Source organism: Agelaius tricolor, unplaced genomic scaffold, assembly GCF_023055355.1.
Source record: "Agelaius tricolor isolate 1412-34295 unplaced genomic scaffold, bAgeTri1.0.p SCAF_43, whole genome shotgun sequence".
In the NCBI taxonomy this organism is placed as follows: Eukaryota; Metazoa; Chordata; class Aves; order Passeriformes; family Icteridae; genus Agelaius; species Agelaius tricolor.
Genome location: NW_027269303.1, coordinates 1062747 through 1133454, shown reverse-complemented (window position 1 = coordinate 1133454; position 70708 = coordinate 1062747). Strand labels below are relative to the sequence as shown.

Here is a 70708-nt window from a genome sequence, read left to right as displayed (position 1 = left end):
TTCTGGCAGGTTCCAATATAAGAAAAGTGGAAATTCGGCCCAATACATTGCGATACCTCTTTTATGATAAGATTATGAAAAGGAAGGGAAAGCTCTGTGTAGATGTCACAAAGGTGACAGGGACAAAGAAAAAACTTATTCTTAGATTTGGAAAAGCCCCCGGCCTTTGAAAGAGAAAAGGGGTGACAGCCACGGAGTGACAGGGACAGAGACCTCCCCTGGGGCAGGGCCAGTGTGACATTGTCCCCTGTGTGTGAGGCCTTCCCGGGGTGGGGGTTTTACACCTGAGCCAGTTTGGGTAAGGGGGGTGGTGTTCACCCCCTGAGCAGGGATTCCCCCACTGTTTCAGGCTGCAGTGTAAGATGGAACCAAATGCATGTTTTCAATGCCCATCTTCATCAACTGCTATCAACAGGTGGGGCAGTGTTCTTGATCTCTTCCATGACTCAGCCCTGATAACGCCCTCCAGGGGAGAGATCTTCTGGGAATGGGCCATTGAGTGTCACTGCAGGACTGATCAAATTCCATCATCCCATTGTGGGATGCTCCGCCCAGGGGGAGGATCCAAGCATTCCTACCTGCATATAAGCTGAGCCTTGCAACACGAGGAGCAGCTTGCCTACTGGATTCCCGGAGGACAAGAGCTCCAGAACCACCACTGGACCTCCAGAGGAAGACCAGACCCTTCTACAGGATCACTGCTTGGACAGAATCACGTTCATCCCTCCAACAGGACTGCAGCCACCATTTAATGGGACTGCAGCCACCACCCTGAGCAGCAACAGGGTGTCAGGTTATATCCTGACTCTGTCAGTTTAAGGCAGTGTTTCTGCATGATTGCCTTGATCTTCATTTTCTTATTAAATTCTAAGTCTGGCTTAGACTCTCCACCTGGTTTCCCTTCAATCCAGTACAAAATTTAGTGTGCTCATCCCTTGTTTTCATCCCGAAACAGAATTTCCCATCCTGAAACCTTCACCAGATAGAGGAGGAATCTGCAAGGAAGAGGAAGGAACCCTGGGACACCCAGGGAGGTGAGGAGGAAGTCAGTGCCCCTTTCCCCCTCTCTCCTGCTCCATCTCCCAGCCCAGCACAGCCCCCGGCTGTAGGACAACCCTGCTGCCAACCCCGTCCTGCTGGGGATGCACTGGGGGGATCTCCTTCCCCTTCCCTGTGGCACGGAGGCAAATCCCATCCTCTCCTTGTCCTTCCTCCCCCCGGGAAGGATCTGAGCATGGAGACCAGAGAGGAGAAATCCCCACAGCAGAAACTCATGGATGAGGCCATTTTGAGTGACTCCAGAGCACAGGAATCCAATGGGGAGGAAAATCCCCAGAGATCCCACAGGAAGAGGGGCTCCAAACCCAACCCAGGGTGCTCTGAGGAGTAAAGACCCACCCTGAGCCAGGAAGGTGGACAGAGCTTCAGCCAGAGCTCAGAGCTGGTGGTCCATGGGCAGCTTCATGATGGGGAGAAGCCCCACAAGTGCTTGGAGTGTGGGAAGAGCTTCAGGCAGAGCAGCAGCCTGATCAGCCACCAGATGATCCACACTGGGGAATGGCCCTATGAGTGTGGGGAGTGTGGGAAGGGCTTCAGCTGCAGCTCTGCCCTCATCATCCACCAACGCATCCACACTGGGGAGAGGCCCTATGAGTGTCCCCAGTGTCAGAAGAGGTTTCAGACCAGCTCCAGTCTCCACCTGCATGAGCGAATTCACTCAGAGGAGAGGCAATTCCTCTGCCCAGACTGTGGGAGGGGCTTCAAGCGCAACTCCCACCTCATCAGGCACCAGCGGATCCACACCGGGGAGAAGCCCTACGAGTGTGGGGAATGTGGGATGAGCTTCAGCCAGAACTCTAACCTGATCTCCCACCACAAGACCCACACCAGGGAACGACCCTATGAATGTGGGGAATGTGGGAAGAGCTTTAGGCGGAAGTCTCTCTTGATCTGCCACCAGAGGATCCACACTGGGGAAAGGCCATACAAGTGTGGGGAATGTGGGATGACCTTTAGTAGGAAGACCCAAATGATCATCCACCAAATGATCCACACAGGGGAGCGGCCCTACCAGTGCCCCGAGTGTGGGAAGAGGTTTCACACCAGCTCTCAGCTCCTCCAGCACCAGCGCATTCACACGGATGAGAGGCCCTTCCTCTGCCCCGACTGCGGGAAGGGCTTCAAGCACAACTCCACCCTCGTCACCCACCGGCGCATCCACACTGGGGAGAGGCCCTACGAGTGTCCCCAGTGTGGGAAGAGCTTCACCAGCAGCTCTCACTTGAGCAGACACCAACGGAGGCACCAGTAAAAGAAGCCCTGCACATGCCCCAACTGCAGGAAGAGCTTCCTGCACTGCTCCAGCTTTATCCCCCATTGGAGACCCCACGTTGGGAAGAGCCCTGGTGATCCATGTTCCCTGTGATCCATGCTGGGAAGACACCTGTCCCTTTTCCTGCCCCTGCCAATGACATGATGTGGGATTGGAGAACATGAGGGTCTGGCCATGGCCCTGTCATTACTCTCACTCCCACCTCAGGTCATTGCCAGGGGCAGGAAAGGGACTCTCTCTCTCTCTCTCCCTGAGGAGAAGGGTGTCCTTTCCAGACAGGAGGAAATACATTGCCAGGAAGAACTAGTTGTTGATGTTGTAGTTTTCGCTGTAAATAGTTTTACTTATCCCTTCTGTTATCAATATTGTTTCTGTTCCTGTTTGTTCCTTATCTCGTTCCTGTTCCCAATAAATTGTTCTTATCCCAGCCCAGGATCTTTGCCTTTTGTGCTTTCCATGGGAGGCGGGAGGGCAGCGAGGGCAGCGCGGTTTTAGCGGGAGCAGGAAATTGGGGAATCCCATTCCTGAAGCCCGGCCCGTGGAAACCGAGCATCCCAGCTGGTGCCAGCCCTGCTGTCCATGGCAACCACCCCTGGCATGGGGTCTCCATGGAGCTGCCAAGGGACTGAGCATAGCAACAGGGGGCTGGTGATGGTTGCTATGGAAACTGCCCATAGCAACAGGGGGCTGGTGATGGTTGCCTGCTAAGGATCAGATTTGTCACAGGCCCTCAGAGGGGTTCCATGGGGACTTTCCAAGAGTCTCCAGGCAGTTCCAGAGCTGGAATGTGACAGGCAGGGACAGGGGCTCCATGGAGACCTCCCAGGCCTTTCGGGGATGGTAAAGAGCCCTGTGGTCAGAGGCAGTCACAGCCATTCCATGGTGACATCTCAGGGCACCTTGGGCTGCAAAGGCACCGATCTGTCACAGGCACTCACGGGGGCTCCACGGTGACATCCCAGGAGTCCCCAGGCTGCCAAAGAGCCGGGATGTCCCAGACACTCACAGGGGTTCCTGTCATGGGCACAGTGGGAGCTTCAGGCAACATTTATTAGAGAAGCTCCTGTTGGGTCACAAGGTGCAAAAAGGATCCCCAATAGGCCCCACATATCCCCAAATGTCACCGTTGAATCAGTGTTCCGTGGTTTCTTTCCAATGGAAAACAACCATCCTTATCCTCCAGGTGTCCATGTCTGAAATTGGGATTCCACCTCCAAAATTCTGGATATCCAAGGGTTGCTCCCAGGCACAATCTGCCAGTACCATCAAGTCTGGCTGGCCTTGGCCTCTGGTGGCAGCCCCTGCAACACTGGGGCTGGGTCCTTCCCTTTCCATGGAGATCACTGGGACACTGTGGGAACCTCATGGAACCAAGGGGATCCTTGTGGCACCACTGGAGCCCATGGAACCAAGGGGCCATGGTGACACAGTGGGGCTTCATGGAACCCAGAGACCATTATGGCTCTGTGGGGCCTGATGGAACCATGGAGACCATCGGGACCCTTCAGGGCCTGGTGTCACCAAGGGGGCATTATGGCACCTCAGGGCCTCAGGGAAGCAAGGGACCATTGGGACACTGTGGGGCCCCATGGAACTGAGGGAACATGGAATAGGTCTGGCTGGTTCGGCTTCCCAGGGGTCCCCTGACAGGTCTGGCTGATGTTGCAATGTCAAGGGCCGCCTCTCATCAGCTCCTGGAAAACTGGGGCTCCGTGCTTTTGTTGCTCTGGAAAAGAACCATCCCCCTTTTCAGATGCCCATTGCCAAAATTGGAACTCTCCCTAAAGCAATTCCTATATGCAAGGATTTCACTCAGAACAAAATCCTGCTTGCTCTGGCTGGCCTTGGCCTCTGGTGGCCATTTCTCATCTGCCCCTGAAACACTGGGGCTCTGTTCCTTCCTTCCTATGGAAAAGAACTGGCTTTCATGTCCAGGGACCATGGCCAAAATTAGAATTTGGCCTCTCAATTCTGTTTATCCAAGGACTGATCTCAGACAAAAGTAGCCAGGACAGACAGGTCAGGCTGGCCCTGTCCTCTGGTGATTTTCCTAGACACTGAGCTGAATGTTTTCATTTGAAAACACCTTGGAGAGGGCCCAGAGATCTCCCAAGGAGGTATTTTGAAACCTCGGGCACATGAGCACTATATATGGACAAAGGAGCTCTGTGCTCTGTGCAGTTGTGGTGGTTTTGCATCACGGAAGTGATGTTCTAAGAGAAGCTGCTGGCAGTTTCATCTGTGTCTGACAAAAAAACAATCAGTGATTAGCTTTGAGAATTGACAATCTGTTAAACCAGTAAGGAAACTGTACATGGCTCTGTGAAGACACATGTTAAAGTTGGGAAAGCCTGGGAGGGTCTCTTTCCCTTCTGGCTGGCACAGAGGTAACAAGGCCAGCCCAGCTCCCCTTCTCAGCCAGGGTGGGCCATGTGGGTTCCCTGCTTGCTTTTTCTACTTCTCTTGGGCTTGGGATTGAAGGCACTTGAGATGACAGTACGTGTTCAGACTCAGGTGTTTATTGTTTCTTACCCATGTTACATTCTTAAGGCCGTGAGGTCTGCACTCTTTCATTAGCAGGGCACAAAATGGCTAACTATCTCTTGTTACAAGGTCTTTTAAGGCTAAACTATCCAATTAAGAAAAGATACCCAAATTATTTTCCCTTTTAACCCAATAACTGATCATTTGAAGCCTGCAATGCAGACTTTTATGTCCAATTACAAAATACCACCCAAACCCATGAAGAAGAAGGAAGAAGAAGGTGAAGAAGAAGGAAGAAGAAGGTGAAGAAGAAGGAAGAAGGTAAAGAAGAAGAACCTGTCTCAACCCTAAAATCTCCATCTGGCTTCATATTTATTATTATATTCTAAAACCCCGAAGTCTTAGGATTTTTCTGTGATATTATACACTTCTAACCAACTACACACCCATAATCCCAATGCTCTTGATCAATTTTGGAAGCCTTCTCCACAGCCTCAGGTCAAATGCAGTGCTCTCTTGCAGGTCTGTGCCGTTCAGCAGAGAAAGTTTAAATTTCTCAGCATCCAGGATTCCAGCAGGGCCAGGCAGCTCCTGCCGTGGGGCCGGGCCCCTTCCCAGGGACCCCGCCAGGCCCCATCGGCTGCCGGGCAGGGCAGGGGAGGCCGTGGGGCCGAGGCCGGGCCGGGCCATGGCTGCAGTTGGGAACATCTGGGCCCTGCTGAGCCCTGCCCCGCCGCCAGCCCGGGCCCAGCCAGGATCCGCCGGGCCCCAGGAGCAGCCCCGGGCCGGGCCAGCTCAGCCAAGATTCTGCCACCCTTGGGCTTCACCTGCTGTGGGAATCCTTGAAATCAGAGGGTTTTGGGAAAGCTGCACAAGGCAGGCCCCACAGACAGCAGAACTGTGATTAGAGCTAAGCAGTAGCCATAAGATTGGTCAGCAGAAAAATTATGTAAGAAGTAGAATAATAAGGACAAATAGAACAATGGTCTGTGTATTAACGCTTGTCTGGAATAACTCCCTAAGCTACAGAAAAGTTTACCTAGCAAGATATTAGGAAGTTCTAAGCTTGATAATGGAGCTCTGTGCATTGTATCTTGAGGCTTACCAGCAGGTATTGTATTCGATATAAGCAAGTATTGTTTTAACCAAAGGTGCGTGTGCTTATAGTGGTTGGATGGAACTACTGTCAATATGCTTTTGCTTTATGTGATTGGTCAAAAAACTGATAAAGAAAGTTTTAACATTAAGTTCTTGGACTGCTTCCTGGGATGTGAGCTGATAGCATCTTCCCATTGTCATAACCATGTAATGAGACTGATGCTGGAAAATAAAATAGCTCAAGGCATGTTCCTAGCAGTCCCGTCCCATTCGTGATTTGTACATGGACCCCTGGCCAGCAACAGTGGCCAACCTGCATTCAGGCTGTGGCAGTAACTGCTGTACTCATAGAGGACAGCAAAAAATTGGGGGAAAATTGAAAATATATACCCCACACTCAGTTAGAAGTATCCTAAGCCAAAAAGGCTGAGAAATGGCTCACTTATTCCTGAGTGCTAAAGTACAAAGCCATCTAAATAGATAATGGTTTAGAGCTAATTGTGAGTAACCAACTCAACCCTGCCCAGTTCTTGTATGGAGAACGAGATGAGGAACTAATATGTAATTGCCTAGAGGTTATAAACTATCAAACTAAAGTAAGAAAGGACCTAACAGATCAACCCCTTCAAGGTGGAAATCGATTGTACATCGATGGATCTTCACAGGTAATAAAGGGGCACAGGGTATCGGGGTACGCTACAGTGCATGAAGGGTTGGTGGCCATAGAAAAGGGAAAGTTACCTTCCAACTGGTCAGCCCAAGGTGTGAGTTGTATGCCCTAAAATGAGCTCTGGAAATATTGGCACAGAAAACGGGGAACAATATATACAGGAATCAAAATGCACTTTTGGAGTACTGCATACCTTTGGAAAAATTTGGGAAGAGAGGGGGCCTTTAAATTCAAAGGGAAAGGGATTGATTCACAAAAAATTTCTTTTAGAAGAGTTAGAAACCTTACAATTACCAGAGGAAGTAGTGGTGGTATATGTTGAAGGACATCAAAAAGGGGCACAAGGGAACAATTTAGTTGATTTAGAGGCTAAAACTGCAACTGAATCAGAGACAGAAAAACTAATAATAGTATTAACACCCATGAGAGAAATGCAAAAAGTCCCTGCATTCAGTGGGACAGAAGAGGAAGAACTCCTTAAAATAGAAGTCAAGAAAGATAACAAAGGGAAGTGGAGATCAGCAGATGGGAGGCAAATGTTGAATAAACCCCTTGCCAAGAAAATGCTAGAAGGCATACATGGGACAACATATTGGGGTACACAAGTACTAAGTGATCAATTTCTGAGGGATTTGGGATGCATAGGAATTTTTGGGATAGCTAAGCAGGTGACTGAATGGTGTGTGATATGTCAACAAGTAAATCAGAAGATCATGAGGAAAACACCCAGAGGAGGGTGAGAAGTAACCTTACAGCCTTTTCAAAACATCCAAGTAGACTTTACTGAGCTTCCCCAGGTACAACAGTGGAAGTTTTTGCCAGTGATAGTAGATCATGTGACTCATTGGGTAGAGATGGTGCCCACTGTGAAAGCCAATGCCAATGTTGTGAGTAAAACGCTTCTAGAATCAATCATTCCCCGATATGAGATGGCAAACAGGATTGATTCCGACTGGGGAACTCACTTCACATTAAAGATATTGCAGAAAGTTGTTCAGGCCCTGTGAGTAAAATGGGAATTACACACTTCATGGCATCCACAGAGTTCCCGTTGGGTTGAGAGGATGAATCAATCTCTTAAAAGAGCTCTAGTTAAGATAATGATTGAAACCTGAATGTCATGGATAAAATGTCTCCCTTTGGCCTTATTAAGAATTAGAACCCAACCCCGGCCAGATCTGGGGCTGTCACCCTATTAAATGATGTTTGGGTTTCCCTTCCTGACCTCACCCCAGAAGGCTGCCACCTATGAGGAAGGGGAAGCCAATGCCAAGAAATAAGTGATGTCTATAGCACAAACCTTAGAAGGGCTAAGACATAAAGGGGCAATTCCTCAAACTACCACCCTGGATTTCAGAATCCATAATATTAATCCCGGGGATTGGGTGATGATTAAGCCATGGAGAGATCAGCCTCTAACTCCTCAGTGGGAAGGTCCCTTTCAGGCACTGCTCAGCACCGAATCGGCCGTGCGAGCTGCAGAGCGGGGATGGACTCATGGCAACAGAGTCAAAGGCCCAGGAGAAGAACCCAAAGAGTGGACTATAACATCCTGGCTGGGTGAAACAAGATTGACTCTCAAGCAGAGACTGAGACAACCAGAAAAACACCAAGATGCTCAAAAAGTAGAGTCAAGCTTCCACCAACCAGCTCGAGAACTGTCTTGCTGTTTTCATGGGTGAGAATTACCAGCATCTGTTGAGGAGAAGTACACAAGGGACTGTAAAAGGTAATGGGGCAGCTTCTTCAAGAAAATAAGACAAAGGAAGGAGGGCAAGGCCGGGTTGGCCCCTTTGTTTGTTACCAAGAAGGCTCCATAGCCCTGCTGTGGGTAGCAACCCTGTAGGCATGGTAAGGTAGGGACAAAAGGCCATTCCAGACCTCTGTAATTCCTTAGTTGTCTTTTAATTCAACAGGGACTGGCGGGCAGGACTGAGTTGGCCTCTGTACTCACCCCTAAGATGCACCAACTATGGGTAGCAGCCACATAGGCACGGTAGATGGGAGTCAAAGCCACACTCTGGGATGCCCTTTTGTCCATTCCAAATGAGTGTGTCTAAGGAAAACCTGAGATTTTTTCTCCTGTTCCCACTGTCCTTGCCCACATCAACAGATGCTGGTATGACTCATTCAAGAGACAAAGAAAATTTTTTACTTAACTGTTTGAGCAAAATGACTTCTAGAAAAAGAAAAAGGGGGTTTGTTATAGATGCGTAATCCTAAGGTTGACTCTCACAATTAAGGGTTGGATATTAAATACATGTTAGGAGAAGTTTTGTAGCTGTATAGTTATCCTTCCCCTCCCCCTTGCATTGCTATCACAGGATGGCCTCAGTAGTTGGGGCATTTGGGAGGGTTGGCTTGTTCCTATGGCAGCACCTGACTGTGGTGATGTTCACAGGGGTTCTTGGATGAGGGAAGAGATGAGAATGTTGACTCCATGTTTCAGAAGGTTTATTTATTATTTTATTATATATATTACATTAAAACTATGCTAAAAGAATAGAAGAAAAGGTTTCATCAGAAGGCTAGCTAAGCTAAGAATAGAATGGAATGATAACAAAAGCTTCTGTCTCAAACAGAGAGTCCAAGCCAGCTGACCATGATTGGCCATTAATTAGAAACAACTCTATGAGACCAATCACAGATCCACCTGTTGCATTCCACAGCAGCAGATAACCATTGGTTACATTTTGTTCTGAGGCCTCTCAGCTTCTCAGGAGGAAAAATCCTAAAGAAAGGATTTTTCATGAAAAGATGTCTGTGACACCTGACCTCCAATCAAGGTGTGAGACAGTGATCTCCACCACTGGACAGTGAAGAAGGAGTCGATTGACAAGACTTTGGGAGGGGCCAGAGGTATAAAAGACAGAACATCCATTTTGTAGATGAGCACACAATGACTGAATCCTTTGCTTCTCGCACTGTGTTATTTTCTTTATTCAGTCTTCTGTTGTATTTTGATAAGATCTTAATATTTTAAATTTTTGAAAGTGAAAATTGTTTCTCACATGAGGTTGGGGAATGTGGGGCAAGGTTGTCCACACTGGGTCAACTCTCAAGGTAAAACTTCTCTGACCTGGTGAGACCTCCTCAGGAGCGGCCCTACATCAATATAAATCACAGAAAGCTGCAATCAGCTCTTCTCTGAAGAGAACAGTAATAAAATACACTCTTGAAAATAGGATTACTTATTTCTTAGAAGGTCATTGAAATATTTCTTCACAACTGTAAAAGGAAATCTGCCTAATAAACGCTCCAGAGCCGAGGGAAATCAAGGCAGAGCCATGGTGTGTCAGGACTTGCTTGACCCTAATGAGCCCCGTGGTGCATTTGGAGCTGAGCCCTGGAACCTCAGGGCCTGAGATTGCACAAACCTTTCCAGGAGTCAAAGTCAGAGGAAAAACTCAGAGTGTCTCAAAGCATGAATGGGTCCCTCTGAGGTCCATCCCCAACACAGGCTCCTCATGGACTCCTGGGAGGGGAGAATTGGAGGCCAGAATTGGAAAAAACACCTCTCAGAGATTCAGAGTGGAAAGGAACATCCAGAGTACCTTAAAAACCTTGAGTATCTGAAAGCATTACTGAGCCCCACTGAGTGTCAGTACAAAGCTCTCAAGGGATTCATTAAAGCAGATAATTGAGACCATGATTGCACAAACCTCTCACAGAGTCTGTATCAAAAGGGCAACACCAAATACCTTAAAATAACTGAAGTACCCTGAAGCATTAATGAGCCCATGAGTGTCATTACTGATAAAGGCTCTCAAGGGACTAATTAAAGTAGATAATTGGGGGCTGCAACTGCACAATCCTTCTCATAGAGTCTGTATCAAAAGGCAAACACCAAGTACCTTCAAATAACTGAAGTACCCTGAAGCATTAATGAGCCCCACTGAGTGTTGTTACTGACAAAGCCTCTCCAGGGACTAATTACAGCAGATAATTGGAGACCATGATTGCACAAACCTCTCAGAGACTGCAAGGCAAAAGCCAAAGTCCTTTGAAAAACCTGCAGTCCCTGCAGGGAGCATGAAGGAGCCCCCAGGGCCATTGCTGAGCAAGGCTCCCCAGGGACTCCTTGCAGCAGATCCTTGAGGCCACAGGGATGTGGGCTAGGGGGGGATGCTGAGGGCAGCACAAGGGGCTGACAGTGCCCAGCCTGGCTGGGGCTGTGCCAGGAGGCCCCAGGGCCTCAGCACAAGGTGTCTCCTCCCAGCCCTTGCTGGCACAGACCCTGCAGTGGCCCAGGGCACCAAGACTTGGCTTCTCTTTGTCCCCACCTGTCAGCACTGCCTGCAGTTCTCTGCTCTGCCTGGGGCCTGGGGACACTTGCTCAGTCCTGTCCCTCTCTGGGACCCATTAAAAGTCCAAGAAACTTTGGAGTTGGATTCTGCCTTGGAGCTCTGGAGAGGTTTCTTCAGCTCCCTCTCAGGGACTGATGTTCAGGGCCTGAGCACAAAGGCCCAGAGGCTCATTAAAGTCCTTGTGCTGTGTCTGTGCTGCTGAGCTGGGCTGGGCTCCTGGAACAGAGGCAGCTCCTGGTCACCAAGAAGAGCTTCAAAAGCACATTTCTCTTGATGAGCAGCTCTTGTGCCAGCCCAGCAGGGCTGGGGCACTGCCTGCAGCCAGCCCGGGCACAGCCCAGAGGCACAGAGAGCTTCAATCAGTCAGGGCTGGGAAGGGGCTGAGAAGTGCCTGGGGCACAATCACTGCCAGCCCTTGGCACAGGAACCTCTGGCTGCAGGACAGTGCAGCTGCAGCTCCTGGAGCCATCTCCTCAAGCTGGAACATGCCAATGCCTGCAGAGCCTGTGAGTACATTCTCTGCTTGTCTCTTGTGCAGAGCAGCCAGGGGTGCCCAGGGCTGTCCTGCAGAGCAGGGTCCTGCAGCCCAGGGCGCTGTGCTGGGGCAGGGACTCTGCTGCCTGCCAGGGACAGCTCTCAGCCAGCCCTGGCAGCTGCTCCCAGCCCTGGGGAGAAGCTCTGGGGGGAAGGAGCCGCCCTGAGCAGGGCAGGGGCTGCTGCTGAGAGGGGCTGGGTGGGGCAGGGCTGCTCCCAGCTCCAGACCAGCCTGGGCACAGCTCCGCAGGGCACTTCCCAAAGAAGGTAAGCCTGGGATTGCTGGAAAGATCATGAGCTTTCCTGAGAGTGTTTTCCATTTCCTGCTTGAAGAAGAATGGGAACATTGGGGTGATGACAAAAAGATTTTTTTATTTTATACCATTTTCATATATTTGTAATTCTGTAAATTACTATTACATAGTTATAAATCTATATTCCTTTTTTAAGTCTATTAAACTCTTAATGAACTCCATTACTATTATACACATCTATAACTATAATCCTTTATTGACTTTATTATTTTCCCTAACCTTTTCTTTGATTTTAGAAAAATAAACTGATTGTCTAAATGCATTCCTGAAATACATATTGTATACAATACATATAGTATCCTGTATAGTTTTATTATCAGGAAGAGGACCTACAAGAAGAACATTTTGTTTTTTGACCAGAATATGAGCAGTCATAACAAAAAGTGAAGGCAGAGAAGCCCTTGGACCTACTCCAATGGGTTGAGCCAGGGATGTGTAACTGGGGTAAGTGAATCTCCTATTGGATGTTCCTGTTAAATATCCTAATTAATCAACCTTAATAAATTGTTGAAATCAGGCTCCGGGTGTGCCTCATCCCCACTGGGACACCTGACAGCTTCCAATTTATGTCTGGTTTTTACTTTACTGTTCTATCACTGTTGCAAGGGAATTTTTTTCTCTTTTGATTATAAAAAACAAGGGGATGAGAGAAACAGAACAGGAATTGTAATCCAAGAATCCCAGGACATTCTGAGTTGAAAGGGACACAGCAGAATCATCAAAGTAATGTTTGAACTTTTACAGAGACTGCAGAACTGTAAATTAAGTTGATCAGTGTCTCTGCTGGGAGCCTCCCAAAGGGCCCTCAGCCACTCCTCAGCCCTGCACAGCAGCAGCATCACCTTTGCAGGGCCCAGCAGGGCTCTCCTGAGCTGCCCTTGCCCAGCTGCACACAGAGCCTGCCCCAGCCAGGGCCCTGCACACAGGCAGGTTTCTGTAGGGCCCCAGCCAGGGCACACAGGCTGGCATGGGCTCTGTGAGCGCTGGCAGGGACAAGGCTCCTCTCAGGAGGGAATGTCCAGGCCCAGGGAGATGCTCAGGGAAGGAGAGGGGGCTGAAGAGAGCAGGGCTGGGGCAGGAGGGCACTGTTGGTGTGTGGGAGGTGCCGGGCACAGCTGGGCACGGGAACACTGTCCTGAGTGCCCGGCTGTCTCTGCCCTGCCCTCTCAGGCACAGCACCACAACATCTGCTCTTGGTTCTGCCCTGCCCTGACATTGGCACTGTAATCTGCTGCTCTCAGGGAGGCTCTGGCATCTGCAGCAGCTGAGTCAGGCTCTGCCCTTGGCATTCCTGCCATGCAGGGCTATCCATAGGAATGGGGTGTCCAAGCTTCCCTGGCACCTGTGGGGCTGTGGGCAAAGCAGTCCATGGCAAAGGGGAATGAGCTGAGCCCCCTCCCTGAGATGCCATCATGGGCACAGCCAGGGATCTCCTTGCTGTGCCCTGCCAGGCTCTGAGCTTCCCTGCTGGGTGCAAATCTGTGCCAGAGCCTCTGGGAGTTCCCTGGATGTGCCACGGGGAAGGGCAGAGCTGCCACAGCTGAGGAAATGCTGCTGGGTTTGCCAAGGGAGCCGTGAGTGTCCTTGGCACAAGGGGGTGCTGAGACCTTGCCCAGAGACCTTGAGAGAGGGTGAGACATTCAGGGATCCCTCTGCTCTGGGCAGGGTCTGGTTTATCCCAGGCTGACCCGGGAGTGTGACTGTGCTCTGATTGCAGCCAAAGGTGCAAAGCCAGGGCAGCTGGGAACAAGCCCATCCAGCCCCTCACCTTCCCTGAGCCACGGGGAATCCTTTGCCTCTCCCATCTCTCAGTGGCAAGCTCTGAGTGCAGCAGAAATGCTGGCGATTTCTGACCTCAGAGAGCCAGGAATGATGTGTGGGTAGGAAGACAATTCCTTAAACCAGCTCCTGCCATCCATGTCCTATAGGACTGTGAGTGCAGATGCTACCAAGTCTGTCTGCATTAGGAGTGATTCCCCTGACAAATCTTGAATATCCAACCTTGTCCTTCTGCCTCATGGCCACAAACCCAGGACAGTAGGGCAGGGATGGCTCCTCGAGAGCCCCCATGCACAGGCCTGGCTGCTCCTGGCACACTCAGCCAGCACAACTGGAGCTCAGGCAGGGACCTGGGTGAAGGTTTTCCCAGAGCAGGAACAAGGCTGGGTGAGTCCCAGCGGGGCAGTCTGCAGGGAATCGCCCAGGTTTGGCCCAAAGCAGCCTGTGCTGACTTGTCACTGTCCTTTCTCCATGAACAGGTGCCCATGTGCAGCCCCAGAAAATGTCCAACAGCAGCTCCATCAGGCACTTCCTGCTGCTGGCATTGGCAGACACGCGGCAGCTGCAGCTCCTGCACTTCTGCCTCTTGCTGGGCATCTCCCTGGCTGCCCTCCTGGGCAACGGCCTCATCATCAGCGCCGTAGCCTGCGGCCACCACCTGCACACGCCCATGTTCTTCTTCCTGCTCAACCTGGCCCTCGCTGACCTGGGCTCCATCTGCACCACTGTCCCCAAAGCCATGCACAATTCCCTCTGGGACACCAGGAACATCTCCTACACTGGATGTGCTGCTCAGCTCTTTTTCTTTATGTTCTTCATCTCAGCAGAGCTTTGCCTCCTGACCGTGATGTGCTACGACCGCTACGTGTCCATCTGCAAACCCCTGCACTACGGGACCCTCCTGAGCAGCAGAGCTTGTGCCCACATGGCAGCAGCTGCCTGGGCCAGTGCCTTTCTCAATGCTCTCATGCACACGGCCAATACATTTTCCCTGCCCCTGTGCCATGGTAATGCCCTGGGCCAGTTCTTCTGTGAAGACCCACAGATCCTCAAGCTCTCCTGCTCACACTCCAACCTCAGGAAACTTGGGCTTATTGTAGTTAGCCTTTGTTTATCATTTGGCTGTTTTGTGTTCATTGTTTTCTCCTATGTGCAGATCTTCAGGGCTGTGCTGAGGATCCCCTCTGAGCAGGGATGGCACAAAGCCTTTTCCACCTGCCTCCCTCACCTGGCCGTGGTGTCCTTGTTTATCAGCACTGGCACATTTGCTCATCTGAAGCCCCCCTCCAACTCCTCCCCATCCCTGGATCTGTCAGTGTCAGTTCTGTACTCGGTGGTGCCTCCAGCCCTGAACCCCCTCATCTACAGCCTGAGGAACCAGGAGCTCAAGGCTGCAGTGTGGAGACTGATGACTGGATGCTTTCAGGGACATTAATGTGCTGGCCAATTTCTGCAAATCACTTGCAATAGAAGTCATATTTGATATTTCTAGTGGGTTTGGTTGTGATGGCATGTTTTCCTTTGTTTTAGGTATTCATATTGTCCACAATAAAAAGCCACTGTTTGTACCAATTCTCATTTTGTTTCTCTCCACCTTCACTGTGGCCACAGACTGTGTCAAGGAGGGGCTGTGCTCTCGGTGCCTTTAAAGGAACTAAAGGATGTCCCAGCAGAGTTTTCTGCAGAGATGCCCTTTTGTTGCCATCTCTGGAGCTGCAGCAGCAATGTCTGTGTGCAGAGCTGGGGCAGATCAGTGCTGGCCCAGCAGCTGTGCCCAGCAGCAGCAGCAGCAGCAGCACTTGGTGTTGCCAGTGCTGCTGCCGTGGCCCTGCCCCGCTGCCCTGGTGGCCCTGGTGTTGCTGCAGGGCCTGAGTGCTCTCGGGGCCAGGCACAGCCCTGGGGGTGGCAGTGCCAGGGCTGCAGCAGGGACAGGCCATGGGCACTGCTGGGGCAGCGCTGACGCCTCAGGCCAGGCCCTGGGGGCTCCAGGCTCCTTGCCCAGGCTCTCTCCAGAACACGGCCAGGACAATGCTCAGCACAGAAACCCCCGTGAGCAGCCCCAGGCTGGCCGTGGGCAGGCTGGGGGCAAACAGCATGGCTGGGGCTCTGCAAGGGCCCTGGGGCAGACGGGAAGGAGCAGCAGAGCAGGGGCTGATCCATGCCCAGTGCGCTGCACAGCCCAGGGCAGCGTCCCAGAGCGTCCTCATGCAGCTGCCAACAACATCCCCCCTCTGCAGCCCTGGCCTCTCCCCCAGCTCACACAGGTGCCCCATCCTTGCAGGCACAGACACGGCAGCACTGCCTCAGCAGCCCCTGTTTGCATTGCCCACAGCAGGGCCAGCACCCCCATGCTGTTGCTGTGGGGACATGAACCTGAGGGAGCACAAATGCCATCAGCCCCTGGGGCCAGCAAGGCCTGCGGGACACCAGGGAAACCACTCAGCTTTGTCCTGGCCTCTGCACTCAGCCAGAAAGTTTGTTCCCATCAGCTGGGAGTTTCCTGTGCCACTGCAGACGCTGTTGCTCAGAGCCAGGGCTGCCTGGCAGCCACCCCCAAACTGCCCTCAGCATTTCCTGTGTGCCACCTTTGCTTTCTTTACTCTTCCTTGGTACAGATTTCTTCCTCTTGCCCAGCCCTGTCCCCTGCCCTGCAAACAGCCCATCCCTGTTTGCTCTTTCCTCTCTGGCCCCACTCCCATTGCAGTTCATGACTTGGCCCCATGGGAACGTCCCTTGGGCAGCAGGATCATCCTACAAGTGCTGCAGGAATTGTCTGCAGGCTCCTGCAGTGCCTGCTGCTGCTCCCTTGCCACAGGCACCCCAGGCCAGGGGGGCACATCTGGGCTGCTGTGTCTGCCTCGGGGGCTCCCTGTTCTGGGCAATGAGGAGGAGCTGCAGAGGCTCTGCAGGACTGACAGGATGGGCTTTGGGGCTGCCAGGAGAAGCTGAGGGACCTGGGCTGCTGGAGCTTCTGAAGAGGAGGCCCAGGGCTCATCCTGCACCTGCTCCTAGGGTGGTTTCAGAGAATCCCAGAATCAGCAAGGCTGGAAAAGACCTTGGAGATCATCAAGTCCAACCTGTGCCCTGACACTGCCTTGTCCCCCTTGAGCCTCCTCTTCTCCAGGATAAACAACCCCAGCTCCCTCAGCCACTCCTCACAGGACTTGTGTTCCAGACCCCTCCCCAGCCCTGTTGCCCTTCTCTGGACATGCTCCAGCCCCTCCATGTCCTTCCTAAATTGAGGAGCCCAGAATTGGACACAGCACTCGAGGTGCTGCCCAAGCAGTGCTGAGCACAGGGGAAGAATCCCTGCCCTGCTCCTGCTGGCCACACCATTCCTGATCCAGGCCAGGAGCCATTGGCCTTCTTGGCCACCTGGGCACACTGCTGCCTCATGTCCAGCCTGCTGTCCATCAGTCCCTGCAGGTCCCTTTCTGCCGGGCTGCTCTCCAGCCACTCTGTCCCCAGCCTGTAGAGCTGCAGGAGTTGTTGTAGCCAAAGTGTAGGACCCAGCACTTGCACTTGTTAAACCTCACCTTGTTGGATTTGGGCCCTGGATCCTGCCTGTCCAGGGCCCTGTGCAGAGCCCTCCTACCCTCCAGCAGATCCACAATCACACCCAGCTTGGTGTCATCCGCAAATTTGCTGATGATGGACTCAATCCCCTCATCCAGATCATCAATGCAGATATTGAAATCCACGCTGGCTGGCTCTGATCCCTGGGCCATCCTGTGGGTGCCCTGTGATGGCACTCAAGGTGATCTGTTCCATAACCTTGCCGGGCACCCAGGTCAGGCTGACAGGCCTGGAGTTCCCCAGCTCCTCCTTCCAGCCCTTCCTGGGGATGGGCTCACACTGGCACCTCCAGTGCTCTGGGCCCTCCCTGCTGAGCCAGGACTGATGGTAAATGATGGAGAGCAGCTTGGGGAGCTCATCCACCAGCTCCCTCATCCCCCTAGGATGGATCCCATCTGATCCCATACACCTGTGAGCATCTGAGTGGCTCAGCAGGTCCCCAGCTGCTTCCTCCTGGATTCCAGGGGGCTGTTCTGCTCCCTGTGCCAATCTACCAGCTCAGGAGATCACTTGTCTTGAGGACAACCTGTCCTAATATTAAAAAATTGAGAAAAACAAGGTGTTAAGTAGCTTAGCCATTTCCTTGTCTTTAGTTACTATTTTCTCCACTTTATCTAAGAAAGAGTAGAGGTTCTCCTTCTCCCTCCTTTTTGCTATTAAATTTTATATAAAAACTACTTCACATTTTTTTTACAGATGCTGCCAGGTTAATTTCTAATTCAGCTTTAACCTGTCAACTTTTTTTTCTGTATAACCTAACTACATCCTTAAACACTTTCTGAGTTAATGGTCCTTTTTCCCCCTGAGTTCCCACAAAAGCTCCATGGACAGCCAGGACAGTCCTTTTCCTCACCAGCTCATCTTTTGCCACACTGGGACAGGCTGTTCCTTCCCCCTTAAGATTACTTTCTTGAAATGTGTTCATCCTTCCTGGACCCCTTTTTTTTAATGGCTCTTTCCCTTAAAAGAATCCATACATGATTCGGTACTCCCCAAATCAGCATCCTAAACAGGCCAAAGCCTGCCCTTCCTAATTCCAGTGTCAGCAATAAAGAGATTGAACTGACCAGGCCCCAACCCTGAGCTGTGGGGACAACCCTGAATGTGATTCCATTTATGAGCTGCTCTGAGTTGCAGGGATTGGATGATTGGATGAGGGAAATGGTGGTGTGGGGGTAGGGACAAAGTCTGATTGATTGTAAGCCATGAAGGGTCTGGATTTTCATACCAGTCTGGATTTTCATACCTGTTCAAACTTCATGAGGAGGTGCTAGGGATAAATATCAACTGGACAGTGCTGATATCAATCCATAAACCGGAGAAGGTAAAAGGACAGAACAGTTCTCTCTGCATTGTTTTCAATATTTTATATTCACCTCGAATATACTTCTGAAATCTGACTAATTAGCCACAGAAGAATTGAAAACTTAAATTTTTCCCAAGGGCTTTTCTTCTTCCAGCGTTTTGAAAAAATGTTTATGAGCTTCTCTCACTGAATTCCTGAACTGAAGAGCTCAAGAAAGACAAGGCCTCTGGAGTAGGAAAATTCATCAGCAACCTCCAAGTGGCTGCAGATCAACCTCCATCAGAGCAGCAATGAACAGAAATGGGCACAGCTTTGTGGCTGCTGCCCCAGCTTTGGCATGGGCCCTGTGCCTGGAGCAGGAGCAGCTCTTGAGGGCCCCAAGGCTGGGGCTCTTGTGCTGCCCTGGGCAGATGGGATGGCAGCAGGGGCTGCAGAGCTCTCAGCACCTCAGCCCAAGGGGAGCAGGGCAGCCAGGGAGCCTCCTTTGGCCTTGGCCAGGCACCTTCCCCCATGGCTGGGGCTGAGTCCTGTGGCAGCTGCAGCTGCTGCTGTGGCCTTGGCAGGGGCTGAGGCCGTGGGGCCAGTGCCCAGAGCAGCCTGGCCTGAGCAGAGCTGTGGGGCCAGAGCCGGCTGGGCTGGGCTGGGCTCAGAGAGGCCCTTGGTGCTGCCCAGAGCTCAGGGCAGCTGGCAGAGCTTGCAGGGAGCTGGGCTGGGCTCCGAGAGCCTGGCCCAGAAACCATCAGTGTCCATCTCAGCCTGGCTGAGCGTGCAGGGGCAGGACTCAGGCCAGGCCTTGTGGGGCAGGGCCAGCGCCTGTGCAAGGCATTGCAAACAGGCAAGTGGCCCAGAGAGGGGGCTGCTCTGTGCCCTTGGTGGCAGGGACAGAGCAGGGAGGGGGGCCAGGACATTTGTCAGCGCCAGCCTCTGTGCCCATGCGTTGGCAGCCCTGTCTGCTGAGCCCAGCTTTGGCCTAGGCTGAGTTTGGCTGTGGCCCAGCTCCATCCTCCTGCAGGGCTCAGGGCCTGTTCCCGGCCATGGCCAGCCCTGGCTGCCTCTCTGCTGGCCCAGAGGCCGGCAGAGCCCAGGGCAGGGCTGTCTGTGCAGCCCCACAGGTGCCACGGGCTCTGCAGGAGCTGGCAGAGGCTGCCCAGCAGGGAGGCCATGGGGCACAGAGCCCCAAGGCTGCTGTGGGCACCACGGCACAGGGGCCGTTCCCAGCCGCAATGCTCCTGGCCTGGGCTGGGCCTGCACAGGGGCTGGGCCACCATGGCTGGGCCAGCACAGGGCCACAAAGGGGCCACGCAGCCGCTGCCAGGGCTGACAGCAAGGCCAGGCACACACAAGCAATTGCTGAGCATGGCCTGCGCTGGCCAGGCCTGACTGGGCCAAAGGCAGAGCTCAGCTGCCCTTGGGGGCTGCAGCAACACTCCAGAGCCCAAAGAGCCTCCATGGCTGGGCTGGAGACCAAGGCTGCAGCAGGGAAATGCAAGGCTGCTGTGGGATGGGGAGGTCATTGAATTCCAGCACACACCTCAGCTCTCTGATGATCCCAGCACCATGCTGGGCCCTGTTTCAGACTGGAGCAGAGCAGATGTTGATGGCACAGGAGCCCTGCGGGGCTAACAGGGACCTGCAGCTTGCAAGGTGCTCTGCTCTCCCTCAGGTGCTCTCAGAGAGATCCAATCCCAGCTCAGCCCCTCAGGGCACAAGTGGCACTGCCTGTTCATGGGCACACAACTGGTGTCAGCCTGGAAAGGGGCACAGGTGTCAATGCCTGTTTTTTTCCTAATATACAAGAAAATCGTTATTATGTAGGTAATCTGAGTTCTTTTGAGAAATGCAAAGTTTTCCCATCAGGAACAGGAATTTTCTGGATCTACTGGATTGTTCTACTAATGGCAGGAGAAGAAATGCTGATGATTCCATCTACTTGTGTCACCAATATTCAGTCTATTATTTAATCTCCTTTTTTCATCAGGTGCTTTTAGCTCTCCTGATGAAATGGCCATGTCTAAGTGGCCATCTCTTCACTAGACTGGCTGGATCTATGTCCTTTCCATTGCTCCCAGATTTCGTCCTCCAGATGCTCTCTGGTCATTCAAGTGCCTCTCAACTGACTGGTTTCATGCTTTAAGCTCTAGGAAGTTGCCCAGTCTTTCTGATGTTAAAATAAATACCATATTAGTCAACATCTTAATTGTGTTTATATCTATCACAGAATTTTGTTTTCTTATGTCCTTGTCTAGAACTTTTCCTTTTCGGAAATGCCTTGGGGACCTGGACATGTCAGATGCTGCTGGGACATCCCAGAGAGCTGAGGGAAGAGCTGTGATGGTTATTAAACTGTTCAAATGTTCAGCTTGTGTTTGCTGGCAAGAAACCTTTCTGTGCCTCTGAGTGTCACCAGTCCCTGAGCCCAAAGGACACAAACCTGATGAGTTGTGGTTCCCACTGCAGGGGCTGCACTTGGACCTTGGCTCTGCACAGGAAAGCTCTTCATCCCCTTTCTCTCTTTTGCTACCTCTGGGCATGGAGGGAGCTCCTGACTTCAGCGTGTGACTCGTGTGTGCAAAGAGCAAATCTGGGCAGAATTGGGGCAGGGAGGGTTTGGGGGGACCTTGGGATCTGTGCTGGGCACAGAAGGTGTTCTCCATTGCTCTGAGACTGTCTGCTGTGCAAAGTGGATTTAATATCCAGCAGAGGAATGACTTTGGCATTTGATGGAGCTGTGCCTTCCCTTGGCTTTGTTGGCTGACAAGAAATGAACATCCCTCTGTGTCTCGAGCAGCTCCTTCTCCAAGGAAAGCAGGTGGGAGTTGGAGCCAAGGAACTGAAAGCTGCAGGTGCAGCCTGGGCTGGAGGGAGCTCAGATTTGCGCAAAGGCTGCTCTGAGTGCCAGGGCTTGGATGGGGGAAATGGTGGGCTGGGGGTAGGGACCGAGTCTGATTGATTGTCAGCCATGAAGGGTCTTGATTTTTATATCCAAACTGCATGAGGAGGTACTTGGACTCAGTGTCAATTGGAGATTGCACATATCAGTGAATTAACTGGAAAACAAAACTAAACAGGACCTAAAAAATGTTTTCTCGCTGTCTTTTTAAATATCATGTATTCAGTTTCAATACACTACTGAGATCTACTTAACCACAAAGGATTTGAAAATTAAAATCAAATTATTCCCAGAGGCTTGGCTTGTTCAGGTGTTCTGAATGTCAATGAGCCCTGGGACACTGAATTCCTGCACTGAAGAGCTGAAGGCTGAACAAGCCTCTGGAGCAGTGAAATTCAGCAGCAGCCTCCAAGTTGCTGAGGATGTCAGCAGCCCCCCCGAGGCCATCCCTGCCCAGAGACCGTGGGGGAATGGGCAGACAAGGAGAGCGTCCCTGGGGCTGGGGCAGCACAACTCAGAGGCACCAGCGGCTCCAGCTGGGCAATGGAGTGTGGAATGTGGCTGGGAAAGCCCTGCCTGGGCTGGGCCAAGCAGGACTCACAAGCCCTGACTCCCATCCCCCAAACAACTCTCTCAAGGAGACATTTAAAAGGAATTACATTTGTTTGTGTCTTCTGAGTTGGAGAAATACCAACAAGGGATTGTCAGGAGCTCAAAGCAACAAAACAGACTTTACTGGCAAATTTAGAAAATCAGAGAAACTTTGGCAAAAGGTTTAATATGACATTCAATCAACACAAAACACTTCTCAAAGCATTAACTTGGCCCATTCAACTTCACAAACTCGTAGTTTGTTCAATTTTAATTTAGTCAAAATTTGCAAGGGGACAAAAATAGAAGAAGACACAGGATGAGAGAAAAATGTGACATAGAGATGCACTGTTCAGATGGAAATTCCAAGAGGAGGTAGGGTCAAGATGTGTGCTTGCCTTGTGTTCAGCCTTCAATACCCCTTGGTCTCCCTGGGCCCTTCCCCCAGGTGGGGCTTGGGCTCATTTGGTCCCTCAGGAGCTGGGCTGGGGCTGCAGAGGTGGCTGTGGAGCATTGCCTGTGCTGTGCCAGGGCCTGGCAGCCACTGCTGGGCTGGGATAGAGGCTCTGGGGGGATTGGGGTTCCAGGGCAGGGCAGGGCTGGGCTTCCAGGGCAGGGCAAGGCTGGACCTGCCCCTTCCTCCCCCACACATGAAATGTTTCCAGCCAACAATCTCCTCCAGGCTGTCACAATAGGGAATGTTGGAGGTGGAACCCAAATTTGACCTTGGGCACCTGGTTGAGAAGGACAGTTCTTTTACATAGGAAGGAAAGCACAGAGCCCCAGTGTTTGGAAGGCAGGTGAGAGCCTTAAAAGGCCAGCCAGACTTGTCAGGAATGGCAGATTTTTTCTGAAAACAGGCTTTGGATTTAAGGAATTTTGGAGGTGTCATCCAAATCACAGCCATGGGCACCAGGAGAAGCAGCACAGTTTTTTCCCATAGCAAGGAAAGCATGGAGCCTTCTCCAATGTTTTGGGGACAGATGGAAGGTGACTGTTGTGAAAGAAGACAGACTTGTTCTGGCAAGATTCCTATGGAACAATCCCTGGGTATAAGGAAATTTGGAGATGAAATCCCAGTTCTGGTCATGGGTGCCTGGAGGAGAAGGACAGATCTTTTCCATATGAAAGAAAGTACAGAGCCCCAGTGTTTCATTAGCAGATGAGAAGAGACCCTCAACAGGCCAAGGTCAGCTGAACCAGTCAGGCAGTCAACGGGAGGCCAAACCAGCCAGAGCTGTTCTGTGTTCCTTTGGTTTTATGGTGCCCCATTGTGTCACAATGGCCCCTTGATTATAGGAAGCCCTGCAGTGTCTAAATGGACCCTTGGTTCACTGGAGTCCCACAGTGTCACAATGGCCCCAAGGTTCCAGAAGGCCCCCACAATGTAACAGGACTCCTGTGTTCCATGAGCCCTGCAATGTCACAATGGACCTTTGAACCTTGGGGGTTTGCAGTGTCACAGTGGTCTCCTTTGGCTCTGCAGTGTCACAATGGACCATTGATGACAGGAGGCCCCTCTCTGTCACCCTGGAGCTTTGGTTCCATGCAGCCCTGCAGTGTCTCAATGGACTCCTTTGGCTCCACAGTGTCACAAATGACCACTAATGACATCAGGCCCTGCAGTGTCACAATGGAGTTTTGGTCCCATGCAGCCCTGCAGTGTCACAAAGGCCTCTTGTTTTCACGGGGCCCCAGAGTATCACAATGATCCTCTTGGTTCTGTGGGGACCCCCAGGGTCACCATGGTCTCACCGGTTCCATGAGACCTCACAGTGTCACAATGCTTTGCCTATTCCATTAGCCCACATAGCATAAAAATGGTCTCCATCATTCCATGAATCCCCTCAGTGTTGCAGTAGACCTTTGGCTTCATTGGGTCTCACAGTGTTCCAATGGCCCCTTGGTTCCTTGACACCCCTAAGTGTCACAAGGGTCTCCACAGTTCCATGAGGCCCCACAGTGTCACAATGGACCCTTGGTTTGATGGGGCCTCTCAGTGTCACAATGATCCCTACATTCCATGGAGTCACACATGGAATGGAACTGTGTGGCTCCATGGAATGTAGGGATCATTGTGACACTAGCTTGGGGACCCAGGGGGACAGGGGACCCCACTGTGCCCAAGCAGCCTTTGACTTTTCTGAGGTAAACTGTGAGGGGAGGCTGGGGTGGATTGACCTCCTCAGTGACCTCAAACATTCCCTTTGATGTCACACAACCACCTGTGATGTCACACAGATACTGTGATATCACAGAGCTATCTTTCGTATGTCACCCAGTAATGTCATACAGCAGTGCTGTGATGTCAGAGAAGATTGTGATGTCACAAAGTCACTCTGTGATATTGTAGTCTCTTCTGTGATGTCACAGCCTGCTCTATGATGTTTCACAGCCACCTGGTGATCTCACAACCCACTCTCTGATGCCACAGAGCCACCCTCTATCATGGCAGAATCTGCTCTATGGCCTCATATCCTACTCTGTGATGTCACAGACAGCTGTGTGATGTCACAACTCCCTCAGTGATGTCACAAAGCCCTCAAGAACTCAGTTACATTGAAACACTGAAGTTTCTTGGACTTTGAAGAGATCCCTATCAGGGACACAACTGAGAAAGTGTCCCCAGGTTCCAGGTAGAGCAGAACACTGGAGGCAGTGATGACAGCTGGGGACAAACAAGGAAAAGGTGTCTCTGGTGCTGAGCAAACCTGGATGTGTTCCAGGAATGCAAAGGGCCAAGGCCTGAGCCCCAGCCCCTGGTCAGACAGATCCTGTCCCTCCCTCCTTGCTCAGGGCTCTTCCCAGGATGGGCACTGGCATGTGGGGATGGGCAATGCCAAGGGCAGGAGCATGGGGTGGCCCCGGCCAGGCTGCTGAGCAGGGACAAGGAGGCAATGAGGCCCCAGGCCTGCAAGGGTCACTTGTCCCCTCACGGCCTCAGGCCCAGGGCCAGCAGCCATGGCCAAAGTGCTGCCCAAGTTGGCTCTGGCAGGGCTGTCTTGCAGCTGCTGCCCATCCCTGTGCCCTGTGCAGCCCAGGCTGTCCTACAGTGTTCCTGCCCTGCGCCTCTGTCCCTGCAGGCTGTGGGCATCCCCTGGCTGCCCCACCTGGCTGGGCCCTTCCTTTGCTGACAGCTCTGCCTCCTGCCTGCCTCTGCCTGCCCACACAAAGCCTTGGCCTGATATCAAAAGGGTTAATTCCATTTTCACTGTGCCTGTGAACTTTTAGTACAGGAATAAGGCATTCAGGTGCTGCTTTCTCACCAAGGATGGTTGGAAGACAAGAAGAAGACATTTGGCTCAAGATTGCAGTGACAGAAAATCGAAGGACTGAGTCTGGGAACTTGAGGTGGGTTTTATGGGTAAATTGTAATATGCATGTAGTGATGCTGGTAGAATTACATGTCCACATAAGGTTACGAGTTATATCTCACTAGACCTCAGACCCGAATAAATGATATCCTCTTAAATAAGAAATTAGTGTTAAGGAGTCTTAATCTGATATTTTGGATATTTGGTGGTGGTGGGGCCTCCTAGAACAAGGAGTCAGCTGTGACACTGAGCAAAGTCAGGGCACAAAGGGTCCTTTTTGTGTCTGCAGAACCCCATGTAACCAAAATCCGTTTTGCTACATCGGGGTCACATTGAACCAATGGTCCATTGTGATACTGCAGCTCCAAGGAGACCATTGTGACTTAGGAACCTCATGGAACCAGGAGTCCATTGTTCCACTGTGGGGCCCTGTCCAACCAAGGGCATGACAGTGACTTTGTGGGGCCTTATGGAACAATGGAGATTATTCTCACACTTTGGGACCCAATGGAACCAAAGGGCCATTACAGCATGGCAGGGCCTCATGGAACCAAGGGGTCTCCAGTGAACCCTGTGGGTCTCCAGGGGATGAAGGGTCCAGTGGAACCAAGGATACCATTGTGACACTCTGGGGCCTCATGGAACCAAAGGTCCATTGTGACACAACAGGGCCTCATGGAACCATGGAGGCCATTTTTACACTTTGAGGCCTTGTGGAACCAAAGGTCTTTTGTGGCACTTCAGAGCCTTGTGGAGCCAAGGGGACCACAGAGACACTGTGGGGCTCAGTGAAACCAATGGTCTGTCGTGACACTGCAAGGCCTTATGGAATCATGGAGACCACTGTGACACTACATGGCGTCACTGAACCAAGGGGCCATTGTGACACTACAAGACCTCATGGAAGCAAGGAACCATTGTGACACTATGGAGTCTTGGCAGGCCAAGGGACAGTTGTCACACTGTGTGGCACCATGGAACCAAGGAGGCCATTGTGACCCTACAGGGCCCTATGGAACTAAGGATTCATGTGATAGCGTGGGACCCCATGGAACCAAAGGTCCATTGTGACATTGAGGGGCCTCATGGAATCCTGGAGGCCATGATGACATTTTGCGGCCCCGTTGAATCAAGGGGCTCTGCAGGGCCTCATGGAACCAAGGAGACCCTTCTGACACTGTGAGTCCCCATGGAACCAGGGGTCCATTGTGACACCAAGGTACCAAGAAGACCCCTGTGACACAGCAAGGCCTCGTGGAAGCAAGGGACCATTGTGACATCATGGGGTCCCATGATGTCAAGTGGACAGTGTGACACATCTAGGCCTCATGGAACCAAGGATCCAATATGACACCACCATTGTGACACTGCAGGGCCCCATGGAAAAAGGGGAACAGGTAACAGGTCTGGTTGGCTTAGCCTGACTGGTCCAACTGCCCTTGGCTTGTAAAGGGTCTCTTCTCGTGTACCCCTGAAACACTGGGGCTCTGGACTTTCCTTCCTATGGAAAAGAACTTTCCTTCTCGTTCAAGCATCCATGACCAAAATGGGATTCCCTCTCCCAAATTCCCAAATTCCCAATATCCAGGGATTGCTCCCAGACAAAAGCTGCCATTAACAACAAGTCTGGCTGACCTTGACTTTCTGAGAGCTGGCTCTCACCTGCCTTCAACACTGGAGCTCTGTGCTTTCCTTCCTATGGAAAAGAAACCTCCCTCCTCCACAGGCACCCATGGCCAAAACGCGTACTTTTCCTCCAAAATTCCCTACAAGCTAGGGTTTCTCAAGACAAAAGCTGCCAGGACAGACTGCTCTGTCTGGCCTTAGCTTCTGGTGGTCGCCTCTATTCTGCCCTGAAACACTGGGGCTCGGCGCTTTCCTTCCCATGGAAAAGAACTATCCTTCTTCTCCAGGTGCCCATGACCAAAATTGGGATTCCACCTCCAAAAGTCCTATATTCAAAGTTTCTTCCTAAAGAAAAGCTGCCATTACAGACAGGACTGGCTGGCCTTGGCCTCCTTAGGGCCAGCTCTCCCCTTCCTTTCAAACACAGGGGCTCCATGCTTTCCTTCCAATGGAAAAGATCTGGCCTCCTCATCCAGGCTAAATGGGCTGAAATTGGGATTCAACATTCAAAACTTCAAATATCCAAGAGTTGCTCCCAGACAAACCTGTCAGGACAGACAGGCCCATCTGGTCTTGGCCCCTGCTGACTGCAGTTCATCAGTGGTCAGTGGCTGATCGGTTCCATTGACTGGACATGGCTCTGGACACTTCCCTTGGAGCATCTCCAGGGAAGGAATGCTGGGGCTGTCACCACTGGGGTGTCACAGACAGGGGAACATGGGGGCTCTGAGGTTTCCTTTCTGTGGAGACCAATGTGACACTTCAGGGCCTCATGAAACCAAGGGGCCACTGTGACACTGTGGGGCCTCGTGGAACCAAGGACATCTTTGTGGCTCTGTTGGGCCGCATGGTCCAAAGGGGCCAGTGTGAAGCAGCAGGGCTTTGTGGAACCAAGAGGCCATTGCTGCATTTCTGGGCCTTGTGGAGCCAAAGGGCCGCTGTGATCCTGCGGGGCACTGTGGATCCATGGAGAGCATTTTGGCATTGCAAGGCCCCATGGAATCGTGGAGACCCTTGTGACACTGTGGGACCCCAGGGAACCAAAGGGCCACTGTGATCCTGCAGGGCCTCTTGGAAGCACGGGGCCATTGTGACACTTCAGAAGCAAGGAGAACATTGTGACACTGCAGAGTGCCATGAAACCAAAGGAATATGGAACAAGTCTGGCTTGCTTGGCCTCCCAGGGGCCACTTGACAGGCCCAGCTGATCTTGGAATGTTGAGGGCTGCCTCTCATCACCCCTGGAGAATTGGGGCTCTGTGCTTTCCTTCCCATGGAAAAGAACTGTCCGTCTTTCCAGGAGCCCATGGCTAAAACTGATACTCACTCAGAAAAATTCCCTACATGCAAGGGTTCTCCCAGACAAAAGCTGCCAGGAAAGAGAGCACTGGCTGGCCTTGGCCTCTGGCGGTCACCTCTCATCTCAAGGAAGCTCTAAGGAAAATATTTGAACAGGTTTGACTGCTGGAACATCAATGAGTCTCACGCACTTAAAAACCCAGATGCTATTCTGATCATGTGTCCTTTTATTCTTATTGTGTATTATGCATGAAAGATTACTTTCAGCTAAAAAATATCATTCTTCCCACTTTACCAGTGTTATCTGACACAAAATACCCCCTCTGTATATGGATGCAGGTCACCTGTATAAGCAAACACAATAAACAATCCAGCAGAAATTATTTGTCTCTGCTCCCATCTGTCGCATCTCCTCTGGAGCTGGAGGTGCAGCCCCAGCACCGGGGAGGGCTCAGGGGCCACAAGCTCAGCTCCCAAACAGAGAACTTGCGGACCCTGAGCTGCTCTTCTTGGGCCCTGCACGCTCAGCCAGGCTGAGATGGACACTGATGGTTTCTGGGCCAGGCTCTCGGAGCCCAGCCCAGCTCCCTGCAAGCTCTGCCAGCTGCCCTGAGCTCTGGGCAGCACCAAGGGCCTCTCTGAGCCCAGCCCAGCCGGCTCTGGCCCCACAGCTCTGCTCAGGCCAGGCTGCTCTGGGCACTGCCCCACGGCCTCAGCCCCTGCCAAGGGCACAGAGGCAGCTGCAGCTGCCACAGGACTCAGCCCCAGCCATGGGGGAAGGTGCCTGGCCAAGGCCAAAGGAGGCTCCCTGGCTGCCCTGCTCCCCTTGGCCTGAGGTGCTGAGAGCTCTGCAGCCCCTGCTGCCATCCCATCTGCCCAGGGCAGCACAAGAGCCCTGGCCTTGGGGCCCTCAAGAGCTGCTCCTGCTCCAGGCCCAGGGCCCATGCCAAAGCTGGGGCAGCCACAAAGCTGTGCCCATTTCTGTTTGTTACTGCTCTGATGGAGGTGGATCTTCAGCCACTTGGAGCTGATGATGAATTTTGCTACTCCAGAGGCCTCTTCTTTCTTGAGCTCTTCAGTTGAGGAATTCAGTGAGAAAAGCTCATAAATATTTGTTTGAAACACCTTAACAAGAAAAGCCCCTGGAAAAATTGATGTTTTCAATTATTCTCTGGTTAGTTAGACAAATTTCAGAAATGCATTCTAATGTCCAAATGATATTGACCCCCAGCACCTTCTAAGGCAGTCTGAACAGATATTAAAATCAAGACCCTTCATGGCTGACATTTAATCAGACTTTGTCCCCACTCCCTCTCCACCATTTGCCTCATCCAACCCCTGGCACTCCTGTGGATCAGGAATAGTGTGGCCAGCAGGAGCAGGGCAAGGATTCTTGTCCTGTGCTCAGCACTGGTTGGGCAGCACCTCGAGTGCTGTGTCCAGTTCTGGGCCCCCCAATTTAGGAAGGACCTGGAGGGGCTGGAGCGTGTCCAGAGACGGGCAACAAGGCTGGGGAGGGGTGTGGAACACAAGTCCTGTGAGGAGTGGCTGAGAGAGCTGGGGTTGTTTATCCTGGAGAAGAGGAGGCTCATGGGAGACCTCATCACTGTCTACAACTCCCTGACAGGAGGGTGCAGCCAGGTGGGGGTCGGGCTCTTTTCCCAGGGAACAGTGACAGGACAAGAGGACACAGCCTTCAGCTGCACCAGGGGATTTTTAGACTGGACATTAGAAAATATTCTCCACACAAAGGGTGGTTGGGCGTTGGAATGCGTTGGAGGGTAGATAGGTGAGTCACGATCCCTGGAGGTGTTTAAGGAAAGACTGAGTGCCATGGTCTGGGTGCGAATGTGGTGTCTGGTCCCAGGTTGGACTTGATGCTCTCCAAGGTCATTTCCAGCCTGGTTGATTCTCTGATGATTGTGACACTGCAGGGCCTGGGGAAGCAAGGGGCCATTGTGACACTGTGGGGCGGAATGGAAGCAAGGAGTCCATTGTGACAGTCTGGGTCCTCCTGGAACCACAGAGGCCATTGTGACCCTGCAGGGCCTTGTGGAACCAAGGGGCCATTGTGACACTGCAGCACCAAGGAATTCATTGTGGCACTCTGAGGCCCCATGGAACCACAGAGGCCACTGTGACCCTGCAGGGCCTTGTGGAACCATGCAGAGCATTGTGACAGAGCAGGACGTGGTGTCACGATGGGGCCATTGTGACACTGCAGGACCCCATGGAACCAAGGGACCAGGGCTGCTCCTCAGGGACTCATGGAATGAAGGAAACATGTTTGACACCGTGGTGGCCCTTGGGACCAAGAGGCCATTGTGACACTGTGGAACCAAGGAGAGCATTGCTGCACTGCCAGACCTCATGGAACCAAGGATCCATTGTGACACTGCAAGGCCCAAGGATCCAAGGGACTTTGTGACACCAAGGGGTCCCATGGAACCAAAGGGACTTTCTGACACTGGGAGGCCTCATGGAATCATAGAGACCATTGGGACACTCAGGGGCCTCATGAAAGCATGGTGACACCGAGGTGTCTGGGAGTGTGGATCTGCTGGAGGGTAGGAGGGCTCTGCACAGGGCCCTGGACAGGCAAGTCCAAGTTCCGGGTCCTGCACTTTGGCCACAACAACCTCTGCAGCGCTAAAAGCTGGGGACAGAGTGGCTGGAGAGCAGCCAGGCAGAAAGGGACCTGCAGGGACTGATGGACAGCAGGCTGGACATGAGGCAGCAGTGTGCCCAGGTGGCCGAGAAGGCCAATGGCTCCTGGCCTGGATCAGGAATGGTGTGGCCAGCAGGAGCAGGGCAGGGATTCTTCTACTGTGCTCGGGGGCACTGCTTGGGAAGCACCTCGAGTGCTGTGTCCATATCTGGGCCCCCTGGGGTGGGCAAGAGGAAGAAATTTGAAGCAGGAGGAGTAAATAAGCAAAGGTGCAGCCAAAGAAATTCTCAGGGCAGTTTGGGGGTGGCTGCCAGGCAGCCCTGGCTCTGAGCAAAAGCGTCTGCAGTGGCACAGGAAACTCCCAGCTGATGGGAACAAACTTTCTGGCTGAGTGCAGACGCCAGGACAAAGCTGAGTGGTTTCCCTGGTGTCCCGCAGGCCTTGCTGACCCCCAGGGGCTGATGGCATTTGTGCTCCCTCAGGTTCATGTCCCCACAGCAACAGCATGGGGGTGCTGGCCCTGCTGTGTGCAATGCAAACAGGGGCTGCTGAGGCAGTGCTGCCGTGTCTGTGCCTGCAAGGATGGGGCACCTGTGTGAGCTGGGGGAGAGGCCAGGGCTGCAGAGGGGAGATGTTGTTGGCAGCTGCATGAGGATGCTCTGGGATGCTGCCCTGGGCTGTGCAGTGCACTGGGCATGGATCAGCCCCTGCTCTGCTGCTCCTTCCCGTCTGCCCCAGGGCCCTTGCAGAGCCCCAGCCATGCTGTTTGCCCCCAGCCTGCCCACGGCCAGCCTGGGGCTGCTCACAGGGGTTTCTGTGCTGAGCATTGGCCTGGCCGTGTTCTTGAGAGAGCCTGGGCAAGGAGCCTGGAGCCCCCAGGGCCTGGCCTGAGGCGTCAGTGCTGCCCCAGCAGTGCCCATGGCCTGTCCCTGCTGCAGCCCCGGCACTGCCACCCCCAGGGCTGTGCCCGGCCCCGAGAGCACTCAGGCCCTGCAGCAACACCAGGGCCACCAGGGCAGCGGGGCAGGGCCACGGCAGCAGCACTGGCAACACCAAGTGCTGCTGCTGCTGCTGCTGCTGGGCACAGCTGCTGGGCCAGCACTGATCTGCCCCAGCTCTGCACACAGACATTGCTGCTGCAGCTCCAGAGAAGGCAACAAAACGGCATCTCTGCAGAAAACTCTGCTGGGAGATCCTTTAGGTCCTTTAAAGGCACCAAGAGCGCAGCCCCTGATTGACACAGTCTGTGACCACAGGGAAGATAGAGAAAAAAAAAATGAGAAATGGCATAAGGAATGGCTTTTCATTGTGGACCATATGAAAAAAATAAAACAAGGGAAAGAAATCTCCAAAATGAAACCAACAAGAAGTATCAAAAATGAGTATTATTATAAGTGATTTACAGAAATTCTCCAGCAGTTTAATGTTTCTGAAAGCATCCAGTCATCAGTCTCCACACTGCAGCCTTGAGCTCCTGGTTCCTCAGGCTGTAGATGAGGGGGTTCAGGGCTGGAGGCACCACCGAGTACAGAACTGACAGGGCGAGATCCAGGGATGGGGAGGACATGGAGGGGGGCTTCAGGTAGGCAAATGAGGCGGGAAAGAAGAACAGAGAGACTACGGCCAGGTGAGGGAGGCAGGTGGAAAAGGCTTTGTGCCGTCCCTGCTCAGAGGGAATCCTCAGCACAGCCCTGAAGATCTGCACATAGGAGAAAACAATGAACACAAAACAGCCAAATGCTAAACACACACTAACAACCATAAGCCCGATTTCCCTGAGGTAGGATTTGGAGCAGGATAGCTTGAGGACTGGGGGGATTTCACAGAAGAACTGGCCCAGGGCATTGCCATGGCACAGGGGCAGGGAAAATGTATTGGCCGTGTGCAGCAGTGAATAGAGAAAGGCACTGGCCCAGGCAGCTGCTGCCATGTGGGCACAAGCTCTGCTGCCCAGGAGGGTCCCGTAGTGCAGGGGTTTGCAGATGGACACGTAGCGGTCGTAGCACATGATGGTCAGGAGATAAAACTCTGCTGAGATGAAGAACACAAAGAAAAAGAGCTGAGCAGCACATCCTGTGTAGGAGATGTTCCTGGTGTTCCAGAGGGAATTGTGCATGGCTTTGGGGACAGTGGTGCAGATGGAGCCCAGGTCAGCGAGGGCCAGGTTGAGCAGGAAGAAGAACATGGGCATGTGCAGGTGGTGGCCGCAGGCTACGGCGCTGATGATGAGGCCGTTGCCCAGGAGGGCAGCCAGGGAGATGCCCAGCAAGAGGCAGAAGTGCAGGAGCTGCAGCTGCCGCGTGTCTGCCAATGCCAGCAGGAGGAAGTGCCTGATGCAGCTGCTGTTGGACATTTGCTGTGCCTTGGCATGGGGAGCTGTAAAAGAAATAATCTTGGATTAGTTGGGTTTGGAGAGGACTTGAAATATCCCAGCACAGCCTGGGGACACTTTCCCCCCACTGCCTGCCCAGGGCTCTGCTGCCTGGAGCTGTCCCTGCCAGCAGCTGCTTCCCTGTGCCCAGGGCTGGGCCCTGCCAGTGCTGCCAGAGCCCAGCCCAGCCCTGGGGGCTCAGCTCTGCCCTGCAGAGCCCTCCCAGCTCAGGCACTGCCCAGGGGCAGCTCTGCCTCTGCAGGCTCTGATGGCAACGTCAGAGCAACCCTGAGGAGGCTGGAAAAGTGACACTGATGCTGCCTGTGAGGGGCTCTGTGCTGATTTCTGTGACTTCCTGGTTTATTACATCTGATAGATTTTTTTGTTTTCTCAATCTGAAGTAAGAGATGAATATCTATGTGCAATTTCCCATCCAGGCAACCTAGAGCAGTAGATTAAAAAAGCAGGATTTTCCCTTCTATGCAGTCCCTGCCTTGCTGTGCTTCCTGTATAATCTACTTGAAAAGGTTCTGCAGTTCAATGTCATGCTGGGAGCAGTCCTGAACAATGCAGCATCCTCCCCACACAAGGAGAACACTTCCAAGCCTCACCAGCTGTCTCCTGCCACCCAGATCTTGTCCCCCAGTGCTGGGAGCAGCTGCCAGGGCTGGCTGAGAGCTGTCCCTGGCAGGCAGCAGAGTCCCTGCCCCAGCACAGCGCCCTGGGCTGCAGGACCCTGCTCTGCAGGACAGCCCTGGGCACCCCTGGCTGCTCTGCACAAGAGACAAGCAGAGAATGTACTCACAGGCTCTGCAGGCATTGGCATGTTCCAGCTTGAGGAGATGGCTCCAGGAGCTGCAGCTGCATTGTCCTGCAGCCAGAGGTTCCTGTGCCAAGGGCTGGCAGTGATTTTGCCCCAGGCAGACTGGGCACTGGCAGCCCCTTGTGCTGCCCTCAGCATCCCCCCCTAGCCCACATCCCAGTGGCCTCAAGGATCTGCTGCAAGGAGTCCCTGGGGAGCCTTGCTCAGCAATGGCCCTGGGGGCTCCTTCATGCTCCCTGCAGGGACTGCAGGTTTTTCAAAGGACTTTGGCTTTGGCTTTTGCCTTGGAGTCTCTGAGAGGTTTGTGCAATCATGGCTTCCAATTATCTGCTGTAATTAGTCCCTGGAGATTCTCTGCCTGTTGCAGCATTGATTGGGACTCATTAATACTTCAGGGTACTTAAGTTTTTTAAGCTACTTCCTCTTTCCCTTTTGATACAGACTCTATGAAAAAGATTGTGCATTTACAGGCTCCAATTATCTGCTTAATGAGTCTCTGGAGAGCCGTTATCAGTAACAACATTCAGTGCGCTCATTAATGCTTTAAGGTACTTTAGTTATTTTAAGGTACTTGGTGTTTCCCTTTTGATACAGACTGTGAGAGGTTTGTGCAATCATGGCCCCAATTATCTGCTTTAATGAGCCCCTGGAGAGCTTTGTACTGACACTCAGTGGGGCTCAGAAGCTTTGAGCTTCTCAAAATTTTTAAGGTAGTTTGGAATTTCCTTTCCACTCTGAGTCTCTGAGATGTTTTTGGCTAATCCTGGCCTCCAATTGTCTCCTCCAAGGGATCCATGCGGAGCCTGTGTTGGGCATGGACCTCACTGAGACCCATTCATGCTTTGAGACACTTTGGGGTTTTCTTCTGGCTTTGACTCCTGGAAAGGTTTGTGCAATCTCCTCTCAGGCCCTGAGGTTCAAGGGCTCAGCTCCAAATGCACCACAGGGCTCATTAGGATGCGGCAAGTCCTGACGAACCATGGCTCTGCCTTGATTTCCCTCTGCTCTAATGCAGTTTATCAGGAATGTATCTGGAGTGATTTTTGGTTTGCTAATTTGAGATTTCTCAGCCAATGCACCTATCAGTGCAGTGGGATCAGTGTTGGCTAATTACCATTGCATTCACTGGAATATATTTACTCATTTCCTGCTGTGAGATAGGATTAGGAGAAAGGCAAAGTAGGCTCAAAATTTTAAAAGGGTATATAGAAAAGTTTATTACCACTAGATAGAAAAAAGAATAATAAGAATCTGAACATTTCTCCTCTCCCTACAACCTTTTCTTTCTTACTGACAATGCAAGGAGACAAAACCTGAAAGTTTCAGTCAGTTTACACCATCTAGAACAGTCTTTCTTCAGTTCACTTAGGGAGAGGAGACTCTCTTTCATGCTATGGAGACTTCTCCATAAGAAAAATGTTCTCTTGTGGCTCTCAATTCCCACGAAGAGCAGGTGCCCAGAAAATATGCAAGTGTGAAGTCCCTCCCATTTTTCATAGCTTAACCCACAGCTGTTTTTATGGGCCATGTCAACTAATGGGGTATGAGTTTAAAGATGAGCTGTTCAAGAGCAAAGATTCTCTTCATCTATTTCTGAAATCATCTTCATCTCTGAGAACAGAGATCTTCTTCTTCTCTCCCTGAGGGCACAGGATCTCACCACTCTTCTCTCTTTCTCTGTTTAAACTTCTCATGGGATCACAGCTACTTCAACATTTGCTTACTTTAGCATGGAGGTTTTTGCTGAACAGGTCATCTCCCCATATTTTCAAATAGTTATAGGGAAAAGAGAGTCTGATATATTAATTCCATCCTTCTCCATAGCTTTACAAGAGGATTTCAGCCCCAAGATCAAGGCATCTCCTCATTCCTCCCATCTGGGACTCAGCTTCCCCTTCAGTGACCTGGGTGTCTTCATGTTTGTCCTTTTCTCTCACTGGAGGGAGGATGGAAGCACTGAAAGAGTTCATATCTCACCCGGGGCCTGCAGATGGTTCCGTGCCCCCGGCCGGGCTCGGTGCTTGCGGCCGGAGCTGTTTTACGATGGAGGTTTCTGCAGCGGCTGCGCTGGGGCTGTGTCAGGATGGGCTGCGCTGGGGCAGGGCCAGGATCTCAGCAGCCAGGCCAGAGCACAGCAGCAGCACGGCCGGGGGCCGATGGCTTCTCCTGCCCCTGCCCGGGGCTTGCGGCTGAAGCCCCAAGGGTGGCAGAATCTTGGCCGAGCCGGCCCGGCCCGGGGCTGCTCCTGGGGCCCAGCGGATCCTGGCTGGGCCCGGGCTGGCGGCGGGGCAGGGCTCAGCAGGGCCCAGATGTTCCCAACTGCAGCCATGGCCCGGCCCGGCCTCGGCCCCGCGGCCTCCCCTGCCCTGCCCGGCAGCCGATGGGGCCTGGCGGGGTCCCTGGGAAGGGGCCCGGCCCCACGGCAGGAGCCGCCCGGCCCGGCCTGGCTGAGACGGGGCCGGGTCAGCCTTGTTACTTCTGTGCCAGCCAGAAGGGAAAGAGACCCTCCCAGGCTTTCCCATCTTTAACATGTGCCTTCACGGAGGCGTGTACAGTTTCCTTCATAGTTTAACAGATTGCCAATTCTCAAAGATAATTACTGATTGTTTTTTTTGTCAGACACGGAGGAAACTGCTAGCAGCTTCTCTTAGAACATCACTTCCGTGATGCAAAACCAACACAACAGCGCAGAGCACAGAGCTCCTTTGTCCATATATAGTGCTCATGTGCCCGAGGTTTCAAAATACCTCCCTGGGAGATCTCCGGGCCCTCTCCAAGGTGTTTTCAAATGAAAACATTCAGCTCAGAGTCTAAGAAAATCACCAGAGGACAGGGCCAGCCTGGCCTGTCTGTCCTGGCTACTTTTGTCTGAGATCAGTCCTTGGATAAACAGAATTGAGAGGCCAAATTCTAATTTTGGCCATGGTCCCTGGACCTGAAAGCCGGTTCTTTTCCATAGGAAGGAAGGAACAGAGCCCCAGTGTTTCAGGGGCAGATGAGAAATGGCCACCAGAGGCCAAGGCCAGCCAGAGCAAGCAGGATTTTGTTCTGAGTGATATCCTTGCATATAGGAATTGCTTTAGGGAGAGTTTCAATTTTGGCAATGGGCATCTGAAAAGGGGGGCGGTTCTTTCCCATAGCAAGAAAAGCACGGAGCCCCAGTTTTCCAGGAGCTGATGAGAGGCGGCCCTTGACATTGCAACATCAGCCAGACCTGTCAGGGGACCCCTGGGAAGCCAAACCAGCCAGGTCTGTTCCATGTTCCCTCAGTTCCATGGGGCCCCACAGTGTCCCAATGGTCCCTTGCTTCCCTGAGGCCCTGAGGTGTCATAATGCCCCCTTGGTGACACCAGGCCCTGAAGGGTCCCAATGGTCTCCATGGTTCCATCAGGCCCCACGGAGCCATAATGGTCTCTGGGTTCCATGAAGCCCCACTGTGTCACCATGGCCCCTTGGTTCCATGGGCTCCAGTGGTGCCACAATGATTCCCTTGGTTCCATGAGGTCTCCACAGTGTCCCAGTGATCTCCATGGGGAGGGAAGAACCCAGCCCCAGTGTTGCAGGGGCAGTCACCAGAGGTCCAGGCCACCCAGGCTTGATGGTACTGGCAGATTGTGCCTGGGAGCAACCCTTGGATATCCAGAATTTTGGAGGTGGAATCCAATTTCAGACATGGGCACCTGGAGGATAAGGATGCTTGTTTTCCATTGGAAAGAAAGCACGGAACACTGATTACACAGTGACATTTGGGGATCTATGGGGAGTATTGGGGATTGTTCCTGCACCTCGTGACCCAACAGGAGCTTCTCTAATAAATGTTGCCTGAAGCTCCCACTGTGGTCATGACAGGAACCCATGTGAGTGTCTGGGACATCCCGGCTCTTTGGCAGCCTGGGGACTCCTGGGATGTCACCATGGGATGGCTGTGACTGTCTCTGACCCCAGGGCTCTTTACCATCCCAGAAAGCCCTGGGAGGCATCCATGGAGCCCCTGTCTCTGTGTGTGACATTCCAGCTCTGGAACAGCCTGGAGACTATTGGAAAGTCCCCATGGAACCCTTCTGAGGACCTGTGACAAATCTGATCCTTAGCAGGCAACCATCACCAGTCCACTGTTGCTATGGTCAGTTTCCATGGCAACCATCACCAGCCCCCTGCTGCTATGCTCAGTCCCTTGGCAGCTCCATGGAGACCCCATGCCAGGGGTGGTTGCCATGGACACCAGCTCAGGCCTGCAGCCAGAGCCCGTTGCCATGGCAACCATTGGCAGCCCCCATCCCCAGGCTGATGGGATCCCAGAAGCACAGAATTGGCTGAGCTGGGAGGGACCCATCAGGATCCTCCAGTCCAACTGCTGGCCCTGCACAGGACACCCCAACAATGCCAGGCTGGGCCTGGCAGCGCTGGCCAAACGCTGCTGCAGCTCAGAGAGCCCTGGAGCTGGGACCCTTCCCTGGGGAGCCTGGCCAGGGCCCCAGCAGCCTCTGGGCAAAAACCTTTTCCTGACATCCAACCTGAGCCTGCCCCAACTCAGCTGCAGCCGCTCCCTCCACTCCTGTCCCTGGGCACCAGAGGGAAGAGGTTCCCACAGCCCCAGCCAGGGACCCGCTCCCAAGGCTGCTGCCATGGCCACCAGGGCTGGCACCAGCTGGGATGCTCGCTTTCCACGGGCCGGGCTTCAGGAATGGGATTCCCCAATTTCCTGCTCCCGCTAAAACCGCGCTGCCCTCGCTGCCCTCCCGCCTCCCATGGAAAGCACAAAAGGCAAAGATCCCAGGCTGGGATAAGAACAATTTATTGGGAACAGCAACGAGATAAGGAACAAACAGGAACAGAAACAATATTGATAACAGAAGGGATAAATAAAACTGTTTACAGGGAAAACTACAACACAACTCACAGGGTCTGCCTGGCTACAATATTTCTTGCCTGGAAAGGACACCCTTCTCCTCAGGGAGAGAGAGAGAGTCCCTTTCCTGTCCCTGGCAATGATCTGAGGTGGGACTGAATGTAATGACAGGGCCATGGCCAGACCCTCATGTTTTTCAATGCCACATCAGGTCATTGGCAAAGGGCAGGAAAAGGTACAGGTGTCTTCCCAGCATGGATCACAGGGAACATGGATCACCAGGGCTCTTTGCAATCTGGCTTCTCCCATGGGGGATGAAGCTGGAGTGGTGCATGAAGCTGTTCCTGCAATCGAGGCACTTGCAGGGCTTCATTTACGGGTGGCTCCGTTGGTGTCTTGTCAAATGAGAGCTTCTGGTGAAGCTCTTCCCACACTGGGGACACTCGTAGGGCCTCTGCCTCTCCCCAGTGTGGATGCGCTGGTGCCTGATGAGGGTGGAATTGTGCTTGAAGCTCTTCCCGCAGTCAGGGCAGTAGAAGGGCCTCTCATCCGCATGAATCCGCTCATGCAGGAGGAGATTTGAGCTGGTCCGAAACCTCTTCCCACACGTGCGGCACTCGTAGGGTCTCTCCCCAGTGTGGATGAGCTGGTGCCTGATGAGGTGGTACTTGCGCTTGAAGCCCATCCCGCAATCAGGGCAGGGGAAGGGCCTTTCCTCTGTGTGAATCTGCCGGTGCCTGGCGAGATCAGGGCTGGTGTGAAACCTCTTCTGGCACTCAGGACACTCGTAGGGCCTCTCCCCAGTGTGGATGCACTGGTGGGTCAAAAGGGTGGAGCTGCAGCTGAAGCCCTTCCCACACTCCCCACACTCATAGGGCCATTCCCTGGTGTGGATCATCTGGTGGCTGATCAGGGTGCTGCTCTGCCTGAAGCTCTTCCCACACTCCAAGCACTTGTGGGGCTTTTTCCCATCATGAAGCTGCTCATGGGCCACCAGCTCCGAGCTCTGGCTGAAGCTCTGTCCACCTTCCTGGCTCAGGGTGGGTCTTTCCTCCTCAGAGCACCCTGGGCTGGGTTTGGAGCCCCTTCTCCTGTGGGATCTCTGGGACTTGTCCTCCACGTTGGAATTCTGCACTGTGGAGCCACTCAAAATGGCCTCTTCCACGATGTTCTGCCTTGGGGATTTGTCCTCCGTGGTCTCCATCCTCAGCTTCTTCCCTGGGGGAGGAAGGACAAGGAGAGGATGGGATTTGCCTCCGTGCCAGAGGGAAGGGGAAGGAGATCCCCCCAGTGCATCCCCAGCAGGACGGGGTTGGCAGCAGGGTTGTCCTACAGCCGGGGGCTGTGCTGGGCTGGGAGATGGAGCAGGAGAGAGGGGGAAAGGGGCACTGACTTCCTCCTCACCTGCCTGGGGCTCCTGGGGCACCTTCTTCTTCCTCACAGCCTCCTCCTCCATCTGGCCAAGTTTATGGGATGGAAAATCCTGTTTTGAGAAGAAAACAAGGGATAAGTACATTGAATTTTGTACTTGTTTGAAGGCAAACCTGGGGAGGGTCTAAACCAGGATTACAATTTAATAAGAAAATTAAGATCAAGGCAATGATGCAGAAACACTGCCTTAAACTGACAGAGTCAGGATATAACCCGACACCCTGCTGGTCAGGGTGGTGGCAGCAGTCCCATTAAATGGTGGCTGCAGTCCTGTGGGAGTGATGAACGTGATTCTGTCCAAGCAGTGATCCTGTAGAAGGGTCTGGTCTTCCTCTGAAGGTCCAGTGGTGGTTCTGGAGCTCTTGTCCTCTGTGAATCCAGTAGGCAAGCTGCTCCTGGTGTTGCAAGGCTCACCTTATATGCAGGTAGGAATGCTTGGATCCTCCCCCTGGGCGGAGCATGCCACAATGGGAGGATGGAATTTGATCAGTCCTGCAGTGACACCCAATGGCCCATTCCCAGAAGATATCTCCCCTGGAGGGCGTTATCAGGGCTGAGTCATGGAAGAGATCAAGAACACTGCCCCACCTGTTTCTAGCAGTTGATGAAGATGGGGATTGAAAACATGCATTTGGTTCCAACTTACATTGCAGCCTGAAACAGTGGGGGAATCCCTGCTCAGGGGGTGAACACCACCCCCCTTACCCAAACCGGCTCAGGTGTAAAACCCCCACCCTGGGAAGGCCACACACACACAGGGGACAATGTCACACTTGCCCTGCTCCAGGGCAAATGGCATCTCTCTAATATTTTCTTAACCAGATTGCAAAATTATTTTGGCACAGTGAGTTCAGGGTACTGTTCTTTGACCCCTGTTGCTTTTGACAACAGCATGGTTCCTTCCTCTGAGGAGGTTGTGGGTCTCTCTGGAGGAACTCTTGGAAACTTGGATGCAGCTTCCTCTGAGCAACCTATGAGAGAACTGATGAGGAAAATGGCTGTTGTGGGACTGGAGTGTAAAGAAAATACTTTGTTGTCCCTACTTGAAAAGTTTGTTAAAATCACTGGTGGAAATGGAGCAAATGATACCAGCAAGACTGACAAGGTTCATTCACCACATGGCGAGGAACACAAGGCTGCTAAAAGTCCCACAAGAAGCCCAGCTCAAGTAGCTAAATTCCCAAATAACTACTGAATTCCCAGGCTTGGTTTTTTTCCAAATGTGAGAATCATTATTCTCTTCATCCCTGTCACCTTTGTGACAGCTACACAGAGCTTCCACTGCCTTTTAATAATATCTGTATTGGGCCGAATTTGCACTTTTCTTTAATTGTAACCTGCCAGCAGCTGAGCTGGAGCTGTGCAGGAACCAAGGAAACTTGGAATTGCCACAGAATTGCTTCTATTGTCAGCCGGTGCTGCGGCGGCCGTGGGGCAGAGGGGTGGGAAAGGGGGCTCCGGGGTGGCAGTGGAGGAAATGCCGGGCCCGGGGGCTGAGCACAGGGCTGAGCACGCAGAGATGGTTTTGTTCTTGCTGAGCTCGCACTGAGCCAAGGCCTGTCCTGCCCCTCATTCGGCCACGCTGGGGAGGGGCTGAGGGTGTGGGGGAGCTTGGGAGGGGACACAGCCAGGACAGGAGATCCCAGCTGACCCCAGGGATACCCCAGACCATAGGACATCATGATCAGTGCATGAAGTGTGGGGATCAAGGAGGAAGGGGGCACAGTTGCAGTGAGGGTTTTGTCTCCCCAGGTAACACTTAGGCAGGATTGGGCCCTGTTTCGCCAGTGGGCAGGGCCCGCACCAAAGACACAGACACCAACTTAACTTAAGGAACAGTGTAATTTAGATAATGCAAATTTGCAAAAAATTACAAAAATATTAGGTAGGCAAAGCAAATAATCATTAGTAAATAATTCCGAAAGAGAAGATGTTGAAATGAGTATCAAACAACTGTCCATTTCTGGCTGCAGGCTCTGGAGATTCTATCTCTGCCTTCAATCAGGGTTGCATTCCCTAAAGAATCCTGGTATCAAATCCTGCTTTCCAAGGCTGGAACAGTGTCTCAGGTTTAGCTGGGTGTGTATTCAATTACCCTCTGTTAAAGTTGGGGCAATTATCATCTGTTAATTGAGCAGTTTACTTTATCTCTTCCACATGAATCCTCCCTCCAGGGAGATATCTTCTGTTAATGGGCCATTGAGTGTCACTGATAAAAATTCCATCATCCCATTGTGAGAAGATCTGCCCAGAGGGAGGAGCCAAGCATTCCTACCTGGAGATAATCTGAGAATGTGAACAACAGAGTCAGCCTTCTCCCACAAGATTCCCAGAAGAGCAGCTTTCAGCTCCACTGGATCCCAGAAGAAGACCAGGCCGATCGACGCCACAACTGGACCTTCCGAGGAAAACTCCAATCTTCTAAGGATCACTGCTCCAACAGAACCACACCTGTCCCTGCAGGAGCACTGCAACCACCATTTAACAGGAGTGCTACCAACACTCTGACCCACAGGGTGTCAGGTCGTATTCTTACTCTGTAAGTAGTTTTTAGTACTACTGCATTTGTATTTTTAATTTTCCTTCTGAAGAATTGTTATTCCTATTCCCATAGACTTTGCTTGACAGCCCCTTGTTTTGAAAATTATAATTCCAAGTGAAGGGATTAACATTTTCCATTTCAGGGGAGTCTCCTGCCTTCCTTAGCAGACACCTGTCTTTTCAAACTGACACAATACCCTGGGACAGCCAGGCAGGTGAGGAGGAAGTCAGTGCCCCTTTCCCCCTCTCTCCTGCTCCATCTCCCAGCCCAGCACAGCCCCCGGCTGCAGGACAACCCTGCTGCCAACCCCGTCCTGCTGGGGATGCACTGGGGGGATCTCCTTCCCCTTCCCTGTGGCACGGAGGCAAATCCCATCCTCTCCTTGTCTTTCCTCCCCCAGAGAAGAAGCTGAGGATGGAGACCACGGAGGACAAATCCCCAAGGCAGAACATCGTGGAAGAGGCCATTTTAAGTGGCTCCATGGTGCAGAATTCCAACGTGGAGGAAAAGCCCCAGAGATTCCACAGGAGGAGGGGCTCCAAACCCAGCCCAGGGTGCTCTGAGGAGGAAAGACCCACCCTGAGACAGGAAGGTGGACAGAGCTCAGAGCTGGTGGCCCATGAGCAGCTTCATGATGGGAAAAAGCCCCACAAGTGCTTGGAGTGTGGGAAGAGCTTCAGGCAGAGCAGCACCCTGATCAGCCACCAGATCATCCACACTGGGGAATGGCCCTATGAGTGTGGGGAGTGTGGGAAGGGCTTCAGCTGCAGCTCTGCCCTCATCAACCACCAACGCATCCACACTGGGGAGAGGCCCTACGAGTTTCCCCAGTGTCAGAAGAGGTTTCAGACCAGCTCCAGTCTCCTCTGCCACCAGCAGATTCACACTGGGGAGAGGCCCTTCTGCTGCCCTGACTGTGGGAAGGGCTTCAAGCACAACTCCACCGTCGTCACCCACTGGTGCAGCCACGCTGGGGAGAGCCCCTACGAATGTCCCCAGTGTGGGAAGAGCTTCACCAGCAGCTCTCACTTGACCAGACACCCACGGAGCCGCCAGTAAGGAAAGCCCTGCAAATGCCCCAGCTGCAGGAACAGCTTCATGCACCGCTCCAGCTTCATCCCCCTTTAGAGGACCCGCATTGGGAAGAGTCCTGGGGATCCGTGTTGCCCATAATCCATGCTGGGAAGACACCTCTCCCTTTTCCTGCCCGTGACATGATGTGGGATTGAAGAACATGATGGTCTGGCCATGGCCCTTTCATTACATTCACTCCCACCTCAGGCTATTGCCAGGGGCAGGAAAGGGACCTTCTCTCTCTCTCCCAGAGGAGAAGGGTGTCCTTTCCAGACAGGGGAAATTGTGGCTGGAAAGAGACAGTCAGTTGTGTTGTAGTTTTCCCTGTCAAAGTTTTATTTATCCCTTCTGTTATCAATATTGTTTCTGTTCCATTTTTTCCTTATCTCGTTGCTGTTCCCAATAAATTGTTCTTATCCCAGCCCGGGATCTTTGCCTTTTGTGCTTTCCATGGGAGGCAGGGGGGCAGCGAGGGCAGCGTGGTTTTAGCAGGAGCAGGAAATTGGGGAATCCCATTCCTGAAGCCCGGCCCGTGGAAAGCGAGCATCCCAGCTGGTGCCAGCCCTGGTGGCCATGGCAACCACCCCTGGCATGGGGTCTCCATGGAGCTGCCAAGGGACTGAGCACAGCAACAGGGGACTGGTGATGGTTGCCATGGAAACTGACTACAGCAACAGGGTCCTGGTGATGGTTGCCTGCTAAGGATCAGATTTGTCACAGGCCCTCACAGGGGTTCCATGGGGACTTTCCAAGAGTCTCCAGGCTGTTCCAGAGCTGGAATGTCACAGGCAGAGACAGGGGCTCCATGGAGACCTCCCAGGGCTTTCTGGGGATGGTAAAGAGCCCTGGGGTCAGAGGCAGTCACAGCCATTCCATGGTGACATCCCAGGAGTCCCCAGGCTGCCAAAGAGCCGGGATGTCCCAGACACTCACATGGGTTCCTGTCATGGGCACAGTGGGAGCTTCAGGCAACATTTATTAGAGAAGCTCCTGTTGGGTCACGAGGTGCAGAAACGATCCCCAATACTCCCCATAGATCCCCAAATGTCACTGTGTAATCAGTGTTCCGTTCTTTCTTTCCAATGGAAAACAAGCATCCTTATCCTCCAGGTGTCCATGTCTGAAATTGGGATTCCACCTCCAAAATTCTGGATATCCAAGGGTTGCTCCCAGGCACAATCTGCCAGTACCATCATGCCTGGGTGGCCTTGACCTCTGGTGACTGCCCCTGCAACACTGGGGCTGGGTTCTTCCCTCCCCATGGAGATCACTGGGACACTGTGGGACCTCATGGAACCAAGGGGATCATTGTGGCACCACTGGAGCCCATGGAACCAAGGGGCCATGGTGACACAGTGGGGCTTCATGGAACCCAGAGACCATTATGGCTCTGTGGGGCCTGATGGAACCATGGAGACCATTGGGACCCTTCAGGGCCTGGTGTCACCAAGGGGGCATTATGGCACCTCAGGGCCTCAGGGAAGCAAGGGACCATTGGGACACTGTGGGGCCCCATGGAACTGAGGGAACATGGAACAGGCCTGGCTGGTTTGGCTTCCCAGGGGTCCCCTGACAGGTCTGGCTGATGTTGCAATGTCAAGGGCCGCCTCTCATCAGCTCCTGGAAAACTGGGGCTCCGTGCTTTTCTTGCTATGGGAAAGAACCACCCCCCTTTTCAGATGCCCATTGCCAAAATTGAAACTCTCCCTAAAGCAATTCCTATATGCAAGGATATCACTCAGAACAAAATCCTGCTTGCTCTGGCTGGCCTTGGCCTCTGGTGGCCATTTCTCATCTGCCCCTGAAACACTGGGGCTCTGTTCCTTCCTTCCTATGGAAAAGAACCGGCTTTCAGGTCCAGGGACCATGGCCAAAATTAGAATTTGGCCTCTCAATTCTGTTTATCCAAGGACTGATCTCAGACAAAAGTAGCCAGGACAGACAGGCCAGGCTGGCCCTGTCCTCTGGTGATTTTCTTAGACTCTGAGCTGAATGTTTTCATTTGAAAACACCTTGGAGAGGGCCCGGAGATCTCCCAGGGAGGTATTTTGAAACCTCGGGCACATGAGCACTATATATGGACAAAGGAGCTCTGTGCTCTGTGCAGTTGTGGTGGTTTTGCATCACGAAAGTGATGTTCTAAGAGAAGCTGCTAGCAGTTTCCTCCGTGTCTGACAAAAAAAACAATCAGTAATTATCTTTGAGAATTGGCAATCTGTTAAACTATGAAGGAAACTGTACACGCCTCTGTGAAGACACATGTTAAAGATGGGAAAGCCTGGGAGGGTCTCTTTCCCTTCTGGCTGGCACAGAGGTAACAAGGCTGACCCGGCCCCGTCTCAGCCAGGCCGGGCCGGGCGGCTCCTGCCGTGGGGCCGGGCCCATTCCCAGGGACCCCGCCAGGCCCCATCGGCTGCCGGGCAGGGCAGGGGAAGCCGCGGGGCCGAGGCCGGGCCGGGCCATGGCTGCAGTTGGGAACATCTGGGCCCTGCTGAGCCCTGCCCCGCCGCCAGCCCGGGCCCAGCCAGGATCCGCCGGGCCCCAGGAGCAGCCCCGGGCCGGGCCGGCTCGGCCAAGATTCTGCCACCCTTGGGCTTCAGCCGCAAGCCCCGGGCAGGGGCAGGAGAAGCCATCGGCCCCCGGCCGTGCTGCTGCTGTGCTCTGGCCTGGCTGCTGAGATCCTGGCCCTGCCCCAGCGCAGCCCATCCTGACACAGCCCCAGCGCAGCCGCTGCAGAAACCTCTATCGTAAAACAGCTCCGGCTGCAAGCACCGAGCCCGGCCGGGGGCACGGAACCAATCTGCAGGCCCCGGGTGAGATATGAACTCTTTCAGTGCTTCCATCCTCCCTCCAGTGAGAGAAAAGGACAAACTGCAGGCACAGAGAGGAGCAACATGAAGACACCGAGGTCAGTGAAGGGAAAGTTGAGTCCCAGATGGAAGGGATGAGGAGATGCCTTGATCTTGGGGCTGAAATCCTCTTGAAAAGCTATGGAGAAGGATGTAATTAATATATCAGACTCTCTTTTCCCCTATAACTATTTGAAAATATGGGGAGATGACCTGTTCAGCAAAGGCCTCCATGGTAAACTAGGCAAATGTTGAAGTAGCTGTGATCCTATGAGAAGTTTAAAGAGAGAAAGAGAGAAGAGTGGTGAGATCCTCTGCCCTCAGGGAGTGAAGAAGATCTCTGTTCTCAGAGATGAAGATGATTTCATAAATAGATGAAGAGAATCTTTGCTCTTGAACAGCTCATCTCTAAACTCATACCCCATTAGTTGACATGGCCCATAAAAACAGCTGTGGGAAAAGCTATGAAAAATGGGAGGGACTTGACAATTGCAGATTTTCTGGGCAGCTGCTCTTCGTGGGAATTGAGAGCCACGAGCAAATGTTTTTCTTATGGAGAAGTCTCCATTGCATGAAAGCGAGAATCCTCTCCCTAAGTGAACTGAAGAAAGACTGTTCTAGATGGTATAAACTGACTGAAACTTTCAGGTTTTGTCTCCTTGCATTGTCAGTAAGAAAGAAAAGGTTGTAGGGAGAGGAGAAGTGTTCAGATTCTTATTACTCTTTCTTCTTTTTACTGGTAATAAACTTTTCTGTATACCCTTTAAAAATTTTGAGCCTACTTTGCCTTTCTCTTATTATTCTTTTTTCTATCTAGTGGTAATAAACTTTTCTATATACCCTTTTAAAATGTTGAGCCTACTTTGCCTTTCTCCTAATCCTATCTCACAGCAGGAAATGAGTAAATATATTCCAGTGAATGCAATGGTAATTAGCCAACACTGATCCCACTGCACTGATAGGTGCATTGGCTGAGAAATCTCAAATTAGCAAACCAAAAATCACTCCAGATACATTCCTGATAAACTGCATTAGAGCAGAGGGAAATCAAGGCAGAGCCATGGTTCGTCAGGACTTGCCGCATCCTAATGAGCCCTGTGGTGCATTTGGAGCTGAGCCCTTGAACCTCAGGGCCTGAGAGGAGATTGCACAAACCTTTCCAGGAGTCAAAGCCAGAAGAAAACCCCAAAGTGTCTCAAAGCATGAATGGGTCTCAGTGAGGTCCATGCCCAACACAGGCTCCGCATGGATCCCTTGGAGGAGACAATTGGAGGCCAGGATTAGCCAAAAACATCTCAGAGACTCAGAGTGGAAAGGAAATTCCAAACTACCTTAAAAATTTTGAGAAGCTCAAAGCTTCTGAGCCCCACTGAGTGTCAGTACAAAGCTCTCCAGGGGCTCATTAAAGCAGATAATTGGGGCCATGATTGCACAAACCTCTCACAGTCTGTATCAAAAGGGAAACACCAAGTACCTTAAAATAACTAAAGTACCTTAAAGCATTAATGAGCGCACTGAATGTTGTTACTGATAACGGCTCTCCAGAGACTCATTAAGCAGATAATTGGAGCCTGTAAATGCACAATCTTTTTCATAGAGTCTGTATCAAAAGGGAAAGAGGAAGTAGCTTAAAAAACTTAAGTACCCTGAAGTATTAATGAGTCCCAATCAATGCTGCAACAGGCAGAGAATCTCCAGGGACTAATTACAGCAGATAATTGGAAGCCATGATTGCACAAACCTCTCAGAGACTCCAAGGCAAAAGCCAAAGCCAAAGTCCTTTGAAAAACCTGCAGTCCCTGCAGGGAGCATGAAGGAGCCCCCAGGGCCATTGCTGAGCAAGGCTCCCCAGGGACTCCTTGCAGCAGATCCTTGAGGCCACTGGGATGTGGGCTAGGGGGGGATGCTGAGGGCAGCACAAGGGGCTGCCAGTGCCCAGTCTGCCTGGGGCAAAATCACTGCCAGCCCTTGGCACAGGAACCTCTGGCTGCAGGACAATGCAGCTGCAGCTCCTGGAGCCATCTCCTCAAGCTGGAACATGCCAATGCCTGCAGAGCCTGTGAGTACATTCTCTGCTTGTCTCTTGTGCAGAGCAGCCAGGGGTGCCCAGGGCTGTCCTGCAGAGCAGGGTCCGGCAGCCCAGGGCGCTGTGCTGGGGCAGGGACTCTGCTGCCTGCCAGGGACAGCTCTCAGCCAGCCCTGGCAGCTGCTCCCAGCATTGGGGGACAAGATCTGGGTGGCAGGAGACAGCTGGTGAGGCTTGGAAGTGTTCTCCTTGTGTGGGGAGGATGCTGCATTGTTCAGGACTGCTCCCAGCATGACATTGAACTGCAGAACCTTTTCAAGTAGATTATACAGGAAGCACAGCAAGGCAGGGACTGCATAGAAGGGAAAATCCTGCTTTTTTAATCTACTGCTCTAGGTTGCCTGGATGGGAAATTGCACATAGATATTCATCTCTTACTTCAGATTGAGAAAACAAAAAAATCTATCAGATGTAATAAACCAGGAAGTCACAGAAATCAGCACAGAGCCCCTCACAGGCAGCATCAGTGTCACTTTTCCAGCCTCCTCAGGGTTGCTCTGACGTTGCCATCAGAGCCTGCAGAGCCAGAGCTGCCCCTGGGCAGTGCCTGAGCTGGGAGGGCTCTGCAGGGCAGAGCTGAGCCCCCAGGGCTGGGCTGGGCTCTGGCAGCACTGGCAGGGCCCAGCCCTGGGCACAGGGAAGCAGCTGCTGGCAGGGACAGCTCCAGGCAGCAGAGCCCTGGGCAGGCAGTGGGGGGAAAGTGCCCCAGGATGTGCTGGGATATTTCAAGTCCTCTCCAAACCCAACTATTCCATGATTACTTTTCTTACAGATCCCCATGCCAAGGCATCACAGCAAATGTCCAACAGCAGCTCCATCAGGCCATTCCTCCTGCTGGCATTGGCAGACACGCGGCAGCTGCAGCTCCTGCACTTCTGCCTCTTGCTGGGCATCTCCCTGGCTGCCCTCCTGGGCAACGGCCTCATCATCAGCGCCGTAGCCTGCGGCCACCACCTGCACACGCCCATGTTCTTCTTCCTGCTCAACCTGGCCCTCGCTGACCTGGGCTCCATCTGCACCACTGTCCCCAAAGCCATGCACAATTCCATCTGGGACACCAGGAACATCTCCTACACTGGATGTGCTGCTCAGCTCTTTTTCTTTATGTTCTTCATCTCAGCAGAGTTTTATTTGCTGACGATCATGTGCTATGCTACGACTGCTACGTGTCCATCTGCAAACCCCTGCACTACGGGACCCTCGTGGGCAGCAGAGCTTGTGCCCACATGGCAGCAGCTGCCTGGGCCAGTGCCTTTCTCAATGCTCTCATGCACACGGCCAATACATTTTCCCTGCCCCTTTGCCATGGCAATGCCCTGGGCCAGTTCTTCTGTGAAATCCCTCAGATCCTCAAGCTCTCCTGCTCAAAATCCTACCTCAGGGAATTTGGGCTCATTGCTGTAAGTGTGTGTTTAGATTTTGTTTGTTTTGTGTTCATTGTTTTCTCCTATGTGCAGATCTTCAGGGCTGTGCTGAGGATCCCCTCTGAGCAGGGACGGCACAAAGCCTTTTCCACCTGCCTCCCTCACCTGGCCGTGCTCTCTCTGTTCTTCAGCACTGGTGCTTCTCTGTACCTGAAGCCCCCCTGAAAGGAAGGTGTAGAGCTACCAGACGTAGAACGGCGAAGTCCTTCAATGTCCAGCCAATGGAGTTCACCAGGTCACGTCTGGGGAGGTCTCCGGGTTGCAGTTCATCCAAACTCTTATTATACTCTTTTTCTTTATGGGGGAAGGGGTAAAACTTGAAACTGAATCAAAGGTAGTCTATTGTATTTTGGGGGGAAAATGGTATTTAGAGAAGGGTACACACAGTCCATGTTCTCAGCAGTGGGTGAGAGCCATTGTCTTCTTGGTCCACTGCTCACACCTGCAACATCCATCTTGCTTTGGTCAGCTTGCCTCCCCCACACACCTCCCCCAGGTTGGGGGTCTCAGTCCCAGTCCTTGGAAAGAGTGGGGGGGACCTTTTCCCATAGGGATTTCATGTCCTGGTCTTTGATGGAGAGGCTTCTTACATCTCAGTCTGTCTGTCACAGTGGTTTTAAGACAAGTGAGGGGTCTGTGGAGAGCTAGGGATCTGCCTGCGGAAGATCTCGGGCTGTACGGGTAGATAAGAAGGCCCCCCTCACCCTGCAGTCTGACCTTTGCTCTGTACCCGGCCGCACCCGGCCGGATGTGAGCAGAGGGAAGTGACACAGACTGCCCAAACCATAAATACCCCTGAGACCCGTCAATAAATGCCATTTGCTGTCCACCACATTGGTGTATGTAGCATTGGACCGAGTGACCCTGGGCCTTGGGTCACCGTGCCGGACCTCCCGAACCAGGTCGCTATGCCATAACGGCAACATCTGATGCCGAAACCCCGGGAAAATCGCAGCGCCCGGAGTTCGGGATTTCGCCTGGACAGGGGACCGGCGGCTGCACAGCAGGCCTAGTGCAGCGGGGGGGACGCCCCGGGACCAGCGTGGACCATGGAAGCCATAGCGAAGGTCGTAACTCAGATGCATGCTCAATGGGGGATTGATTGTAAGCTAAAAGATTTATGTCTTGCTATACCGAGACTTATTAAGCTGGGGGCGATAGACAGCCCGGTGGACATTCTCCATTCGGAGATATGGGATACTTGTACAAAGGTTTTAGCTAAGGAAACTATGTCCGCAGGCTCAGGGGAAGCTCTAAAGTCATGGGGCAGAGTCGTGCAGGCTCTGCAGAAAGCTAGAGAAGAGCAGGAGACCTGGAAAGCCGCGCAGGCTTGGCTATTAGCCACGCCGCAGTTGGGGGTGGGCGCGGCAATGCAAACCACGGAGGGCTTCGATCAGATCAGCACCGCGGAACCGTGAGCGCTGGATTCCCCCGAGCAGACCGCTTCACCATCAGAGGGGGGGAACGCGCGCGGGCGTTTTGGTGGGGGTTAACGGAGGAAGCGCAGGAGGCGGCGAAATTGCCGGACCCCAAAGGGGTGGATAAAAGCGCAACCCCTCCGTATGCGTTTGAAAATGGCGCCGAACCGCGTGTTCAGGGCGGAAAGGAAAACACGGGGGGCGGAAATGCAGTCAGCCTGCTTAACAACGCATGCGCGGGCAAGCAGGGGGACGGGGCGGCCCCCCGCGGAGGAGCGTAAGGCCAATCAGAGTGCTCAGTTCACTTTAGGTCCTTGTGGGATCTCAGCACATCGTTCCCGATGTCCAGAGATGCTAGGAGAACCCTTGGGGGTCTCGAAAACCCTGGAATGTTGCCAAGAGTGTTTGGTGGCTTGATTTTGATCCATCCACAGAAGTAACAAGAGTCTGAGGACAAGAGAATCGCTTTAGAGTACAAGGTGTAAAAGAGACACATTTAGAGGGTGAGATATAGACTTTAAGGTTTTTGGTACAGGGGGGTTATGGAGACAAGATGGAGAGATCAGGGCGTGTCTTGTCCTTCTTCTTTCTTCTTCTTGTCCTCCATCTCCTGTGATGATGTTGGCACTTGGGGATTGGTTTCTGGTGAAGGTGCACTTGCTAACATGGGCGAAAAGCATTGGGAAATAAAGGTAAATATTGTATACGTAGGTTTTAGTATAAAAAGACATGACCGCCCCGTGGGTGGTCAGAGAGTGCCTGTGACTGCCTGCAGATCAGACCTCTGTTGGGCAGACAGAAAAATTTTGTAGATAAGAAATAATAAACAACCTGAAGACCGAAAGCTGAAGAGTCCAGACTCGTCCTTTGCATCGCGCCCACCAAAGAACCACTCTACCCATGTCGGGGCAGAGACAGACAGCCGGACCCGACATTTGGCGTCCCTGGGTGGGCACCCCGTGGGCACCGGCACCCCGTGGGCACCCGGCGGCGACCCGGGGGGAAGCTCGGCAGCGACCGGCGATCCAGCAGCATCCAGCAGCCTTCGCTGAGCCACGGTGAGCTCTGCTGTGCACCTCTTGCACAGGGGCAGCCTTGAAGCACCGAGTGGGCAGCTCCCGAGTTGGACTCATTCCCAGGAGAGCCTGATAACTCCTTGGGAAAACAGCCAGAAAGCAGCCAGGAGAATCTGAAAACGCAGCAGCCGCAGAAAACATCGCACTCCACCTCAGCCGAAGAAAGTTCGTAGCAGGACAGCCCGGATCGGAATCGGAAAGGCGCCTCCGGATCCATCTCCTGTGACCTGCAGGCCAGAGACCAGGAGCCTCCGGACTGCTCTGACGACAGGAATTCGGTGAGAAGGTCAAGAATTAAGAACATGGGGGGTACACTTTCCCAGGAACAAATAGAAATTCTGTCCGACCTACAAGGCGTGGCAGACACACACACTAAGGGGATCCCAAAGAAAAAGCTTAGAGAATTATTGCTGTGGGTGCGGTGTAATTACCCGTACTCCGAAACAAGGCTGTTATTTGAAGTAGGCTTTTGGCAAGAAGTTAACAGACACCTATATTTTCTAGCCATCAATGAGGATAAGACAGCCTTAAAATTGCTGTCTTCAGCAAGAATTATGTTAGAGGCGACCTCGACTCAATTTAGGGGGTCAGCCAGGCAACAAGTTGTTGCAGGTCCCAGAGGGGCGGAGGGAGCAGAGCAAGGTTCCAAGCAGAAATTGGCTCTGATCTCAATTAGCCCGGGGGAAAAGGTGCCCGAGAAAAGGGTACAAGGAGAAATGTCATTGCCCTCAGTCCCACCATCCCGAAAACCCAAGGGAACCCTAAAGCACCCTGAAACCACAGAGAATACAGGGACTTCAGACTCCGACTCAGACACTGATGATACCATTCCTCTTCCTGATGAAATAAAGTTTTCTCCCAGCGACATCGAGGAGACAGGCCACCCTTCCGGAGTGTACTGTCCCGATTCGCAGGAATCAGGGGGGGAGGAGGTGGAAAACGTGGCGGAGTCGGGGAGGGGGGTTCAAAGGGAACAAGCGGGGAGGGGGAATGCGCTCTCTCGCGGCAGGCGCGGCGGCGCGGAAGCGGCGGCGGCCGGCGGGGGGGGCGGGGAGGCAATGGGAGACACGGGTTTCCATGCGACTCTTGCGAGCGCAACGCCGAAAGCGACAGTCGCCTTTGGAGCGGTGCCAAAGACGCGTGGGTCGAGCAAGGCTCAGGGAGTGGCCGGGGAGACCTCTCAAACCAGCGCGGGAGCGTCAGACACGGGCGGCAAGGACGGAGCAGCTGCAGAGCTCCGGAGAGCTGCTGTGGAGGGACGCAGGAGACGCGCGGTGGTGACGTCAGACCCGGAAATCTGGACCCGGAGATCGGCTCGAATCGCAGCGAGAAAGGGGGCACCCGCGGGGAGGGGGCTGTGCACTTCGGCGGGGGGTGTGGATACAGCGTCAGAGGAGGAGGAGAGAGGGACAGGAACAGACGATAGGGAGGAGACTTCGGAGGTGGAGCGGGACGGAGACAGTGACGTCAGTACAGGGGAGGCAGAGGGCGTCCCCGAAGGCACGCATGCGCGGGAAGTGCCGGCGGAGCGAGGTCGGGGGCGGGTCCGATCCTCTGTGACGTCTGGGGCGAAAAGAAGGGGCCACACTCGGGGTTCGGCATCCCGGGGCTCCATCCCCTCTCCGAGACCGATGCCTTTAGCCTCAAATCCTATGTTTCAAACCCTTTCCACTCAAAAGAAACGCTCAAGTACTCAACCCTCAATGCCAGCTCAGTCAGTCAGCCAAAACAAAATGTTTGGGAAACGTTAGCCCAGGCAGCAAACTTAGAAAGTATCTGCCTGACACATTCGAAACCAGGGAAACCATTCACGGCATGCATGGTTGGGTTGCCAGTGGGCGAATGGCCAATTCCAGGGCATCCTCCAATGGAGATTTCACAGGTCATCAAAGATCCTGTGAATGAATGGTGTGCGTGGACACATCTTTTACCTGTGGCCTCTACTGAACCGCAGGAATTGGAAATTTTTGGGTCCACAACAATGGAGCTATGCATGAAATTTGAAAATTCGAATGTGTCAAGGACAAACAATAGCATTGATGTCACACCAAATCATGAATATTATAGAAATGCATCAGCTTGGTGTAATCACACTGTGACGACAGCCAAAGGATCAATCCAGGTCCCAGTGCAATTGCCACGTGGGTTGTTTTTAATTTGTGGGGACAGAATTTGGCACGGCATTCCTGCAAATGCCAAGGGAGGTCCATGCAGCATTGGGAGGATTTCAATGTTGTCACCAGATTTAAAAGTGTTGAGAGAACAAAAACACAAAGAGAAAAGGTCCTTGCAACATTACAGTGCAGACTGTGATGATGAAGTATACACCTGGGACAAGGCAAGGAGAATTGCAGCAGCAATTTTCTCACCTCAGACAGCATCGGGGGTGGCCTTGACTCAACTGGACCACATGGGTTGTTGGTTGAGCAAGCATGCTCAATCAGTCTCTCTCGCTTTGAGTGACATGTTGAAAGATGTAAGCAGTGTGAGAGAGGCAACTCTTCAAAATAGGGCAGCAATCGATTATCTGTTGCTCGCTCATGGACATGGATGTGAAGAGTTTGAGGGGATGTGCTGCATGAATCTCTCAGATCATTCAAGATCAATTCATGAAAGCATTCAAAATATAAAAGACAGTATAAAGAAATTGGGCGAGATCACTGGGTCATGGATTGATGATGTGGCGGGATTTTTTGATCTTTCTCCCTTATGGAGAGGGTTTTTAAAAATGGGATTTTATATTTTAATAATACTCTTAGTCCTCATGCTCATTGTCCCATGCATCTTTATGTGTGTGAGACGTGTCATGAGTCAAGTTGCCAAAGAAGTCTTCTTGGTGCAAACAGAAGGGGGAGATGTGGGATCTCAGCACATCGTTCCCGATGTCCAGAGATGCCAGGAGAACCCTTGGGGGTCTCAAAAACCCTGGAATGTTGCCAAGAGTGTTTGGTGGCTTGATTTTGATCCATCCACAGAAGTAACAAGAGTCTGAGGACAAGAGAATCGCTTTAGAGTACAAGGTGTAAAAGAGACACATTTAGAGGGTGAGATATAGACTTTAAGGTTTTTGGTACAGGGGGGTTATGGAGACAAGATGGAGAGATCAGGGCGTGTCTTGTCCTTCTTCTTTCTTCTTCTTGTCCTCCATCTCCTGTGATGATGTTGGCACTTGGGGATTGGTTTCTGGTGAAGGTGCACTTGCTAACATGGGCGAAAAGCATTGGGAAATAAAGGTAAATATTGTATACGTAGGTTTTAGTATAAAAAGACATGACCGCCCTGTGGGTGGTCAGAGAGTGCCTGTGACTGCCTGCAGATCAGACCTCTGTTGGGCAGACAGAAAAATTTTGTAGATAAGAAATAATAAACAACCTGAAGACCGAAAGCTGAAGAGTCCAGACTCGTCCTTTGCATCGCGCCCACCAAAGAACCACTCTACCCGTGTCGGGGCAGAGACAGACAGCCGGACCCGACAGGTCCTTATAGGGCAAGGACCTCCCCCAGCAGGAGGCGGGGGGACCCCAGGGGGAGGGAACGGCCCGACCCCCGCAAGAAGGGGCGGGGTCGGAGCCCGGGAAAAAGGAAGAGCAGCCCGGAAACGTCCGGGCAGTTGACTTCCGGCTCCGACTCGGACTCGAGCTCCGAGCTCCAGAGGGGAACGGGGAGTTCCGACTCGGATTCGGGTTTTAACAGAAGGAGAGCAGCGGCATACAAGGTCACTAGCCACAGCGCTCCTGCATGGGTGAAGGGGATATCGGAGAAAGATCGAACTCCGCTTACAGACTGGCGGAAAATAAAAATAGCGTGTGCTGAATGGACTCCGTCAGCAAAACTGGTGTTCCCCGTTCGGGTGGGGGGAGCCGGCGGGAATCAAAGGACCTATTCCCCGGTAAACCCGAAAGACATGCAGGCAATTATTAAAGCAATTGCAGATAGGGGAATTAATTCTGCCATGGTTTCCACACTCATTGACAGCGTTTTTGGAGGGGATGACATGTTACCTTTTGATATTAAGCAGACTTGCAGAATGATTTTTGATGGGGCAGGGATGATCGTTTTTAAGCAGGAATGGGAGGATATCTGTATTAAGCAGCTGGCCCTGGTAACAGGGGCAGACCATCCACTGCACGGCTCCAGCATACAGAGGCTAATGGGCACAGACCCTACAATGATCACCCCCCAGGCACAGGCTGAGGGCTTGCGGGCACATGAGGTTATGACAACAACCCGTGCTGCCCGAGAAGCCATCCGTGTTGCTTCCAAAGTAATAGCCAAACCGTCGCCTTGGTCCACAATAAAGCAGAGTGAGAGTGAAAGCTTCACTCAGTTTGTGGATCGTTTACAGGCTGCCTTGGACTCCTCAACATTACCCTCAGAGGCAAAGGGTCCTGTGCTGGCAGAGTGCCTGCGCCAGCAATGCAACTCAGCCACCAAAGACATTTTAAGATCACTGCCGCAAGGGTCTAATCTAGCTGCCATGATCAGACACGTTGCAAAGGAAGAACACCTAGCTCCCATTCAAGCAGCAGTTCACACTGCAATAACGAGTGTCATGGCATGCTTTAAGTGTGGCCAAGCTGGGCACGTGGCAACAAACTGCCCCCAATCAGGGCGCCCACCAGCAGCTGCTCTACCACGCCACGGGAGACCTAGGGGACCATGCTGGGCATGTGGAAAGAAAGGGCATTTAGCTAAGGAATGCAGATCCAGGCATCAGGGAAACGGGAGAGGGAGGGGGCAGCCGGGCCGTATCCAGCCTCCTCCCACCTGGAACATGCAGCGGCCCAGCTACAGCAACCTCCAATGGGGCACACGGCTCTCATGCCCACCACCTCCACCCCCTCAGGGAATGACCAACTTTGTCGCCCAGCCAATGGCTCAATCGAACCCATCTGCACCTCAGGAATACCAAGAACCGCTCCCTGGGGCCGAGGCCCCTGGGTGGCTTTGGCCATGAAAGCATGGGAACGGGACCCATGGGTGGCCTTCGCCGCGAAGGTGGGGAAACACCCACTGATCGTGTGGGCAGTGTGTCGTCTCCACAACAGCTCCGACGACTCGGCCATCTGCCTTCCCTTTTGGGCGGACACAGGGTCAGATGTCACCGTCATCCCAGACATACATTGGCCTCGACCATGGAAGCTAGAAGTAGCCCCCATGGTGGGCGGAGTTGGAGGGCTGTCCCGAGCCCACAAGAGCACCCAACCAGTGGCAATAACCCTCTGCACCAAGAGAGGACCGGGAAGAACTATCACCCTCACTGCATATGTGATGTCGGACTGCCCACCCTTGCTAGGGAGGGATGCCCTAGCCCTGCTGGATGTTAGGGTGACAAATTTATTCTAGGGGCCACTGTCGCGTACCCGCCATTGCCCATCAAGCTGACTTGGAAATCAGCCGACCCAGTGTGGGTCGAACAGTGGCCCTTGTCAACGCCTCGAATGACTGCCCTCATTGAGTTAGTTAGCCGTGAATTACACAAGAATCATATAGAACCCTCCACGAGTCCATGGAACACTCCGATCTTTGTAATACCTAAGCGGTCTGGTGAAGGCTTTCGTCTCCTGCACGACTTGCGAGAAGTGAACAAGAGAATCCAGCCTATGGGCCCTGTGCAAACTTCGCTGCCCATGAACTCTGTGATACCAAAAGGACAACCCTGTGCAGTGCTCGACATCAAAGACTGCTTCTTTTCTATTCCCCTGCACGAAGACGACAAGGAGTGTTTCGCCTTCTCCATCGTCTTCCCAAACAGCCAGCGGCCCAACCTACGCTTCCAATGGAGGATGCTTCCACAAGGAATGCTCAACTCCCCAACTATCTGCCAGATCACCATGGACCGAGCGCTAGCACCAGTCCGGCAGAGCAATCCGACTGTAACCATCGTGCAGTACATGGACGACATCCTGATCGCCGCACCATCCACGAGACAAGTGGACCAGCTGGTGTCTACCATCTCCGAGACCTTAAGGACAAATGGCTTTGAGGTAGCGAGTGCAAAAATAAAAAAGGGACCATGCGTGACCTTCCTAGGAGTGAGAATCACAAGCTCCTACATAACTCCTCCCCAGATGAAAATCCGCTGAGACATCAAGACGCTCCACGACATGCAACAGCTGGTAGGGTCCTTACAGTGGCTCCGCAACATCGTCCTGATTCCTCCCGAGGTCATGGACCCTCTGAATGACCTCTTGAAAGGGAAGAACCCATGGGAGCAAAAAACCCTGACACCGGAAGCGGTATGCTCGCTCAACTTCATCGAACGTCAGATGTCAGAGAGCATGCTCACCAGATGGGACTCAAGTGCTCCAGTCGATCTGTATGTCCACTTTACAAAAAAGGGGGGAGTGAGAGCCTTAGCCCAAGGACCCCCCGACAAGGCCCAACCAATACTATGGGTGGTCTTGGGGAAACCGTCGCGTGCCTTTTCCCCGGGAGTCGAGTGCCTCTGCAGCCTCATCATGAAAGGCAGGAAACTCGCCCTAAGACATCTGGGCATCGAACCTTCCAGGATAAGCTTGCCTCTCCGCAAACAGCTCTCTGCGCAGTCAACAACAATATCGGAATATCTAGCCATGGCCCTTACAGGCTTTGGAGGAGAGATTTGCTACGCGGAAAAACCCCCTTGGACTCGGCTGCTCACGGTCATCGATATTGACCTCCCACCAAAAGTACTTGACCAACCATGGGCGGGACCAACCATCTTCACAGACGCATCATCGCAGACCTCCACCGCGGCGGCAGTATGGCAGTCAGGAGAACAGTGGCAATGTGTCAAGGCAACCGACCCCACGCTTTCGGTCCAACAGCTTGAAGCAGCAGCTGTAGTGCTAGCGTGCGGACTGTTCCCAGAAGAACACCTTAACATTGTGACTGATTCCATATTTGTGGCCAAGCTCTGCCTAGCCATGTCCGGACCAGGTGTGTCAGTGTCCACAGTGGCAACGATCCTGGAGGAAGCACTCTATTCACGGAAAGGCACCATATCAGTCATCCACATCAACAGCCACGACCCGGTCAAAGGATTCTACCAAATAGGCAACGACAAGGCTGACGCTGCCGCAAAGGGCGTATGGACACTGAAAGAAGCTCATCAGTTGCACGAATCCCTTCACATCGGAGCTAAAGCGCTTGCGAAAAGGTGCGGGATTTCTACCGTGGACGCAAAGCACGTCATCGCTACGTACCCCCACTGCCAGAAGTCGCCACTGTGGTCGAGTGGCGTCAACCCCAGAGGCCTCAAAGCCTCAGAAATATGGCAAACAGACTTTACACAATGCCAGCTGTTGAAACCCCGAGCGTGGCTCGCGGTTACCGTAGATACGTACAGCGGCATGATTGTGGCCACACAGCATCTCAAGACCGATTCCAAAGCGACCATCCAACATTGGCTAACAGCCATGGCATGGCTTGGAGTTCCAAAACAGATCAAAACAGATAACGGCCCGGCCCAAACTTCATCTCAAAGGTAGTCCAAGCATTCACCTCGAAATGGAACATCGCCTTGGTGCATGGCATCCCATACAACAGCACTGGGCAAGCCATCGTCGAGAGAGCAAACCAGACTCTGAAAACTAAGCTGGAAGTGCTAGCAAAGGCAGAAGGCTTCACCAATGCCATTCCCCCGGGTGACCAGGCGCGCATGCTGGCAGCTGCGCTGCTAGCATTAAATCAATTCCCTAGGGGGGACGAAATAAACAGTCCTGCTCAGAGACACTGGGCCACTCGGGCACTAGAGGAAGGCCCACGGGTGGTGATCAAAAATGAACTAGGGGAGTGGGAACAGGGTTGGAGATTGGTGCTCACAGGGCGGGGATATGCGGCCGTTAAAAAGGACGGGGACATTAAATGGTGTCCACTCAAATCTATCAAACCAGACCTTCATAGGGAAACTCATGAGAATTGTGAGACTTTGTTTGCAGGACTGGATCATTGGACGTCCCCGAAACTCATATTCCCCACTACTGGGAAAGAGAGAGAGGCCAACGAGCAACCCGACATCTCCTGAGAAGCTCGTGCCATCAAAATTAAAGCAACAACGGTGTTTCTGTGTGATTTTGCTGTTGGGGCTTGTCACCAGAGGGCAAGCCAGCCCAGACTACTACCCTCATCAGCCCTTCAGGTGGGTCATGCAACATCTTACTGGTGACAAGATGCTCAGAGACATCACCACGCCGAACGCCCCGTCCTTTGTGCTTCGCGTCACCGACCTGTTTCCGGGACAACCAAAGGTAGACCCCTATTCTTCACACGCCGCACACATGTACCTATCCTACTGGTGCCCAGCCTCAAACCCAGGAAAAGGTTATTGCAATCGCCCAGGGTGGGGATACTGTGGGCACTGGGGCTGTGAAACAATAGTTACAGACGCCAGGCCGTCAGGACCTGGGTGGGACCCACAAGAGCCCAACAGATTCCTACAGTTCACCTGGGCACCCGCAGGCTGCAAAACACCCGTCTTCCTCCAGGGAAGTTTCTATCGAAACCACCATAAAGTCCCCAAATTCCAGAAATGCACTCACTATAACATGACAGTTTTGCAGCCGAATCACCCTAGCTGGGCTGTGGGCAAAGCATGGACAGTAGTCCTTCAAGGGTCAGAAAAGTGGGTGAATGTGCGAATTACCAGACTCCAACCGTCAGCACCCAGAGCAGTTGGGCCCAACAAAATGATCAAAAGCACACAGAAAGGGAGAAACATGACCTACCCCAAAGCCTTGCCCACAAGGGTCACCGATGTCCCGACTGGCGATGAGGAAGCCTTCCAGATAGGCCAATCAGCCAGGTCAGGCTCGAACCCAATCCTTCGCATGTTAGAAGCTACCTTTCTATCCCTGAATGAATCTAACCCTAACATAACCGATTCCTGCTGGCTTTGCTACGATGTTAAACCCCCCTTTTACGAAGGAGTCGCTTTAGATACCCCCTTCAGCTATTCCACAGCCGATGCCCCTCGCCAGTGCAGATGGGACACACCCCGCAAAGGAATTACCCTGAGTCAAGTCACAGGTCAGGGCAGATGCTTTGGCAATGCAACCCTAGCTAAGCGGAAAGGCAACGTCTGCACCGAAGTAGTTGAGCCCGACAGGAAGAATAATAAGTGGGTAGTCCCATCCGTATCTGGGATGTGGGTTTGCCAGAGATCTGGAGTGAGTCCCTGCGTGTTTCTTGCCAAATTCGGTAACTCTAACGACTTTTGTGTTCAAGTTCTGATCGTCCCTAGGGTCCTGTACCACTCAGACGGAGAGGTGTACCACCTTTTCGAAGAAAACAGCCGGCTCCGCAAGAGAGAAATATTAACAGGTATAACTATCGCAATGCTGCTCGGCCTAGGAGCGGCTGGAACGGCAACAGGTGTCTCAGCCCTAGCAACTCAACACCAAGGACTGTCCCAGCTGCAGATGACCATCGATGAGGACCTGCAGAGGATCGAGAAATCCATTTCCTTTCTAGAAAAGTCAGTCTCTTCACTCTCAGAAGTGGTCCTGCAGAACAGGCGAGGACTGGATCTCCTGTTCGTGCAGCAAGGGGGCCTGTGTGCCGCCTTGAAAGAGGAATGCTGTTTCTATGCTGACCACACAGGAGTCGTTAGAGACTCCATGGCAGAACTCCGAAACAGACTGGCTCAGAGACAGAAAGACAGGGAAGCCCAACAGGGCTGGTTCGAATCCTGGTTCAATCGATCACCATGGCTAACCACCCTAATTTCTACCCTAATAGGTCCATTGGCAACGCTGCTTTTAGCTATTACCTTCGGGCCATGCCTGCTGAACAAGCTAGTCTCATTCGTTCAGGCCCGCCTAGAACGGGCTAGCATCCTGTTCGTGGGACAGCCACAATTCCTGTGAATTCAACAGGGAACACTGCCAGTCACGAGAGACTTGCCTGGCAGAAACTTACTCAGGTTTCCCAAGACCCTTTTCCCTAGTCAGATCTCAACCTCCTACCTCATTTCAGTGCCTATGTATAGGACTACCTCGTTCATTTGTAAAAGAGGGGGGGGAAGTGTGGTAGGTAAGGGACAGGTGTTCGGAAGATTTCGGGCTGTGACGGAAAATTACAGGACTCCTTCTGCACCTCTCCCCATAGATAAGGATCACTCTTGGAATGTAGCCAAACAGGTAGCCCCCCTAACCTATGGATGCCAGTAACTTTCCACTCCATACTAACCCTAGAAAGTATAGCCAAACCCCTTTCTGACGTAGAGAAACCCCTTAGTCCATAAATACCCTTGAGACCCCTCAATAAACGCCTTTAACCGTCCACCACATTGGTGTTAGCGTCCGTTGCTGGCCCCGAGGGATCCCAGGAGGGGATCGCCGTGCTGGACTCCGAAACCAGGTCGCCGCTGCCTTCCCAAGAAGGCAACACGCACCTCCTGAGTCATCCCTTTTTGATGTCCTTTAACATACACCACTGCTACTTCCTCTGGTAATTGTAAGGTTTCTGACTCTTCTAAGACAAATTTTTCATTAATCAGTCCCTTTCCCTTTGAATTTAATAACACACTTTCTTCCCAAATTTTTCCAAAGGTATGCGCTACTCCAAAAGTCTATTTTGAGTCTGAATCTATTGTTCCCCTTTTCTGTGCCAATATTTCCAGAGATTGTTTTAGGGCATACAACTCACACGCTTGGGCTGACCAGTTGGAAGGTAACTTTCTCTTTTCTGTGGCCACCAACCCTTCATGCACTATAGCGTACCCTGATACCCTGTGCCCCTTTATTACCCATGAAGACCCATCAATGTACAATCATTTTCCACCTTGGAGTGGTTGATCTGTTAGGTCCTCTCTTCCTTTAGTTTGATAGTTTATAACCTCTAGGCAATTATGTATTAGTTCCTCACTTGGTTCTCCATACAAAAACTGGGCAGGGTTGAGTTGGTTACTCACAATCAGCTCTAAACCATTATCTCTTAAGATGGCTTCATTCTTTAGCACTTGGGAATCAGTGAGCCATTTCTCAGCCTTTTGGCTCAGGATACTCCTCACGGAGTTTGGGATGTACATCTTCAATTTTCACCCAAATGGTTAATGTTTTGCTTTCTGCTATGAGTAGGGCAGTCACTGCCACAGCCTGAATGCAGGTTGGCCACCTCCGGCTGACAGGGTCTGGCAGTTTTGATAAATAGGCCACTGGTTTCCTGGATCCTCCCCAGTCCTGGGCTAACACTCCATGTGTTATCCCTTTATCTAGATCCACAAACAGATAGAAGGGTTTGTCTAAGGCAGGAAGACTCTGTGCCAATGCACTGACTAATTTTTGCTTTAAAGCTTCAAACTTCTGTTCATCGTCTTTTTCCCACCTAATCTCTTCTTCTGCTAACTTTTCATACAAGAACTGGATGGCCTGCATGTATCCTTCAATCCATAGCCTACAATATCCCAACAGGCCTAAAAACCTTCTGACTTCCCTCTTAGTTTTTGGCAGTGGGAGTGAAACAATCCCTGTAATTCTCTCAGGGTTCAGCCGCCAGCTCCCTTGACAAATCACATGTCCTTGGTATTTTACTTCTCTCTCTACAAATTGGAGTTTCCCTTTTGATACCTGAAGTCCTTGGTCCCCCAGAAAGTTTAACAACACTATGGTGGATTCCCAAACTTCTTTTTCTTCCTGTCCTGAGAAAAGGAAATAATTTACATATTGGATAATCTTTATCTCAGGTTTGATGGAGAAGAGTTGTGTTACTTCTCCTAGGGTTTGACTGAAGAGGTTGGGGGATTCGGAAAACCCTTGGGGTAACCCAGTCCACTAAAGCTGTTGCTTCCTCCCAGAATCAGGGTCCTCCCATTCAAAAGTAAATATATCCCTACTTTCCCCTGCCAGTGGACATGCCCAAAAAATATCTTTTAGGTGTATGACAATAAACCAGTGGTGTGCTGGGGGGACATTACTCAGTCGTGTTGAGGGGTTAAGCACTACTGGGTACCGATTCACTGCTCTTTTGTTCACTTCTCTCAAATCTTGGACAAGCCTGTAAGTCCCATCTGACTTCTTTACTGGCAATATGGGTGTATTATGGGGGGACATACATGGTTCTAAGGTCCTGTCCTCAAGTAGGTCCTGGATCAGTGGCTGCAGTCCTCGTCTCCCCTCCAGGGAAAGTGGATATTGTCGTACCTGGACTGGAGAGCTGTCATCAATTAATTTTATTACTATAGGTTTCATGTTCAATTTGCCTCAATTTTTTGGTTTTGCCCACACCATCTCATGAATTTTGCCCTCATCCTCTTCCCCTAATTCAAGAAGTTTAACCACCATTTTTCCTTCCTCTGGGAGTACTCGAATGCTTAACTGCACTTGTAAATCTCAGTCTAATAGATTGCATCCTGCTTCTTGAACTAATAGAACATCTCCAATTCCTACATTATTTGCCCCTTCAAACTTTACTTCCTTTATAACTGAGACCTTGCACCCCTCCCCTTTTGCACCTACTACCTGCATGGTATCTTGACCCTTTTTGCACCCCTTTGGGATTCTACAAACACAAGTTCTTTCAGACCCCTTGTCTACTAAGAATTCAAATTCTTCCTCCTGGGGATCTATTTTTAAAGTTATCAAGGGCTCCTGATGGTATTCTGTCCCCAGGAGGTAGAGCCCTTGACACTGCTGATCTACTTCTTTTTGCTCAGTCTCATAGACCCTCAGATCCTTTTCCTTCTGGGGGCAATTCCTTCTAATATTCCCACTCTCTTTACAGTAAAAGCAGACTGGTCCTAAGTTCCCCTGTTTCCCAAACTCTTCTTTTTCTGCCCAGTCCCAAGGAGATGCATCTCCCCTCTATCTTCCCGTACTTGGAATCCCCCTCCCTTACCTGGGTTGTTCTTTGCATGCTGGTTCCCTTCCCTAATGGCAGTTGCCATTACCTTGGCTTTTGTCTTGGCCTTCTCTGCATCCATCCCTTTTTACATGCACCTTCTGTGCTTCCCTTAAGAGATCTTCCAACCTCTTTTCTTGCCAACCATTTAACTTTTCTAATTTTCTCCATATATCTGGCCAGGCATGAATGACAAAATTTATCTGTGCAGTAAGATCAGTCCAGTCACTGTGTCAGGGTCAACTCCTGAATATTGCCTTATATTTTTCCTCAGCTTTCTAACCGCTCTGTTGGGGTTTCTTCCCTCTTTTGCTGCTCATTGAAAGCCTTACAGGCATTTTGGTTACATGGAGCTGCTTCTTTGATGACTTTTGTAATCAATGTTCTCTATTCTTCCATGTCTTGCCTTCCCCCAGTGCTGTTGCGGTCCCTGGTGGGGCGCACTATGGGCATTTTCAGATCCCCAGGAGGTCCTTGCACATGCTTCCTTTCCCATATCCATATCTCAGCTGCTTGGATCATCTGTCTTTCTTCTGGTGTGAACAACATAATCATTAATGATTGCATCTCTTCCCACATATCAATATTGGGCCCCAGAAATTGATCTAACTGTTCCACTAATCCAGTGAGGTCCTCTAGTAATCCTTTCAATTATTTCTTGAACATTCTCATGTCAGAAGAACTGAGAGGTACAGTTACAAATCCAATTCATTCCCATATCCCCCCAGGGGTTCCTCCCTCAGGGGGTACAGTCCCAATGCTTGGCTCCCATCGTGTGATCTGCTTTCCTCTCTTTGTGCTACCCTGCTCCTGGTGTTCTGGCTAGGCCCATCAGGGCGTAGGGGAGGTGCAGTTGGGACTGCTGGAAGTGGGAGGGGGAACAGGTCTAACGGGTCCCACTCTGTATGTTCTGCTACCTTAAACATGCTCACCTTCGAGGGGGAGGTTTCCCCTTCCCAGCAAGCAGCACAGTCACTCTCCTCCTGATTGAGTGGTTCCTTAGCTCTTACATCATGTTTAATGCTCGGCATATCCATCCTTTGTCTGATCCATATCTCAGCCAGTAGACATGATCTCTCCTGATTTCCCTTCTGGTCCATTCCAATATGCAGTACTGAACCATTTTGCTCTCGTCCTTATCTTTGGTGTTGGGGTCATATTTCCACCGGGCTAGCTTCCTTCCTAGTGGGCTGTCTGGAGGGATGCCCCTTGGTTCCTCTTCAATCTCTGCGTCTTCCTTTGGGGATTCGCTACTCACCCATGATCCCATCATGACCAGTCAATCACAGGTCTGCCCCCAACAGAGCCTGCCTTTCCAAGCACAGGCCCTCCCAACTGAGCCCAGCTCCCTAAGAAGGGAGAGGGAAAGGGGAAAAAAAAGGAAACCTGGAAAGGAGGAAGGAGAAGGAAAGGGAAGAGAGAGAGGAAAAAGGGGAGAGAGGAAGAAAAGGGGAAGAGAGAGAAAAAACTAGAAAAAAGCTTTACCTCTCCTCCGAAAAAACTCTGTGGTCCAGGGGCTTCCGTCCCCAGCCCACCCTGGCTCGGCAGCTCCGCCCCGACTCGCCATGGCATGTGAAGTGTTACGCCTACTACAGGGTAACCCCACCTCAGCAAACCTCTCGGCGGTTGTCCCATTTCCAGCCTGATCTCAGCTGGCTCCGGGAACCCTGGAGCTGGTTTTGCCCAAGAGCCATTCCCACCGAGCTCGGCCACTGCCAGTGCCACCAGTGCCCGGCCGCTGGCGCTTCCCCCAAAACTGCCGCCGGCTATCGCTGCTCAGCCAGCCTGGGATACCACAGCCCTGGCCGTGCCTCCCCCGACACCGCCGCTGGCTCGGTGTGCAAAACCCTACACAAACCCATCTCACGTGTCCCACTGGCCACGGGGGAAAATCCCCACTTTCCTCTCCACCACGTGTGCTGCCATTCCCTACCAGAATAGCCCAGTGCTGGCTGTGCCTCCCCGAGACCACCACTGGCTCGGTGCCACAAAACCCTTCTCAAACTTCTCTGTCCTACGTGTCCCGCCGTCCACAGAGGAAAAACACCTCTGCTTTCCTCTTTATAATGATTCCTGCCGTTTCCTCCAACTGCCCAGCATCCTAAAACTCCAATGGACCAGGACGGGTTTGGTATGGAGTACTGGCTGGAGTTTGCTTTCCTATACTGAAATTACAGAGTAATTATCTGGCTAAAAAATAGTGCTCACCCCTTTTCTCTTTTCTTTATCCAGCCTCCTGCTGTCTCTGAGCTTCAGCCTGCAACCACTGGTGGCCCCAGAAGTATCTGAAGACTCCACCAAATTTGTGGCGTGGGTGCACTTCTTTTTGCAAACTCCTAGCACCACCGGGGAGAGGTGTCTATCCCAGGAGAGCCCCCGAAAATTTTGAGAAATCCTGATTAGAGGTCAGATGTCGCCATAGTGACAAGCCAGCCCTCCCAGATGTCCCAACTCCCATTTTCCCTTGATAACCATGTGAGCAGGTACAACTATAAATCTATAAAACTTTTCTTATATATACATTATATATAATATAATATAATATAATATAATATAATATAATATAATATTATATTATATTATATTATATTATATTTCCATATACACATATTAGTCCATTAATTGTGACAGACAATCATCATATTACTCATCTAGCACAGACACAAAGGAAGTTCTAATATAAACATTAATCCAAACTTGGCTGAAGGTAGAATTAGACCAGCTCCTGAAGGACAGAGCAGCTTTGAACTCCTTGCAGCTCAAAGCACCAAGAGGGTGGCTGGGAGGTGTGTGAGCGACCCAAGAGTGAGGGAAGGGAAATGCAGAGATCCCTGGAAGTGTTTCTGTGCAGACAGGCTGTGGGAAGGGCACTTGCAGACCTGCTCTGGGCCATCTGTGAGGGTGGATCATCATCCCAACCTGCACTGGGCCATTGCAAGGGACTGTTGCCATGGACACTGCAGGGACCCCACTGCTGGCTTTGGCTGCCATGGCAACCCCCATCAGTTCAGGTTTCCTTGGAAACCAGCCCAGGGAGCCATTTCTGCAGCCAGGTTCCATGGCCCCTTGCCTGCAGAGCTGTTGCTGCCCTCGGCTGCCATGGCAACCCTGAGGACAAAGCGGTGCCAGGGCTGTTCCAGGTACAATTGCAGTGACACTCGTTGGGACACCAGGTGCCATGGCAATGGCCACAGGGACCCGTTCCTTGGTTTGGGGCCAAGGCAACCAATGCCCGGAGCTGTTGTGGTGGTTGGTGGCCATGGAAAGCTGCCCTGGGCCCCTTGCTCAGGGCTGGTGTCAGTGCCCAGAGCCAGAGGGGATCCCTTGCTGGGGGCTGTGCCATGGCCACCTGCCCTGTGCCGCGCTGGCCGCTCGGGCACCAGGAACCAGCAGCCAAGGGCACTGCCAGGGCCAAAGGCCAGGTCAGCCAGACAGAAAGGGGCAGGGCTGGGCACTGTTTCCATGGCAACCAGCACTGGGGGGGACACCTGGGTCACCTGGCCTGGCAGTTGCCATGGAAAGCCCTGGCAGGCACTGAGGGCACAGCCCCTGGCACTGAGACACTGCTGGGCCGGGTGCTGAGCACAGCGCTGAGCACGCAGAGATGGTTTTGTTCTTGTTGAGCTGCAGCACAGCCAAGGCCTGTCCTGCCCCTCGTCCAGCCACGCTGGGGAGGGGCTGGGGCTGCGGGGGAGCTGGGCAGGGGACACAGCCAGGACAGGTGACCCCAACTGACCCCGGGCACAGCCCAGACCAGAGCACATCATGCTCAGGGTATGAAGGGGGGAACAAGGAGGAAGTGGGAATTTTGGAGGGAGGGTTTCTGCCTTGCCAGGTAACACTCAGGCAAGAGGGGGCCCTGTTTCTCCAGTGGGCAGGGTCACTACCAAAGACACACATCAGCTAAAGGAATTGTGTCATTTATATCGTGCACAGCTGCAAAGAATTACAAAAGGAAAAGCTCAGCAAAGCACATCATCATCAGCAAAGAATTACAAAAGAAGCTCAGCAATCCCTCAGAACTCATCATTACATTTTGATGACTAACCCCTTGGTGAAACTCTAGAGGTGTTTGTGGCAGACAAAGATTCTGGCTGACTATCAAGGTACACCTTACAGACACCAGTAGTACTTCAGTGACACCATTCTTCATCCATTTTTCTCCATCTCATTCGAGTTAGGAACAAGAATTCTGCTGTCCATGGAGCTGGCACCATGTTAATTCCAGAATAATGCCCCCAGGCCCTTTGCTGTTCAGCTTTACCATGCTGTCTGGGGCTAACAAGGCCTGGGGGGGCCCTTTCCCCTCGGGCTGGAAGGGGCCGGGTCCCAGTCCCTGAGGGGCACCCGGGCTCCTGGATGCAATTCCTGTGCAAGTCCCTCAGTGTCACAGCAGCCTTCCCATGGAGCCCCGTGGATCAGAGCATTTCCCAAAGGGGCCCTTGGGGCAAACAGGGAGATTTGGTCTGGCAGGATGTGTAAAAAAATATCCTGTCAGATCTACTTGTTCTCACACAGAACACTTGGCTGCAGGGACACATTCCCATTGTTCCTGCCCAGGTTTCAGGACTCAGAGTTGTCTTTCCCAGGAGCTGCTCCTTCAGCTGCCTCGGGAGGGCCATTTGGCCTCCGGACCCACACTCGGGCTCCATTATTAGGGCTGCTGGATCCAGACCCTTTATCTCCACAAACAGTGGTGATTGCAGGTGGATCTCCTTTTTTCACAATCCTTCTTAACATTGCAATATTGATAATTGTGCTACCCTGTCATGGGTTTGAATAATCCCATCTTGTTCACTTTTGTTTAACACAATTCCTTTAATTTCTCCTTGATATTCTGCATCAGTTCCTCTTCCCATGACATGAACTCTTTGTAAGGCCAAGCTCCAAGGGAGCAGTTACCAAAGCAAAGTGTCCTGGAGGAATCTGAATTCCTGTTTCAGTATTGATAGCTCTCATTTGCTTTGAATTTATCCAAACTAATTCCAGTGCATGAAGGCCCAGCCCTGCAGCCTCTGGGCTGGCCCTGCCAGGGGCCATCACAGCCAGAACAATTTCCCAGGCAGCCCAAGTCTCACTGCCCATGGTTGGATTTGCAAATTGGGGGCAGCTGTGCACAGCCAGGGGGTTTCCATTTCCCCAGTGGGCCATTGTTAAG

General features: G+C 52.3%; 3 protein-coding genes across 3 annotated transcripts; 2 read left to right on the top strand and 1 right to left on the bottom strand.

Moving 5' to 3' along the window:
• Nucleotides 1–14020: 14020 nt before the first annotated feature.
• LOC139604035 (olfactory receptor 14A16-like) lies at nucleotides 14021–14953 on the top strand. Its single transcript, XM_071455022.1, has one exon. It carries the CDS (start codon nucleotides 14021–14023, stop codon nucleotides 14951–14953), a length of 933 nt encoding a protein of 310 aa, XP_071311123.1.
• A 16993-nt stretch (nucleotides 14954–31946) lies between these two features.
• LOC139603969 (olfactory receptor 14C36-like) lies at nucleotides 31947–33141 on the bottom strand. Its single transcript, XM_071454966.1, has one exon. The coding sequence runs from the start codon at nucleotides 33139–33141 to the stop codon at nucleotides 32209–32211; it is 933 nt and encodes a 310-aa protein (XP_071311067.1). The 3' UTR covers nucleotides 31947–32208.
• A 16584-nt stretch (nucleotides 33142–49725) lies between these two features.
• LOC139604034 (olfactory receptor 14A16-like) lies at nucleotides 49726–51010 on the top strand (the record flags this gene model as incomplete). The annotated part of the gene is made up of 2 exons (XM_071455021.1): nucleotides 49726–49812; nucleotides 50160–51010. Coding segments are annotated over 2 exons (330 nt in total), but the record flags the coding sequence as incomplete, so codon positions are not given.
• Between the last annotated feature and the right edge of the window lie 19698 nt (nucleotides 51011–70708).

Excerpts from the sequence above, each read along its gene's own strand:
- LOC139604035 (XM_071455022.1), top strand. The coding sequence starts at position 14,021 with ATGTCCAACAGCAGCTCCATCAGGCACTTCCTGCTGCTGGCATTGGCA.
- LOC139603969 (XM_071454966.1), bottom strand. The coding sequence starts at position 33,141 with ATGTCCAACAGCAGCTGCATCAGGCACTTCCTCCTGCTGGCATTGGCA.